Genomic DNA, 72089 nt, shown 5'->3' with positions numbered 1-72089 from the left:
TATAATCCGCTCTGGAGCGGATGATATCGTTACGTCATGTTGTAGTATTGTTTTGTAGTCGACAGGCAGGAACAACGAACACGAACTTCCTTTTCCCTCAAACCGGAAGAATAACAATAAAAGCTCTCGTAGCCTGCAGCTTTTATTGAGAAAAATCGGTTTGAGGGAAAAGTAAGTTCGAGTTTGGTGTTCCTGCCTGTCGACTACAAAACAATACTACAACATGACGTAACGATATCATCCGCTCCCGCCCGGATCATATACCAATATTAAATGGTGCCCAGGCTACCATGTCAGAGAGCGCATTTTACCGTGGTCATAATTTCAAAATGACATTGGCCACGCCTCCATCTCTTAAATTAAGTAATAAGTCTTATTACATGGCGGAAAATATGAAGTTCTTAATGGGACCCACAGTATGTTTTATACATTTTTAAATATTTAACTTTCATTACTTGCGCAAGCAGAGTGCACAAGTACTGCGATCGGCTTGGTATGTACTGTATATGCATGTCGAAGTACTCCACAGGTCAATAAGGGACCACTGTTCTTCGACTTAACTAAAGTCCAAGGTTGGTATAAGGTCAATAGGGGGTATGTATGTATGTAGGGGTATGTCGGTGTCCTCCAACAGCCAATAAAGGACCACCATTCTTGGTGACGTAACTAAGGTACGTTTCAAGGTTGGGATAAGGTCAATAACGGGTCTAAAGGATTTAGAATAGCAGAGAGCTCTAGGACTCAGAGCAGCAGTCGTACCCAGACAGCAGAGAGCTCTAGGACTCAGAGCAGCAGTCGTACCCAGACAGCAGAGAGCTCTAGGACTCAGAGCAGCAGTCGTACCCAGACAGCAGAGAGCTCTAGGACTCAGAGCAGCAGTCGTACCCAGACAGCAGAGAGCTCTAGGACTCAGAGCAGCAGTCGTACCCAGACAGAGAGCTCTATATGGACTCGGAGTCGTACCCAGACAGCACCAGAGCTTTATGACTCAGAGCTGAAATCGTCCCAGCAGTGGTGAGCGGCATGGCGCGCTCTGCTTGCGAGTAGGCCTACTTGTGTTGTGTGCAAGGCACAAGTTGGCCAAGAGAGAGAGAGTAAATTTCTTTATAATGCATGGATCTCAATGCCCTGAAACTGTATATAGACACTTCACAGACGACTGACGTCACAGGCCGGTACATGAAGTCTGAGATCCACAATTATTCAGCCTATACACATTGGGTTGCAATGTCAACGTCAATCATGGTACAAAAAAATATCCCACCTGTGTGAAGTGAGGGGCGCTCTTATCATTATGCATCATCATACATCATCTCATTCCGTCCGATCACAATTTGCGTCCTCACTTTTCTGTCCTCCCTTTTCCGTCTTCACTTTTCTGTCCTCATTTTTGAGGGGCGCTAGACCCTCCTATATACAGCTTTGTCACGTCCCACATTTGCCATTGACAATGAAAGGAGAATTTACGTCGTGTTCCTGAAATATGACGTACATTTGTGGCAACACAAACATTAAATGCCATTGACACTGAAAGGACAATTTACGTCGGTTAACGGTTAACGGTTAACCAGTCACATAAATTCAGTTGTCATCTTACATGACGTTGAAAAGATTAGTTTTTTTAAACAGTATACAGTATCATGGTTTTTGAGGGCTAATGAAAGTTACAGGTATGGTGTGTGCGATATGAAGTGTGAGAATACCATAATGAGAGTAATCCACTAATCCTTATTCTTATCCATATTCTATGAATAGAAATGAGAATTGAGACAGTCGTTAATGTCAAGGCAATTATGTAATTATGTATATGTAATTATGCACTGTCAAATAAGTCTACATCTATTCTAAGGTAGACATATTATCCTGCTCATTACTTTACAGACATATATATATATATATATGAAAATGTATGTGTGTGTGTGTGTGTGTGTGTGTGTGTGTGTGTGTGTGTGTATATATATATATATATATACACACACACACCCCCACACACACACACACACACACACTCACACACACACACACACACACACACACACACACACACACACACACACTTTCATGTTTGCATTTTGAGAACCCACATAATGTCTGTGTGCCCCCCACACAATCATTCTACAGTTGTGGTCCCCAGCCTAATCTAGTTGAATATCCCTGCCTTAGTGAAAGGACTTTTATGCGCGCAGAAGCTTGACAAGCTTCCGCTCATTCAAGGCAAATGCTCATTCAAGGGAAAATTGTGCCTGCAATTCTGACATGCGCCCTAGAGCCGGAAGAGGTGTCTAAGTTTAAATATGTCTATGGGTAGCCTGGCCTAGCCATGCAGCCTGCGTTCTGGTCTAGAGGGGCGGGCGCACAAGGAGCAACCGTTGGAGAATATTGGTTCACCGATCTGAGCTCCCCCCTCCGCCCCCCCTCCCTGGAAAGCCACTCCCCTCTGCACTGTATAGTTCATTCCCACTCCTACTCTCAGGGATTCTCAACACGTTTGGCTGGGGTCCCCCAGGGGTCTCTCGTTCGCCCAGCAGTGACAACACACAGCAGTGTGAGCGGGGGGAATTAATTGGCCAAAATGCTAGAATTGGGGAGAAGGGGAAAAAACGAATTGGCTAAGAAATTCACACGTGTGTGAAATGAGGAGCGCTCTCATCAGACCTACATCATCATATATCAGCCAATCAAATCAACACATTCCATGCTACAAACACATTCCGTGCTCATGCGGACGTATTCACCTTTTTCTTACAGCCCATAGTGCATTGCGTATGTGTGCATAAGTTCCTCTTTCTTTTGCTGTGTTGCGAGTTTTGAGAAACAAGTGGCCAGGTCTATGAAAACCAGCACAAATGAAAATAGCTGATCTACAAGCTCACAGCAACACATTGTGAGGTTGTACATCCGTTATTTAAAAACTAATTGAAAATAAAAATCGAAATAATTATTTTGAATATTTTTTAAAACATAAGAAAATGGCACAAAGTATGTTCAGATGAATGTCTATGGACAATTACATAGCCTATTAATCTGGAGTTCCTTGATGTGAAGAAATGTGGAAGCAAGCCCAAATAAGAAACTACTATACACTTTAGAATCAAGCCCAAAAAACCATCAACCAGCAACTACCAATAATTTATTTGCAAGTGACTTTACAGAAAAAACAAGTCAAAGGTTGCTTATAATAAGCAGAGATGGCAACACGGCCTGAAGGAAGCAAAGCACACACACAAGGAGCCCCAGTACCTTGACGGGGAAAAACGTGGATACACAAAGCTGTGCATTTTTTGAGGGGCAGAGGGGATCCCATAGAAGGGGACGGGGCCACTGACATTAGAGCTTCATCTGCTGCACTGCTGGTATAGCGCTTGCTTTAAAGATGTGCCACAATTTTTTACATTTTCGAGTTTTGCATGTGTTTATGAGGTGACAGTACTTCATTAGACACCCTGGAGTTGTTTTTATGTCCAATGGTGTATTAACTTTGTATTTAGGGTTTCTTCCTGGAGGCTGAACCCTTGACAGTCAAACGGGCCAATGATATAAACACTGATAGTGTGACGTACTACTATTGCACGCGCACTCGCACCTCCCCCTCATTATATATATATATTTTAAATACAACAACCTCTGTGGGCGGAGCTGCCACATACACACGTGTGAATTTTTTTTCACACAAACTGTATGACAGCAGACAAACAGTCATTTGATTTTGACACATTACCAGCTGATAGCAGGCGTGATCAATGGAGAATCTGAGAAATCCAACAGGCTCATCTTGATCACATGACTACAGAGATCGTGTGTACGGATTTGCGTGAGATTTGGATGAAATCATGAAATCTGTGCGACTAACATAAACAATGTGTTTTGCAGAAATCGGCCTCATGGTGGCGCTATAACCGGCAGATGTGGAGGGATGCAGGGAAAATGTTTTTCCATGGCCTCTAGGGAGTGCGCATACAAAAGTTGTATACAGATCGATGCAGTTATAAGTAAAAACAGGAATTGTCCTGTTATAGCGCCACAGTGAGGCTGATTTGGGGGGAAATGAGTGGCATGTCATCCTCTGCCTAGTGGAAATGTGCGTGTATAATTTCATGGAAATTGCACACTGTGATTTGTGGCATTTTGTTCGAAAGGGACGAATCATGTGAACTTTGAAAGCCAATCTTAGCCAATCAGGATGGAAGATGGGAAATGGTGCAGATCACCAGAAACCATTACACTCACACAACACAAACTCCTGCCATAATATCAACCTGTTGCAATCATCATCAATCACCATCGACAAACAAGCGAGTAAACAACAAGACGCCCAAGTCCCAAAGTGTGAGCACGTTGAACCGTATATCTCTGGTGTAACAAAGAAAGGCATATTGGCCCTACAATCATGTTTTAGAGTGGAAAAAAATTGCAGCACTCCATCTTTGAGTGGGGGATGTCAACAGGCAACCCAAAAAAAATGATTGTGAAAGGTAAATAAATACAGAGTCTGCCTGGATTAAGTGGATTTATCTCAGATTCTTCTCCCAGACTGAGTTTTTGGTCAAAACAAGCTTTTTTCAAACAGCCCACAGATAGAAAAGGCACTCTGAACTTGGTAGAATCTGCACGGCTCACTTGAAAAACTGAATCCATTCTCTTTGGATCAAATAGTAATATCAGCAAGGCCGTAGGCTTCTCAGTTAAAGTGGGTGACCATACTCGCACGAAAAGATGAATTACCTATGTGATTCCATCCTGGAGGCCACCAATGTAATCAAAAAAGTCAACCAAAGAAAAGATTCCTGTAGGATAGCCTCACTGGTCAACAAAAACACATTGAAGACCCTAACAGGAGCCCTCATGCAAGGTTTCTTTGACTGCATGCACCTGGTACTTGTTACCACAGCACCTCAAATGCCCTTAAAACAAGACTCCAGACTTCCCAAAAGAAACTGGTCAAGCTACAGTACTACTTGGCCTTACTCCCAGAACCCACCTCACCCCTGCCCATTTTGATAGGCTGGAATTAATGGCTTAGGGTTGACAAGAGTACAACAACTTGCAATGGGCCTGGTCTACAAGATTGCATGTACCCGTCAAAATATCTAAATGCACCACGTCTCTGTACCGTCTGTCTGTCTGTCTGTAACGCACATAACTCGAGAACCGTTCGCCCACGACTCGACATGTGCGTTCCACACCCCCACAGGGAGTACAGTGCCCGGTGTCGAGTCGGTTGGACCCATGGTTGTCCAGACAAAAAAGGTCTCTGCCCAGGCTCTGGACATGAGGCCGCTGAACAGTGTCCATATATGGAGCTGGCCTGTTCCGAGTCCTGACACCACAACACTCCATATTTGGGCATGCCTGACATCATAACACTCCATATTTAGACATGCCTGACACAGAACTCCATATATAGGAATAAAGGGACACAGAGAGACAGATATCTCCATATATGGGAATAAAAGGGACACAGAAGATGGGTGGAACCCCCCCCCAATTTTAGCCCCTCGTATGTACAGCTTTGTACCACGTAAATGATTTGATTGCAACCTACCTCATCAAACCCTAACCTAACCCTAACCCCAAGCACGGGAGCAGTGCATGTCCGACCTCGTGTTCGACCGCATGTCCGACCGTTGTTTCCACAGGTCGGTCCGTTGGTGTGTCGGCTGAGCGTGCGCACCCCATGTTTCCCATACTGTACATGTTTTTCCCTTTACTTTCTTAAAGTTGTAGGCTAGTTTAGTTGCATGCATGTCTAAAACCCACATTTTTAAATAATGTTAAATAATTCAAAGTGTGTACTGCATGTGCACCCTAGTTACAGGTGCGGAGGGGAGATCTAAACGAATCAAACCCGTTTCACACACACTTGCATTCTATTTATTTATTTTGATCTATATTAATCACTGCTCACATCCCAGTTTGCTTTCAATCAATCACCCAGCAGCCAGCAAATTCAAAGGATTTATTGTATTGCCGACTTTCAATCAACATGAATGATTTATCGCCACCTCACAAACGTTGGGTGGAGGATGTTATGTCACATCTCAAGCTCGAAGAACTTAAATATACGATCAGGGGCTCCACTCAGAAATATACCAGAGTTTGGCAACCGTTTCTAACCTACTTTGCGGTAGTATTTTCTACATAGTCATTGGCCATGATTTATTAGGTATATACTCCACACCAAAAGTCATTGCGTGCGTGCATGCGTGCGAGAGAGAGAGAGACCCGGCCACTACATAGTATATAAAATGGTGTCAGATTAAACTTTTTAATATCTTTATAGACTTGTTTGACATCACTAGTATTGTGTAGGCTAGCTTACTTACATTTGTGTCATTGTGTGTGTGACGCCGTGAGCTTCGTCAGGTGCCATCATAGCACCTGACGAAGCTCACGGCGAAACGCGTCGTGCTAATAAATAAGTTTGATGCAGTAAGTTGTCTGTCTCTGTTCCCTGGAGTGTGCAGTCCCTTCCTTGGAAGGTTTTTCTCTTTTTTGATGTCTATGCCTGCTAACTAGACTTGCACCTCCTACGGGTCTTTTTGGATGTACAGGAGTCCCTTTTTTGTATCATATATATATATATATAGGCCTGTTTATTTGTTTACAAGTTATCTTTTCTATGTTGGATTCATGTTAATGTGTATTTTCAGACATTTAACTACAAGCTGACAACACACATATTTTTGACGAAATGTTCACTCAAAATAGGGATAGGCTATGTTAAAGTGGTTCATGTATAAAAGAAAGAGAAAAGGTTCCTATCACACAAAGATATGGGACACATTGTAAACACATGGATCTGCTTTTTTTTTTACTTTTTTTTAAGATTTTGGAATATTTTTTAAACACAAAATATTTTTAGGTGGGTGTCTGCCAATCTACAAGCCAAATTATTAGCTCAAAACTCCCAAATGTTATTTTTATTAACAACCCAAGCTGACCCAGAACCTGACCGAACCAGTCATTTGATTGTGGGCCAGGGTTGACCGGCACACCCAAACTCTTGATACCAAAAGTGCTTCCGTTTATAGAACCCAGCCATTACTAATAGTGTTGGCAACATTTCCTATGCTCTCCGCAGGACAGACCAACTAATTTGGGTGATTCTATGGCCTGGCCCTAATCTAATGTACAGTCTAGACCACCCTTAGGCCAAACACATGCACATTATCTCAAGTCAATTATATTGCAGACAGCCATGAAACTTTCTAATAGGCAGCTTCCAGTATGAGCCCAATTGATTTTATTCACCCCATGGGATTTTAAATTAAGCATGCTCTTTGGCCAATTCCCAGGTGGGTGGAACGAAGAGCACGGACTCTACAATTGTGTATACCTGACTTTGAAAAGTTTGCTGAAAAAAAAAAAAAAATCAATGGCATGTGATGCAAATTGACTTGCTGTCAAGTCATCTTATGTGCAACATTAGCACGTAACATCACCACTGTCAACCATAGTATTGTATTATTGTAGTAGACAGTGAAGCGCACAGAGAGAGCTTCACTTTGTAGTAGTAACACTGAAGCCTGGCGCTTTGAGTAAAGAAGAAGGGCTTTTTAGGCACCCACATTTCAGATGGTAAGAACAAGATTACTTTTGCAACTGACCACCGGGATTCGCTTAGCCTGGCTCCAGTCTTGAATCGTTATAGCTACGGCCATTAAAAAAACCCACACCAGTGGTAAGTGAGGTGCACTCTTATCATCATACATCATAAATCATCACATTCCGGCCAATCACTTGTGCCGTCGGCGTCCTCAATTTTCTGTTCACACATTTTATCCCCAATGCGTACATTGCTCAGCCAATCAAATCATCGCTATGGGGGTAGCCTTGTAGCGTACCAGGCTGGATAAAGAGGTTGTAGGCCGACTGATGATGTGAAAACTAACAAGATACAAAACATCTAATCAATATAAGGCAGACGCCTCCATGAATATAAAGCATTCATATAAACAAATACATTTACAAAATAACCAATAAAAGTACAAAACCACAGGGTCCCTCAGTACTTCAGTCCCTCAGTACTACTACTAACGGCATCGGCGCTTAATGCGATTTCTCCCACGTTTCCGTTGTCTCCTATAGCCACTTTATGCACCTTTGAAACATCTCACCGACTCTCAAGTGGAGTGCAGCACGGCGTGAACGGAGGGCATGTACATCTGTCTCCCATGGAGAGTACTGAGGGACCCTGGGGTACCGACCTCCAAAATCAGAAACGGTAACAGAGGGGCTAGTTTAAAGCACATAGCTGGAGAGGGAACAAGGTGAATGTTCTTTTTATGGTTATTGGTTTGTGTCATATTGTTGTAGGATTTTATTGTTGTAGTTGGTGGTTTGCTTATGTGGTATTGTGGTTTGATATGTACTTTTATTGGTATTGAGGGACCCTGGGGTACCAACGTCCAAAATTCAGAAACAGTAACCGATGGTCCCAAAAGGGGCTAGGTGCTATCTGAGAGTTCCATTTTCATTTCATATATTGTCTCCTTTGGCTCTATTTCATTCCAGGGTCCGTTACAAGCCTACACACAAACACACAAAGCTGGGCATATAAAAATATGTTCTGGCGATTCAGGTCTGGTGACTCCGCTGCGGCGGTGTCAGTTTGAATCGAAAATCTGATGCACTCGATGACGTCAAACAACAAACAGTGGCTGTCCTCACTGTGGTAACTTGCAACCATATCGATCTGGCTATTAAATCCCTGTATGATAAATAGTTTTACAGAAACGACAAATTTTACAGAGGCCTTTCAGTCTGAATAAATTAAGTGAGACTAAATGAAAATTCAGGCTGAGTGTCAGGCTAGGATCCGCTCGTAATTCCGATGGCGCAGCATTAGTCCAACAACGTGACTTCGCATTCAGCTGCGGACAGGGTTAGGGACAGGGTTAATAATGACGCGAGTCAGACCAACACGCCGTCGGAATAATGTGCCCTCGGAATAATGACGTTGACCCCCGCCCTGACAACCAGCCACATCGATTCTTTCATTTCAGTCTATATTTCTTTCCAAGAGTGCCAAACAGGCTGCCAAGTTTCTTTACTTTTAATCAGGTAACGTTTCGGGCCGCAGCCCTTCCTCAGACTTTCAAGGAATGAGTAGATAATACATGTATATATATATATATATATATATATAGTGTGTGATGTACCACACCTGTGGCCCATCAACCATCAGTCCCAATCACTGTCACCGATCAGTGATATGTACAAAGTCTCAAAGTATATTCATTGTATAAGATATAATAAACATCCATATACAAAATACAATACATTCCTATCTGTCGTAAATATTTACAGACATTGTATTCATACACAGAAAACTCAGGCTGATCAGGCCATCATACTGCTACCTAAGAGGCGCCTCTTGTCTACTCTAAATGTAAGTAAAAACAAAATACCTTATTTAAAACAGGAGAGTCAGTTACAACTATGGACCAGAAAGAACCAGGAAAAGACCCATTGAGGTGAAGATAAAGTGTCAATCACATGACCGTGGGTGTCCATGGAAATGAGAACAAGTCCATGTTCATCCATGGGCATGTAAAGCACAGAGACTCAAATGCATATATAAAAATATATACACCCCCAAACACAGGATGCCAATTACAGAAATGTTAATATCATATCATAATCTGCATTTAGACCTTTTGGAGCAAGAGTCTGCAATGTGTGTATCCAAAGAAGTTCATGTTTTAACAGGATGTTATTTTATTTATTAAAAATTTTATCCCACGATTTTGTAACCCAGTTTTCTTTTCACCCAGTGCCAATTATCTAATGCAATCCTGGGCGCTACACTTCCTCTGCCAACCTGGGGGGGCAGCGGACTGACCTCATGCCTCCTTCTATGCATGAGGAGTCCAAGCTGCTTCTTTTCACCTGACAGAGGGGAATTTCCCCGGCCGGACGTAGCGTGTGGAAGGGACACAGGTTATTCCTACCAGTTCCTTTCCCCTCCATCAGGCGCCCCGGCTGCCCAGGGGGAGGTAGTTTTAGAGACCAGGATTACTGCATGTTTTTGTGAGGGTATCTACCCTAGGGGACACGGGGAGAACATGCAAACTCCACACAGAAAGGCCCTTTCGCCAACCCCCGCCTCGGGTATGGGCACTGATGACGCGGAGGAGGGAACATGCCGCCAGTGCCCACAGCGTCCCCAGCGGGAATCGAACCCAGGACCTTCTAGCTGTGAGGCGACAGCACTACCGACTGTGCCACCGTGCCCCCTGCCACAGGATGTTATTGATGTCGCCCCCTCTACGTGGGGGTTGGATCAATTAAATCCCAGTATATCTTATGACCCGCTTTACAGAAATGTACAGCTACAGGGCAAGTGATAACGTTGTTGTGGATGATGCTCCGGTGTTCGTATATGCGTGTTTTTAAAGGTCTTGATGTTTTACCGATATAGGCAAGACGAGATAAGCTGTAGAGCATGTAATGATACCTTTGATGTCATACTTCTTCCCCGTGTGTGGGTGGTTGAATGACTTAGCTTTGCGTGTGAAATTGCATTGTTGGCATCTGCCACAAGGATAATTGCAAGGTGCTATCACACTTAAGAAATGTGTGGGTGCTGGGGGAGGTAAATCTGCCCTTACCAGCATATTCTGTAAATTTGGGGGCCTCTTGTGTACCACATGAGGGAGATGTGTTGTGTCTATATGATTTTGATGTGCTGAATCCATTTCTGCCGTATGCCAAGTGAGGGTCGATTCATACTCCTATTTTAGAGCCGAATAAAAGTCGGTTCGGCGCTGTAGAGCCTACAATTTGACGTCATTTGAGGTTCGGGGGGGCGGGTACCGTCCTAAAGTCGGCTCTTCGGTGCTACTGAAATTTTCTGACGAGCCGAAATCATTTCGGCACTACAGCGCCGAAACAGGAGTATGAATCGGCCCTGATACGGGTCACTGTGTGGTCAGAAATTGAGTAATTAGCATAATTAATCACTAAAAACTGGAAATGGGCTATAATTCTGATGAATAATTGTGCTTAATTGGTTGTTTCTATATGATGTTGATGTGCTGAATCCATTTATGCCGTATGCCGAGTGATACGGGTCACCGTGTGGTCAGAAATGGAGTAATTAGCATAATTAATAACTAAAAACTGGAAATGGGCTATAATTCTGATAAATAATTGTGGCAAAACTGGGAAGGCAAAAGCTGTCAAGGCAGACAGAAACATCTTGCAGCAATGTCTTGTTTGATCGCTACCACAAGCACTCTATCAAAAGTGGAACACGGAAAAAGCGTGCAGTGCAGCGACCCTTGTTGTCTCTGCAAGAGACACTTGCTACTGCTAATCACCTTCTTCCACATGATGCCGTGCCAACAAGCCTGGATGAAAGCAGGTACAGCAAAGGCAAGAAAGTACATCCCGGTTCATGCAATAATCAAGAGCTGCAGATGGAAGAACAGGTCCTCAAGCTGCTTCCTGGTTTCCATGCTTTGACTGGGAGTGACTCAACATCTTACATTGCAGGCCATACAAAGAAGAAATGCTGGAATGTGTTTGTAAAGTATAGCCATCGCTTAAAGGGCTTGGTGAAGGTCCTGCACTAAGTGATCACACCATTAAGGACGCAGAAGTTTTTTTCTGCAGGTTGTATGGTGCAATGAATGCTCGATCTAGCATGTTCATCAAGGGCATGACAATAGAGAGACTACCACCAACCAGGGATTCTCTCTACTTCCACATTCAGCATTCACACTTCCAGGCATTGGACTGGCGACAGGCCCACTTGCAGCACCCAGTTCTACAACCCCTTGTACATATGGGATGGAAGATTGAGGACAGTGTGCTTGTTCCTCAACTCATGTCACTGCCCCCAGTTCCAAAAGCTTGTGTGGAGCTAATAAGCTGTGCCTGCACCACTGGATGCAAGACAGCCCGATGCGGCTGCAAGCCTAACCCGTGCACCGCATCTTGTAAGTGCAGAAACTCCAGTGACGCATGTATGAACAGTTAAAAAAACATTCCCAACTAAAACTGAGCCTGTTGGCAGAGGGAGAGTAGCTTGGCAGAGGGAGAGTAAGTGCCAAGGATTACAGTTTAGGCAATTGGCACTGGGTGAAAAATGGGTTACAAAATCGTGGGATAGAAAGAAAAGAAAATGGATTCAGCACATCAAAATCATATAGAAACAACACATTAAGTACTTTTCCTCAAAAATGCCTACAGGCTTCAGGCTTTTGGCATTTCCGGACCAGTCTATTAGGACTTCTATTGGTAAGGCATTCAGTATGCCCTCAACCAGCACCCACACATTTTGCGATAGCACCTGGCAACTATCCTTGTGGCAGATGCCAACAATGCAATTTCACATGCAAAGCTAAGTCATTCAACCACCCACACGGGGAAGAACTATGACATCAAAGGTATCATTACATGCTCTACAGCCAATGTGTTTTATATGCTGAAGTGTCCGTGTGATCTTGCCTATATCGGTAAAACATCAAGACCTTTAAAAACATGCATATCCGAACACCGGAGCACCATCCGCAACAACGTTATCACTAGCCCTGTAGCTGAACATTTCTGTAAAGCGGGTCATAATGTCTCCACACTCAGATTGGATTTAATTTAATTGATCCAACCCCCACGTAAAGGGGGCGACATCAATAACATCCTGTTAAAACGTGAGCTTTTGTGGATACACACATTGCAGACTCTTGCTCCAAAAGGTCTAAATGAAGATTATGATATCAGACCATTTCTGTAATTGGCATCCTGTGTTTGGGGGTGTATATATTTTTATATATGCATTTGAGTCTCTGTGCTTTACATGCCCATGGATGAACATGGACTTGTTCTCATTTCCATGGACAACCACGGTCATGTGATCGACACTTTATCTTCTCCTCGATGGGTCTTTTCCTGGTTGTTTATTATATCGTATATAATGGATATACTTTGAGACTTTCTACATATCACTTGTGTCAATGTCACCTGATCGGTGACAGTGATTGGGACTGATGGTTGATGGGCCACAGGTGTGGTACATCATACACTATACACATTGTGTGTATTGTCTACTCATTCCTTGAAGGTCTGAGGAAGGGCTGCGGCCCGAAACGTTACCTGATTAAAAGTAAAGAAACTTGGGAGCCTGAATTGGTGTGCCGATTTTTTCATTTCTTATTATGACTTTTGATCCTCATGTGCGTGTCCTTTTTGACTGTTTGTTCAGCCTCCTCTACTGCCATAAAGTTCTTACCTGGTCAGACTCACCACTCATGAATGCATAGTAGAATAGAATCCCCCTTTTTTTCCTTCTTCTTCTTCTTCTTCTTCTGTTCTCCGAGTCACATAGGCTACTGTATGTCCTCTAAACAGGGGTGGCAAAAAGGTCCGAAATTAATTAACATATTGAGCCGAGGTGGCTTAATAACATCATCAAGTTTGCTGCTACAGTGGTGGTAGGACTCATTACTGAAAACTATGAGTCTTGAGTACACTCCGTACAGGAAGGAGGTGGCATTTCTATTATTATTTTTCTTTTAATATATTTTATATAGGCCTACAGTATTATGCCTTTATTCATAGTACACAAATACAGACAGGAAACAGTGAGAGAGAGAGATGGGGAGTGACATGCTGAGATCGGGATTCAAACCCACAATGTGCATAAAAGCCCAGCGGGCACCTAGGTGGTGTAATTTTTTACATTTTAACATCATGTTGCAGCTCACACAATAACTCCCTAAATGTCGAAAAAACTAAATATCTGTATGGTGGTCAATTTCAGGAGAGCCAGCAGTGCACAATCACCCCAATTATATTACCATCAGTGGCACCACTGTGGTTCCTAGCCGCAATTTGCAACTCTAGATTTTTTTACAATGGGCTGAATCCAGAGTTGCAATAACCTCCATCAACTTCCTATGCATGTTTTTTGGTTTGTGATCTCCTGGTCTTAAATGACGTTAAACTCACCAACTTTGCAGCTGCAGTCCAAGCTTGAATTATCCTCTTTCAATCTGGTGTCGCTTGTTTATCATAAAAGTCCCCCGTAGAGATGTTATGAGCTACTTTCTGTCCAAAATATTCCAAGAGTGACAATATCGAGCCGCCATTTTGATTTTTGCAACGTGCCGTAAAACAAGATGTGAGGGGGAGCGCTTGTTTAATAGAATCTTACCTGCGCAGGTAAGACACCCAAAGAAGAGGCCGACGCCCTAGGGAGGGAGGGACGCTATTAAACAAGCACTCCCCCTCACATCTTGTTTTACGGCACGTTGCAAAAATCAAAATGGCGGCTCGATATTGTCACTCTTGGAATATTTTGGACAGAAAGTAGCTCATAACATCTCTACGGGGGACTTTTATGATAAACAAGCGACACCAGATTGAAAGAGGATAATTCAAGCTTGGACTGCAGCTGCAAAGTTGGTGAGTTTAACGTCATTTAAGACCAGGAGATCACAAACCAAAAAACATGCATAGGAAGTTGATGGAGGTTATTGCAACTCTGGATTCAGCCCATTGTAAAAAAATCTAGAGTTGCAAATTGCGGCTAATGGGTTTACATGCATGAGACTCCAGCAGGACAGCAGCCACATCGGCATGCCAATTCTTTGGAGTTTGGCTGGAGTTGGTGGCCATCATCAAGAATGCTGTAGTCTCCAAAAGAGAAGGAAACTGCGGAATCTACATGTGGCTACTATAAACGACTCTATGCCAATCTTTGCAGAATGTGACTGCATAAGAGGGAGAATAAACTACCTGGCATGGCTCATGGTATCTTGAACAAATAAAGGTTCTAGAGTTCACACATCCTGAGCTCTGATGGAGTTCCATGCATAATATTTTGCCATGGAAAACCCCTCAAGTAAAAAGTAAAAACCCATCACACTAACTTGGATGCACTTTGTTTGAAATTATTTGATTTTGTTTTGATTTCATGGGGGACATTTATAATCGTTATATTTATAGGTTCAAGTCTTGTTCATGTCAAAAATCGGAATTGAGTTATTGAATAAAAACATTTATATTGATATCTCAATGACAAGATGATCCGTAATGGTGAAAATAATATAAGAAATTAATTGAAAATGTCACAATTAGTTGTATTAGACTCATTGCACCTGTTCTTACTCCTAACAATGGCCAGGTTATGGTCAAGGTCTTCGGAATGGCAAAATTACCTTGACCATGACCTTTCAAGGTCAATAACACCCAAAATGGTTCAAATACTATCAGAAACTAATTCCACACATCTGAATGAGTCAGGATAGAGGAATTACATGTGCAAATACACCCAGAAACAAAAAAGTTGTATTTTCATCATAGCCGATGGCGGCCATATTTGATGTGCGCCATTCATGGCACTATGGCGGACGAGCACCTCGTTGATATTTCGCACGGTTGAATGCTCTCTCTGTTAGATTGCACAGAGCCTCATGGGTACCCTGGTCAGGTATGATTGTACAAACTCCAGTCCAGTAGTGTATGTATGTAGTGTAGCCTGTGTAGATCAAAACTATTTAGAATACTTATATAAATGTCTTCAGGCAACACAGAACTAAAAGCTTCCTGTTGGGTCAATGCCAATGATCCACCTGACTGTTCCATTGTGCACGTTAACATGCATCCGTCTTTCTGTGTGCCCAGTTTATGCCCAAATAAGGCAGGCACAGGCACAGGCACGCGCACGCGCACACACACACACACACACACACACACACACACACACACACACACACACACACACACACACACACACACACACACACACACACACACACACACACACACACACACACACACAGTGTGTGGGTAGCTACCACTAGTAAATACATTAAATACAATACAAACAACATTTCAATGAACTATATAGGATATACAGCATACAAAGCATGAACTGAACTCACTTCATTGACGCATAATGGTCTGATTCTGAGACTCCAGACCAGGACAGAGGGGTTCCAAGGTAGAGTTCATGCTGCTGCTGCCAAACAAAAACTGAAGGGACAGGCACTCAAACAGTATTATAGCAGGCCACTGATTGAGGTGTGAGTGAGCACAGGTGTGATTAGGGATTGGTATGACAGCAGGAAATGGGTGGATCCAATCCATGAGTAGGCCAGGGGGAGGGTTGCTGTTGGTAACTAAGATGGCTCTTTTATACACATAGAGGGCTCCATCTCGCGCCAGGAGCCCTATCTCCTTCATTGTGGGATTTAGTATTGTGTAAGAGGCGTTTCCCCGTAAAAAATGCTATCTTGTGCCACCACCTAAATCCTTAAAACACCTCCACTACCCATGACATTATGCATAGGTGGGTGTGGTTTGGGCGTTACGCAACTTAATCCAATCAGTGTGCCAGGTTCCATTCCCTTTAAGATATCTACCGTATTATCCATAATCCATTATGCCCTGGATCTTGCCTTATGGAAGAGCAACAGTGCTGCCTGGAATACATTTATTTTAGATAAAGAGGGTTGTTTTGTGTCCAGTATCTGACTATTCTGCCATCCACTCCACGACCAACACAGCTAAATTATGCTGGAAATCCGATTAATTAAATAGACTTGCACTGAACTATGGCGAAATCACATTGGAAATGACACATCTAGCATTTAATTGCTTTTCATTTGGTTGACACAAGTATCAGCACGTGTTACTGATTATGGGGAATTATTTTAAATCCATACATATTTGCTGCGTAATGGGGTGATGAGGTGATGAAACTGAACAAGGGAATCGCGCAGTGCGCCTTAATTGGTACAAATCTAATACATTATTTTGACTAGACAATTAAACACAATGAGCACAAGGAATTGACACTCTGCTGATTAGAGGGAAATTACAATCACAGATTTGTGAAGAGACAGAGCGAGACCTCTGAGCTGTGAATGTTTTGCAACATGCATACATCAAGCCGAGGCAGCTCCAACTCAGGTCGCACCATCTGAGGAGCGCATTCTTTTATCAAACGGATTGGCATTACGGGTGGTTTGAAAAGGCACTTTCCGTTGTCCTAAACCTGTGTGCATAAGATACGCCTGCATGCAGACACACCTCCACCCGCAAATACAGTTGTCGGCAAAATTAATAGTGGGTTGTGTGGCCGCAAGATAACGTTTACGCACAGTGGAAGCTCCTAAATGCGTAATTCACGGAAAATGTTTATTACTTGCGGATAAAGAATGGCATACGATACGATGGAGCCCAGAATATATTAACTCCTTAAAGAGAGGTGGGGACAGAGACCGGCTATTGCAACGTGAAGCCTTTTGGATCCATTTCTTAAAAACTGTAGCCTATTTCCTAAAGGTCTAAATGAAGAATTGGTGTTAAGCTGTTTTCTATGATTATCGTTTTTGTAATGTGGATTCTGTGAAATGAGACAATAATGATTTCTTATAATAATATGTATGTTGTTCACATTATGTATGCCGTTTTAATAATGAGACACAGCTGTATAGTCCTTTTTAATGGAACAGAAATTCTATATAATGCATGTCATTTCCGTTGCTATGCAAATTCTGTCAATGACGAAGGCCTGTGTGCCGAAACGCGTTTGTCTGGTATGACTGCTGCTGCGGATCCTCAACATTATTAAACAAGACTCCTGCTAAGACTGAGTGCAGATTTTATTCTCTTTCTATATATGTTCTCTTTGTTAGAGACATCGTAAGTTATACTTTTGTAGACCGTACACCCGGTAAGAAAGTTCAAAATGGTCGTGCTCGCAGCCTTAAAATGTTCCGTGTTGGAGCATGGCGATCTCCATTGGGAGAGATAGTTCTACAGGGTGGGGGCTGCCGCACTGAAGACTCTGTCCCTCAAGGTTCGATTGCTTGATTTGGGAAGAGGTGCAGGTTCTGTGACGGAGTAGGGCAGTAGGCCTACAACCCAGTTGTGTTGATGTCACGTATTATTGCTGTTAGTTGAGCCACAAAGTCATTGCTAAACTACTGCAATGGTGTCTGTTTATCTGTCCATAATTACTCAAAACAGTATCATCAAATCACAACATATGGCCATATCTGTTAAATGCCTAATTATTATTGTAATTGTTTGTATTGGGAAATCCCATATAGGCAAATCTTAGATTTCTTCTTATAAGAACTGTGTTTCAAAAATAATCAGCCAGCGATTTTGTCAGGTGACTGTCATTTATGATATTGGGTAACATTTGATAAAGTCTGTGGTTGAAAGAAAACATGTTTGGGGGGATTTATTAACAAACAGCAGAAGATACGGCGTTTGTCAGGATAAAGTAATAGGCTATACCATTTCACCGTCAGTTGATATTTCAGTTGAAATCTCAGTTGATATTTCAGTTGAAATATTTCAGTTGGGTTTGGTGTTATTTTAATGAATTTAAGTTTGCACTTCCATGCATTTTTAATATGTGGAAGCCTTTATGTCCCAGTCAAATTTCCATTGGAACAAATATTCTAGAATATACTGTAATCTAAATACATATCCAAAAAGGATTCTGTTGTATTTCTATAGCTGTATTTCTCAAGTTTCTCAAGAAGGTGCACACTGCTATTAATATCAACAGAGAGCTCATGGCTCCCAGAGCGCTTTCAGACAATAGATAGGTCGTCAGAAGCAGTGTAGTGTAACCAGACTTTGTATCAGTGAGCCCATGCAGGTTGAGCTGCTAAAAGATCTTTCATCCTGTTTATCCTGCTCACATCAAAGACTCGGGACGTGGAAGGGATTAAGTCGATAAGCTCTATTGTTAACTTTAAGTCCTCTATAAAGACCTGGACATTCGAACCATACATTTGTTGATTTGTCGATGTTGCTTTTGTTATAGTTGTCTTTTAGAAATGGTGAATGTATTACTATTAATGATTTATTAAAAAAATCTGTAATAATTCTCTCTGCTATAATACCTGCACCCCCCTCCCAAAACACAAGGCAATCACACACACACACACACACACACACACACACACACACACACACACACACACACACACACACACACACACACACACACACACACACACACACAAACAGATCAACTAGCCCACTTTAGTCAAGCCATATCATTCTCAGTGAAAATCTTTTTGTAAATGGTCTCATCCAAGCTTGCCACAGCTAGTAATGCGGATAAACGATTTGACGACATATAAATGATATAAACTTTGAATACATTCCTATACAGTACACCTTTGTGCAGTTGGGATCAGAGTCAGAATCACTTAATTTGTCAATTTTCTTACGTACTTAATAATAAATAAAATTAAATACTGATACCCTCAGCCGTGCACTTGCAGAGAGTGCAACATAACATCCACAAACTAAATAAAAACATCTAAAACATATAACACAACAAACATTTAAAACCCCAATGTGTATAAATGCAGTTCATTTAAATGAACATGTTTCTCATGTGCCGATTCCGAACTAGGAAGAGAGCTACCGTATAGGGCGGCTATATGATAGACGGTGCCCGTATAGAAGATCATAAGGAGAGGAGTGACCTGCCTTTTTGAATCTCTGCTGGGCCTTCTTTTTAAGATGTCTTTTGGGCTTTTTGCCTTCATTGATAGATTAACAGTAGTTTGACAGGAAAGGGGGAGAGAGATGGGTGGAATAGTCCTGTACCTGCCTGTAGACCTTCTCGGGTCTCGCAATTTTTATGTTGGGGGGAATTTCTCACTTGAACTGAGTCAATGGGTCCCTACTCCCTAGACATGAAAATAACGAGGTGCTCGTCCACCATTGGCATTGACCCAACAGGAAGCTTTTAGTTCTGTGTTGCCAGAAGAGATTTATACAAGTATCCCAAATGGTTTTGATCTACACAGGCTACAGTACATACATACACATACACTGCTGGAGTTCCCATCTGGCACAGTTCCTTGACTGAAGGTCACTTTAATACCCTGGCTGAAAAGCAAGCACTCAGAAAATGTGTCCTTGTACAATCATACCTGACCAGGGTACCCATGAGGCTCTGCGTGTTATCGGATTGTGCACTCTAACAGAGAGATGCATTCAACCGTGTCTTGGCTTTGCCAGAAAGCTGCTTAACTACAACATGAGAGACTTGCTATCCCCCCCAGAGAGGTTGGCAATCAAAGAACTCAAACACATTTGGCCATACCAAGATGTCGAACTGAGAGATATACTGTAGATCACCAATCTCCTATGTGCTAATCTAAAATGTGCAATTATGTCAAATCCACTGTCACTTAATTAGGAGTCGCCTAATTAAGTGCTACACTGTACATGTCAAGTTATACAACAGCCAATAATAAATCCATGACAATACCTTCAGAAACCTATACAATATATACAACAATACTCCAAAATGGTACACTAACAACCAGTTATACCATTAATAACCGGTACAAGACATTTTGCACAGAAATACACAAAGTACAGTACATTATGGACGGGAACCAAAAAACAATAATATATGGGCATATGCGAAGGCTATACACATCCGAACATGTGCAGGTGTTGGACTGTACATTTAAGAGGATCCTTTTGAACCTTCTCAATGGAACTTTCAAGGACAATTTTAGTCTGACTTGCAGGTCATTCCACGACCAGGGGCCAAAGAAAGCGAGACACTTTTTACCCCCCTCAGATTTAAAGGCTGGTACTACACACCGTAGCCACTAGCCAGACATTTGATTTGAGGTTTAGACATTTTTTTGGCTTAAATATGCCAATGAGCGAAGTCAATGAGAACCAAGTATACAAGGAACAAATGATGTGTTCTGAAAGTTGAGTTAGTTATGAATGTATAAAGTGCAGAATGGTAGGCTACAGGGGATCCAGTTTGGCCACGGTGGAGTAGCAAGAAAACCTATAGATGGTCCAACTGGGACAGAAAGAGGCCAGTGATCAGCTGAACAAGCCTTAAATCTGTAGAAGCTTAAAGTGAATTTAAGCTTTTTGCACAAAGAATCAATATGAAATGTAAAATGTAGGTGTATATCCAACCAGAAACCAACCGTATTTGTAGTGCTCCCAGTCGATGGGAGTTCCATGGAAAGAGGATAGATGTTCACTGGAGCTGCAATAGTACATGGAGTGAAAAACATAGCCTTGGTTTTAATACAATACAATACAATACAATACAATACAATACAATACAATACAATACAATACAATACAATACAATACAATACAATACAATACAATACAATACAATATATAAGTAAGTAAGTAAGTAAGTTGAATTGTTTCATAGATGCTCCCTGTTCTGTCCTGGTACTCACACATGCACCATTTGCCTCGAGCTGCCTGAAAATGAATAGCCTTGGAAACCCAGGCGTTTTTATTTCCAGGGAGAGAAAAAAAAAAACAATTAGACAATTAAGGCCTGGCCCAGCACTTCTGAATGAACGGCAGCACAAGAGTGCATGTTTGACTAAGAGGACGCTATTAACAAACGATTCGTAAAAAAAAGAAATTAGTTTGGAGCTACTAAAATACCTGCATAGAATGAAGACAACTAGTTTCTACCATTCCAGCTACATTTTACTGTGGGAGGGGTGGGGAAAATGGATGTTATGTTATAAATCTCAGTATTAGAATATATTGCCACTGGCAGGCAATAAATATTGAGACTAGTCATTAATGAGTAGTAGGCAGTATGTATCAGGCTGATACACTACTCTGCCTGCTAATCAGACCAGTTTAATATATATATTTAATACTATAGAAGCTTGTTGATCAGATATGTTCAGCGAAGATATTGAATGTAGAGAAAAATCTATAGAGCCCCGAGTGCGAGGGGACTCAAACAGTACGGGTACAGTCAGTCATACACTTGAGCTAAAAGGATAAAGTCCACTTCTACAAGACGAGGAGTCTGGAGAACATCCTGAATATTGTGGCACCCGTGACATGACAATCAGCATAATAGACCGGACCTGAATGTGGAGACTTTGGAAACACTAAAGAGGCTGGTGGACCAAACGTAGGCTAATGAAGGCCAGCATGGTGTTAAAAAATGTCCTTCATGCGGAAAATGGCCATTTGCACCAGGGGGTATTGGAACGGAGAGGGAAATGTTTTTTTTTTTTTTTTTTTATCAATTCTTGATTTATTGTGCCAGTGTAACCAAAACACGTGTAACAATTGCAAACATTTTCAAAATACACTGATGATGTTGTTGATAACAGACTTTCACTGTTCAATGGGATGGCAGAGATGTTGAAGTTGATCCAAAAGAAATAGAGATAGGAGTTGACACAGTGGTATGGACTATGGAGAATAGTTGTATGCTACTGTATATAGCATTGTACAGCTCCTTGTTGGGAAATATACGGGAAATTCAGGTGCTAGAGGAAGAACAGCGCAGTGAAGATAAAGAACAGAGTTGTAGAACTGTGAGATACAGTCATAGGGAGAAACATCACAAATGACAAAATCCCACATAAGGCAAATATATATATATATCTTTTTAAATGCTTGGGGGGGGAAGCACTCCAGTCGTTACATCATTCCGGCAGCGCCCCCCCCCCCCTCCAAAAGAAAAGGGAAACAAGAGAAGTTTGATTTTGAGGGCACTAGCCCCTCCTATGCCCAGCTTTCCGGGTTTGTGATTGGCCAGAATGAGATTATGTATGATGATAAGGGCGCCCTCACTTCACACAGGTGGGCTTTTTTGTCAGCTATGCTTTCAACACAATTTAGAGGACAGTGTTTGAGGAGTTCAATTGAGGCTTCCACAATGTGTGGCAGAGATGTGGTGGACCCCAGCAACAAGTGATGGTGGAACGGGAAAACTATGACTGGGACTGGCTTACTTGTCTTACTGTTTGTTGCACAGTGCAAACATTTGTTATAGAGAGCTATAAACTTAATTTCTGCTGGGGATAGATTAATTAATTACGGTAAATACTTTATTACTTAATTAAGTTTATTATTATTATTATTATTATTATTATTATTATTTTGTCTCACACAATTTTGCATTTGCTATGATTACCTGGCACCTATTGGTTAAATCAACCAAATAATTGACTACTGTTTGAGGCAACCATTTGTTGGAAATAAATTAGCACATTAAAAGATAAAGAAATTGCTCTACCACTATGCATTTACCGTCAGACATATGGCTCAAGTAATGGGTGTTGCCCGTGGACATTAAAAGATAAACACATTGCTTTACTACGAAGTATGCATTGACGGTTGACCGTCAGACATATGGCACAATGGGTGTTTCCCCGGACACATTAAATTAAAATGTAGGCTATCTCAACCTGTGTTATCTCATGTTGAGTGTGTTTGGAAGAAAATAGCTTGGATGTTTACATTTGAACCGTGGCTTCAGTGTTCTGCAGGAATCTGACTCTGCATATAGGCAAATCTCCCTTTTTTACTATATCTTTTGTATTGGTATAAAAGGGGAGTCACAATTTTTTGAGTTTTGTATCAGGATGGAACAATTAAATAATTTGAAGTACTGAGACAGGAATTTGACCTATACCACACAATCAACTTCTGCAGTAGGCCTACCTAACTGAGACATATATATATATATTGCTGAAAACATTTGGATCTCTAACAATAGTTCCTTACTTCCTTCTAAAGTTAGTTGACACATTAGAAACAATTCTAAATATATTTGGTCGTGGCTTCTGCATATTCTGCCATGTTGGAAGTGGATGGCCACCACTTACCTGAACACCGCTGAAGTGCCCTTGAGCAAGACACTTACTGAACCCCCAACTGCATGGAGCTGCTCAGTAGCAAACAGTATTGGTTGTACTGGGCAGTTGCGTGCGTGTAACTGTGAAGCAGGGTATTCCTGAAAAAGAGTATTATTTGTTCTCAGTGAACCTCCCCTGGGTAAATAAAAAGGAGACTAATAAAAAGGTGACAGACAATCTCCAAGATATAGATGGAGAGAGCGAGCGTGCATGACACACACACACACGCACACACACACACACACACACACACACACACACACACACGTCTCAAATTAAGCTGCAACCTCTCCTTCATTAAGTTGACACCTTCTCTTATCACACCTACGCAGGCTGCTGTGCTGCTGGATCTATATGGTCCTATAAACTCTATACTGCCAGTCTGCCAGGTGTGTGTTGTCTATCGTAAATATATATAGGCTACTTAGATAACAAACGTCTCTGACACTTACTGAAGACACGTGCTTGACCTATTCACCTCTCCTGTGTGCAGCAGTTTGCAGAGTGATCAGTGGTGAGTGAGGTGAGGCAAATCTGTCAATCTGCTATCCCGACACCCACACTCCACTCTGTAAAAAACATCATGATTCTGAACAACACCTAGAATCCATCGCACACATAACAAATGGATGTAGTGCATACAAAAATCTAGTGCAGCAATGTATAAACATTGGTTTAGCTGTGCATGCGATGTCTTTGCTAACATCATCCCAAATACACCCAGCAACACCACAGCAACATGTAGGAGTTGACACAGTGGTATAGACTATGGAGAATAGTTGTATGCTACTGTATATATCATTGTACAGCTCCTTGTTGGGAAATATACAGGAAATTCAGGTGCTAGAGGAAGAACAGCGCAGTGAAGATAAAGAACAGAGTTGTAGAACTGTGAGATACAGTCATAGGGAGAAACATCACAAATGACAAAATCCCACATAAGGCAAATATATATATATATACCTTTTTAAATGCTTGGGGGGGGAAGCACTCCAGTCGTTACATCATTCCGGCAGACTTAATATTAATAAATATTAAGTCTTAGTGCTTTTTCTGTTTCATCCTATAGCAGTTTTTGTATTGACCTATTTACAAATGTCAATCAAGCTTGTTTGTTAAATGTAGGCTATATAATTGTACAATCTTATCTATGCGGTAGGCCATAAAATAAAATAAAATCTGCCAGGGCACACTTTTCATAGCCAAAACATCCCAGGGCATTCATAACTACAGCTTACCGGGTAGGCTATATTGATGTCTGTATGCCTGACAGTTATGTAGGCCTACATAGCCTACTTTATCAGTGGGATTCAGTGTCTAATTTAAGTATAGTGTATAATTTGAAAATGTCAAAAGGCAGAAAAACATATATAATGTATATAAATGTTATCTTTCTTCGACACATGGGAGCCAGCGGCAGGCTTTTTCCAATTGCAGTCCTTTTCATAATTCAGTGTTTTAGCCAAAGCAATGCAGGTGTAGCATTACGCGGAAGTGGGGATTGAACCCGGAGCTCCCACTCGCCAGACCAACGTGCAACCTGTCGTGCCAATAGGGCTGAGCCTGATTGGCAGGGCTGTTGCAGGCTGGGTCTTGGCTGGGGGCTACAATCACCCCCCCCCCCAGTCTTTGAAGCGCGTCCTCGACTCCTCGTGCTTCTCACTTCACACTGCAGCAAACGATGTCACTCATGTCCCTTAGGTCGCCTTCACACCAGAAAACTTTACTGCGTTAAAACGAATCCTGCTGCACATTGTCGGAAAGTGCTCTTCGTTTGGCAGATGTGAAGCCTCATTCGAATCCTAATGTGCATCAAAGAACCCGAATCTACTCCGCCAAAAAACGGGGGTTTCGCTTTGCTTCCAAATGCATTTGATTTAGATTCGGTGCAGGTGGGAATGAAATCCGCAGCAAATAAAGGAAATGAAGCTAAACACAGTTGGAGACGGAGAAAGGATATTCATTTTAAGCAGCGCAAAGATGTCGCGTTTAACTGTGGATAGACGTGGGCAAAAAAGTAGACTGAAGCCCTCATTGAAATTTGAGGACGAGTAGGCCTACATTAATCAATTGCTTAAGGAAACATAAAAAACACTAGTGTACAGAATATTCAGTCCGTTTGTGCGTAAACATGGAGTGTTGGGAGGGAGTGGGAACTTTCTTCATGTCGATAAAACGGAGGTCGAATTAATTTTGTGCTGCTGTCTGCGCTGTGCCTCGACATGCCCAGAAGAACAGTGCATGCACACACACACACACACACACACACACACATACAAACACACACACACGCACACATTACTAAACCGTAACTGATCAATATGAAAAGGGATTACAAATGACAGTTAAGGGCGTATGTGCTATAGCTATACTATACCAGTAGCAGGGGTTTTAAAGGGTGTCCTGACACAGGAGAGAGGCAGGGAGTGAGGGAAGGGAAATGTCTAACCGCCACCAAAGAGCCCACACACGGCAAGACACACTTCAATCACAGTCTGCAAGATATACTGTTAAACACTTACAATATATCTGGAAATAAGCATGCAGACTATACTAGATCCCAAACACAGCCTACCGCCCATGACCCACACCTGTCTCCACAGTTGAGGGGCTGGAGAGGAAGCTGAACACCTACTTGAGGAGATGGCTGGGCGTCCCAAGAAGCTTCTGCTCCATTGGCCTGTACAGCACAGGCAGCAAGCTACAGCTGCCAATAACATCCGTGGTGGAGGAGTACAAGGCGACAAAAACACGCAAGGCCATGATGCTACGAGACAGCAAAGATGAGAGAGTACTTGAGGCAGGCATTGTTGTCAGGACAGGCCGAAAGTGGTCCGAAAGGCTGAGGAGGAAAACCGGCATTTCAAGGCTGTAGCCATGAACAAACAAGGCAGCTGGACAAGATGGGAGAGTGTGAGAGAGAGGGCTCTAACCTGGCAGGACATCTGGTATTGAGGTATGCAGTCAAGCCTAGTCTTGGCTCAGGGAGGAGGACGCCCCTGCCATGCAGAGTCCCGTCGGTGCCTTGAGGGAAGGCAATATGGGCAGCCCTTTACCTCAAATTAAGAGGGCCACACTAGGCCATGACGTGCTCTGGTCCATATGCAGCATGACACTGAACTGGAGCTGAAGGTGCCGCATAGATTTAAGGAACATTCAGATTCTGCTCAAAACTTACATTTATCAAAACACATGAAACCGTGCAAACTGCATACCATCAATGAGTCTCTTGCACCGTCCTAAACCCATCACACCATCAGGAAACAACAACAAGCCAGCCAGCTACTCTGATGGCCGGATGTGGCTCCCTTTTATTCAGTCAGCAGCCAGGCGTCACACTCACAGCTGTCCTGAATATGGGTGATTAGAGAATATGCACATGCTTTCTCATGCCAATAAAGCCCTTTGAATTGAATTGAATTGATTAGGGAGTCACATCATAGGTCTAGGAAATAGAGCACACACCAAGGACAAGTGTAGCAACTGGCTGATGAAGCCCCACGTAGGCTTCATGCCAGCTGAGCTGAGGGAAGCGGTCAGAACCCGCAGAGACACACGAGACAATCAGACACCTGACAATTAAGGCAAGGGCCAGGCCATGGCAGAGAGAGTGCACTCTCTGTCTTGCACATATGCTGCTTAAGTACTGCAGTCAATCAGCTCACTGTGTGTGTGTGTGTGTGTGTGTGTGTGTGTGTGTGTGTGTGTGTGTGTGTGTGTGTGTGTGTGCGTGCGTGCGTGCGTTTGTGTGTGTGTGTGTGTGTGTGTGTGCGGGCGTGCGTGTGTGTGCGTGTCGGCCAAGCTACACCAGGCTTTTCTCGTGCGTTTACTCTAAACGCGCGGACCGTGCGTGTGTAAGCCAAATGCCCTTGCTACATCGATCTGTCAGACGCGCGGCAGATTTGTGCGGGACCTTCCGGGACCGGGAGGATATATAGATACGCGCGCATGTGGGCATACGCACGTAAAAAAATTAGAACCGATCCTATTTTTAGAGCACGCGTAGGATGGCCCGCGGTATCCGTGCGTCTGGTGTAGCTAGTATCATTGACATATATTGGTCCTATCCAAACGCACTGTACGCGCGCAGTAAACGCGCGCAGTAAACGCATATACGCACGCGCGCAAAATTGCCTGGTGTAGCTTGGCCGTGAGTCATCTCTGGGCGTGTTGACAGTGTCACTACACTACACACATCGCGCTGCCCGGAGTTTGATGGGGGGGGGGGGGGGGGAGTGCATAAAAGCATGTGGAAGCGCGGAGGGAGGCAGGAGGAGGCTAAATAGCGACTTCTCCAGTGTCTCCACTCCAGACGTAAAAAGATGTTGCATGATTAGGATGTAGCCTAACTTATGTGTTATGATGAGGTAAAAAAATATCTAGGCTATTCAACAATTGATTCAATCATGCTTTGATTCAATTGATTGCCTATATTATTAGAATCATCATTGTTCGGACTCTTCCACCGTGCGCGCGCTACAAGGTGATATGCAACTGGTGTCATCAGGCGGGCATCAGTCGGACAGGGGAGTGAGGGGACCCGGAGTGCCGGTGTTACCGTTTGGAAGAATGGCAGAGGACTGGAACCACACGACCAACGCCAACCGGTCCACTGGAATGGACCCCGACTGGTTCAGCAGCCTGGAGGACATCGACGCGACGGCGGACGGTAGCCCGGCGCTGCGCATCCTCATCTCCGTGGTTTACTCTGTGGTGTGCGCCGTCGGGCTGGTCGGCAATCTGCTCGTGTTCTTCCTCATGAAGGTCCGTAAAATAACATGTGCATGTCTGCCAAGCTTGTTCTATTCTATTCTTTAAATGTGTCTGGGGACTCCCATGGCCATGGGTCCTTGAGGGGCGAGGGTGTTCCAGTGGAGGGTCCCCAGAAAAAGTTTTTAGGGCGTTTTTAGGTTCGAGGGGGGGGGGGGGGGGGGGGGACAAACGTGCGCCCAATCAAAGGTTATGGAGAGTGGGTGTGTGTTAATTTTATTAACTGTCCTACGTCAATATCAGCGGTCAAAGGCCAGCAGTGAAGCAATACTTTTATTGCAGTAAATGGAATGAAGTTGTCACGGACGCCGGACGAGCATCTGTTGATCTGTTAATATAGGCTACTACTGCATAAACAATATAAAGGCATAATTATCAAAAGGACAAGACACTGTACGCCGGACAGACTCACAATTCATACACATCTTCTTAACTTTTTATTCTTATTTTTGTCTCCATTCATTTAGTATTTATTAGGATACTTTTAATCCATGCTAAATATCTCTGTATATTCCAATATTCCGGTAATCATTGCCATAGCGTGTTTATTTCAGTAGCAGGGGTCTCCCAGTCTCCCCACCTCCACCAGGGCTGGTTCTATAGGGGGGACAGGGGTTTATTTGTTTATTTGAAAAGGATCCCCATTCATGCAGCTAGACTTCCCCATGGGATCCACACAAAGCATATTACAAAACACATTAAAACTTAAAAACTACAACTTGAATTGCATTATTTCAGTTACATCAACACAATTAAATAACATACATCAAATCTCAATTATACAATGAAAACATAAACACTGGTATATAATAACTGTTATGTATTTAGAGTTTTAGACTAAAGTTGTTCTTTCAACTGGTCATCTAAATTCAAGGCTAAATAACCTTTTTTTTAAAGGCTGATTTATTTTGTGTTAGACGGATGTCAAGTGCAAGACAGTTTTTTCATTGAGTTTGTCTTTGAACTAGGTATACAGCAATATGACCATTAACAGCATGTCTTGTAGTGTGGGTGTGTATATATTGACAATAATCTATTTGTTCAAACAAAAACAAAGGCATGCATCTTTGAATTAATAACGCAAAAGAAAAATGTGGCCAAACTTTGCTCGATAGTGAGCCATAAGAGGATGGAGTGCATATTTATACAATAGGCCTATACTAGTTCATATAGAACAGCCCAGAACAAGTCTGGCTGCCCTATTGTGTACAATCTGTAATTTAGCTAGATTTGTTTTAGATGTAGATGACCATGCAGTTGAACATCAATCCAAGTGACACAAAACGAATGATTTACCATCTTGACACAGGATGTCTGAATGAACATAAGATAGACACTTTCTTGTGAGTTGTGACTCTATACCTCTGCCCATTTGGCTGACTATTGTATTTACATGCTCAGTCCACGATAGTTGACTGTCAACTATAGGGCAACCAGGGCTGGTTCTAGGGGGAACAAGGGTGTGCAGACTGCAGAACCCACCCAAATTCGCGCCCTGCCCACCCAATCAAAAGAGAATATTTATTTTTAGCCAATATAAAAAATACCACAAAATATCAGTACCATTTATCATTTCTGATTGGGTGGGCATGCATTTTAAGATAAAGAGTAAACCCATCTGAACACTGTTTGCCATTAGTGTTGTTAACCGACAGGCAGTGGTGTGCACAGATAGACACTAGGTGGTGCTAGAGCACCTGCCCTTTTGCCCTCTGGACAGCAATGTGCTCTTTTGAAAGTCTGTTTTTTTGTTAATTTAATTTTTGTTTTGTACAGTTTACCATATGTGGCCCATGGTGACATTGATCAATTCTTGATTAAAATCTTATATATTTATATATTATATTATTTATGCCCCAAAATCTATAAATCTCACACTATTAAGGCTCACACTATGTGCCGCACACTTGAGCACCTGCCCCTAATGTCTGTGCATGCTACTGCAGACAGGGTGCTGAATGATGGAAATTGGGTTACTGTTGGTCAAAGAAGGAGAAGAGATAATCTGATAATCTGATTAGAGACATACGAATATACACTTCTATATAGCCAAAACAGGAAATCATCATAGAGGAGGTAAAAAGGGAAAAGAAACAAATATGCAGGGAGGAGATAAGGGTGGGGGATTCAGATTTTACGGGGGGCAGTTTCGAATTGCAGCCGTCCGTAGGTGCCCTTTGAGAGCAGTTTTGAAGGAGTCAAGGGATTTGCATGTCTTAATGACTGTTGGTAGGGCGTTCCACATTTTGGTGGCATAGGAGCGAAATTAATTTAGTCCCTTGTTTGTGCCGAATCTGGGTTGCACATGGTTTGTTGAACTCCCTCTGGTGTTGTGGATGTGGACTTCGAGAACATTAAGTATTCAGACAGGTACATGGGTAGATGCTGTACTCCGTCGTCAACCCTAAGCCATTCCAGCCTGTCAAAGTGGGCAGGGGTGAGATGGGTTCGGGGAGTGAGGCCAAGTAATAGCCTGACCAGTTTGTTTTGTGAAGTCTGGAGCCTTGTTTTAAGGGCCTTAAGGGTGCTGTGGTACCAAGAGGTGCATGCATAGTCGAAGAAACCTTGTACGAGGGCTCCTGTTAGGGTCTTCAAGGTGTTTTTGTTGACCAGTGAGGAGATCCTGTATAGGAATTTTATTCTTTGGTTGACTTTTTTGATTATGTTGGTGGCCATTTTATCACCAGAAAGATTTGCCTCCAGGATGGAACCTAGGTAGGTAATTGCATCTTTTCTTGTGATAATACTGTCACCCACTCTAACCAAGAAGCCATCTTCCTTGCTGAGATTACGATTTGATCCAAATAGAATGGATTCAGTTTTTCCCAGGTGTAAAGAAAAAAGAGTATTTGCCAGCATCCATCTCGTGTTTGATGTGGTCGCTCAAATAGAGGAGGCATGTGTCAGTGGAATGGGATGTTCTGAAGCCAGATTGGAATTCATACATTAATTTTTAATACTTTTCAACCTGTTCATAGACTATTTTGTCCATCACTTTCGAGATGGAGCTAAGAATAGAGTAGGGCGGTAGTTGCCGGGGGCTAATTTGCTCCCTTTCTTGCGCAGGGGGATTACTTTGGCCAGTTTGAAATCTTGGGGGACCTGTCACTGTTTGATGGAGAGGTTTATTAATGTGGGTGATGATTGGAGCTATAGAGATGGCCGAGTCTCTGAGAAATTTGGATTGAATATGGTCATGGCCAGTGGCTGGTTGAAGGGCACACAGTCGTTTAAGTACCTCCTCAGTTTTTACCATTGTCAGTTTAAAATAATTTTAACAATACTAAATCGTGTATAAACCCTGGCAAAACATATTTTCATGGGGGTCGAGCAGCCACATACATATCACCTTGGGCGTCCTTGACATGAAAAGGTCTGAGAAGCACTGCTTTAAATTGGTGCATTATTTTCTCTGAAGGTCAGATCCGGCAGAAGCAGGAGGACTTGCACCATCAACTTCTTCATCCTGAACCTGGCGGTCACAGACTTCCAGTTTGTGTTGACCCTTCCGTTCTGGGCCGTGGACACGGCCCTGGACTTCAGCTGGCCGTTTGGCAACGCCATGTGCAAGATCATCCTGTCCGTGACAGTCATGAACATGTACGCCAGCGTGTTCTTCCTGACCGCCATGAGCGTCACCAGATACTGGTCTGTGGCCTCTGCCCTCAAAGACCGCACCAGACACCGACTCTGTTCTGTGAGGTGGGTGGGCGATGAACCTGTTATCAACACACATAACACTTCATTTATACTATAATATAAAAACGGCAAACATTGTCAAATTGTCAAATAAATAATGTAAGATTTTATTTATTATTTGATGTTATTTCAAACTAACAGGTGGCATTGAAATTTACCTGTGCAGGTGGGTGAGTGCAGGGCTGTGGCTGTGTGCAACCGTGGCCACAGCACCCACGGCCATCTTCTCCACGGTCAGAAACATCGCCGGAGAGAAGCTGTGCTTGCTCAGCTTCCCAGCTTCCCAGCTTCAGCACTGGCTGGCGGTGTACCACCTGCAGAAGATCCTGGTGGCCTTTGTGTTTCCGATGCTGATCGTCACCGGCTGTTACCTGCTGCTGTTGCGCCTCGTGCGCACAAGGAGCATGAACAACAACCAGAAGCGGAGGTCCCGGGTCACCAAGTCTGTCACCGTGGTGGTCCTGTCCTTCTTCCTGTGCTGGATGCCCAACCACGCCATCACTTTCTGGGGCGTGTTGGTCAAGTTCAACGTGGTGAATTGGGACAAGTCTTATTACATGGTTCACACCTACGTGTTCCCCGTCACGGTCTGTCTGGCCCATGCCAACAGTTGCCTAAACCCAGTGCTGTACTGCCTCATGCGTCGGGAGTTCAGGAAAATGCTCAAAGACCTGTTCTGGCGGATTTCCTCGCCAGCCGTTGGCACGTGTCAAATCCGTCCGTTTTCCGGGAAAGCGGGCGAGGACCCGGATGACATGCAGACGGTCATCCCGCTAAATAACATGGACACCGAGCAGAACCGGCTGTCCGTTCTCAACGACCGGTGTGACTGGGGTGTGACCGGGGTGCCTGGGGTGCCCGCCGCAGAGGGACATGACGAGTGACGAGTCTCACTAGTCATTAAAACCGTTTTGTATCAAAACCAGTTGGTCTTTAAACTTTCATATTCGATACAAAGACTGTGAACAAACTATCTATCTATCTATGTATCTATCTATCTACCTATCTATCTATCTATCTTTCCTTCTTTCAAGTTGCTGCTTTGACTAGTGTGTGATCGTAATCGGCTTGTGGGTTAAAAGGCTACCAGTATTACTCAAGCTTATCTGATAAATAGTGAAATGATGTGTCAAATTGTTAATTATCTCCAGTCACCCAGCTGTGTCCTTGTGCTCAACGCACCCCGTACAGCTGAGCACCCCTGTCCTCTCATTAGATTACACACCCATTGCCATCATACCATCTGTGGCATATTTCTGACTTTGCTGTTGTAGCCTACTTGGCTGTGCAGACCTTTGTGGACATGTGATACAAAACAAATATGTTGATATACAGTTAACTGGCAGATGGTTAATTGAAGTGCTGATAGTGGTGGTGGCATCGCATGACATGACCCTGTGCATCGAAATGACCTCCAGCAGACCTTCAGATCAAAGCAGGCCTTCAGCAGACTGAAATACGTTTACAAGTATTTATTTATTTCAAGCACAACTCAAAACTATAACTAAAAAAACATTGCATGGATGCACCTGGGACGTATCCTCAGTGATGTATCCCAAGGTCATCAGGGTTTCGGGTCTGGCAACAGCATACCCCTCACTCGGGTGACCCAGCCGGGGTGATCAAGTCCGGACTTACGTCCCAGTAGCTACCCTCGATTTATTTGATATATTCATGACAATTCATAGAAGAGCAGTAGAGAATTATCAGGATTGCACAAAAAGTCAGAGGACTTAGTTAATTCCATTGTGATCCAAATAAATAAATAGTTACAGCATATGATAAGAAGAACATGTGTACTAACATTACAATACTAATGACATTTACAACCGGCCATCATAGATCAATAAACAAAAGACAATAAATAGATATAAATAGATAAATACAGCACTATAGCCTACTAACTTGCCCATCGGCCACTTTTTCAACATATTTTTAAAAATGTTCAAAGACTGGGCAAATTTAATTTCCCTTGGGATTTTGTTCCAATCCTCCACCCCTGTATTTAAATGAGCTTCTACCTACCCTATGTCTCAGGTTTGGTAGTTTAAGATCAGCTACACTAGCCCTTGTGTTCAAACTATGGAACTGGTTAACATACGGGAAGTAACCTTTAAAATATTTTGGGCATTGTTCTTTTAAAATCTTATAGACCATAATGAGTCTCAGTTGTTGTATTCTGCCTTCCACTGGGAGCCATTTTAATTCTCTAAAATGGTTAGCACCAATGTGGATTCTTGGGGAGAGATAAAGGACTACCCTCATTTGTTTATTTTGTGATGTCTGTAGTTTATCTTTGGTATTTTTAGATAAGCTGCTGTACCAGGTTAGGCAGGTGTAATCAAAGAGACATTGTACTAATGCTGAGTCCTCATAGTGGTTCTATCTAGAAATTTGGCAATCCTAGCTAGGAACTTAGTCCTTGCGTGGATCTTGCCAATAACCTTGCCTTGCCTAATGGATCAGTCCCATTAGGGAAAGACCAAGGCCACACAATTCGTTGCTTCAGAACTACTCTGCCATTAGGACTGGGAGAACCAGATTCTGGCGCGCGGAAGGACTAGACTCTGTGGGTTGACTCCTGTCCGGGCCCCTAATTACAGAGCTTACAGAGCACATGTGTTATCTCTTCAGAACTGGTGCGATAAAAGCTCCTTAGGGATCAATGTGACAAAAACAAAAGAACTTGTCATTCATGAAAACGAACCTGTGCAGTCCATTACAATTGGTGGACAAATTGTGGAGGTAGTAGACACTTTTAAATACTTAGGCACATATATTGACAGCAAACTCAATTTCAGTGAAAATACTGACCAGATTTTTAAAACTTGTAACCAACGCCTCCACCTACTATGCAAGCTCAACTCCTTCAGAGTGAGCAAGCATATTATGGAAACAGTCTATAAAAACCTGATAGAGGGAATCTTGACTTTTAAACATGGCAATGTGGTTTGGCAATTTAAATGTAAAAGGAAGAAGCAAGCTGCAGCGAATAGTAAACCTAGCCTCAAAAATAATTGGGAAGAGACAGCAACAATTAGGCTTTATCTACAAGGAGGTAGTCTACTTCGTAAAAAAGCTATCAAGATAGCAAACGACCCCTCTCATCCACTCTGCAGGGAGTTTGAACTACTTCCCTCTGGTAGACGGTACAAAGTACCAAGAGCTAACCGTAACATTTTTAAAAATTCTTTCATACCAAATGCCATTAAGGCACTAAATGATACCATGTCTCGCTAGATTTGTTTGTTTTTCCAATGTATCTGCCACTGTTGTCCTGCACTTTTTTGCCATGTGAAAATAGTGTTAAGTGTTGTTGCTGTTGTTGTAACCGTTTGTTTTTTACTGTTTGAGACCGAAGATGAATTTCCACACGTGGACAATAAATGAAACTAACTAACTAATACTTCTCACCAAGTCCACTCCTGCTCTCACCAGGCCCAGGACCTGTGCGTTGCACCAGACTCCCAGCACCAGGCACTTCATTCAGGAGTGGTGGATTATAATGGCCCTCCTAAAGGCCTCACCGAGGGTTTTTTGGGCTTCCTCCTCACGGAGGACACAGGCTGGGGCGCTAACCCATTCTGCTCACCCGGATGTCGTCTACATTCCGGCTGTCATCCGTCTCTCCGGTGGTCACCAGACTACCTCGTTGTCACATAGTCTATTCCTATGAGTCACTATAAATAGAAAAACTATAACTAAAAAAACATTGCATGGCTGCACCTGGGACGTATCCTCAGTGATGTATCCCAAGGTCATCTGGGTTTCGGGTCTGGCAACAGCAGCCCTCTGTGAGGGCCACATATGATGGCCACACAAAGTTGGTAAAGCATGGTGCAAACTTTTTTGGTTTATTTTAGTTTATATTTATTTTCAGCACTACTACATCTACATGCATAAAGGACTACACACAACACAACCGGTTGAATGACACACTGTGCACATCCATATGTTGTATTTTGTCAAATGCCAAGTTGTTTTATCAGGAGTTATTTAATGTTTTTGTTTTGAGTACTGGAGTTTAAATTGCTGGTCACAGAAAGAAGGCCCAGCTGCTTCAGATTGGCTTATAAGGAGCTGAGTAATTGGACTGCACCATGTCCCCCTTTGCATTGGGGATTTATGTGATTTATAATGATTTTGAAGAAATGCATTTTGATATTTCAGTTTAATTATGTTTCTTTTGTTTATGATTTAGTGATGTGTTGTAGTGGATTATGTTGTAGTGATTTGTAGTACTGGTATGTTTAAATGTTATTATTTGTCTTCCCCTGTGTTTCAATAGTGGTTTGATCACCATGTTCCCCTCATGTCTCATTTTGGTTAGTTCAGTCTTGATGTAAGTTCAGTTTGTCCTCATTGTTTTTAGGCCTAGAATTAATGTTAATTAATGTTATTTGTCATGTTTTCACTGAGAAAATAAAAAGACAAAAATATATTTTTAAGAAAACTACAAAGAATCCTGGTGTCTCTCATTGCTGACCAACTCTGGTCCCTGACACCCTCACTCAGGTGACCCAACCGGGCACCGGGGTGATCAAGTCCCGACTTACGTCCCAGTAGCTACCCTCAATCAGTCCCAAAAACTGTTAACTGTGAGTGGACGACACCAGTTTCGAATTGCAGCCGACAAGCCGTCCGTAGGTGTCCTTTGAGAGCGGTTTTAAAGCGGGAGTAAAGGGATTCACATGTCTTAATGACAGTTGGTAGGGCGTTCCACATTTTTGTGGCATAGGAGCGAAATTAATTTAGTCCCTTGTTTGTGCCGAATCTGGGTTGCACATGGTTTGTTGAACTCCCTCTGGTGTTGTGGGTGTGAACTTCATTGACTTAAGTAAGTGTAGCATTTTCCTGTGGTAAAATAGTTGAAAACACACTGTACTGCTACTGTCTGTCGGTAGCTTATGACAACGACAGCACGACTCCATTATACCAGAAACGGGAATGTGGTATTTGAAAAGCTCTTGTGTCATGTGGACAATGTTCTAATGCCCTTCACACATATCAAGGTTCAGCTGTGCAGTTAAATGATGACAGCCAGAGGACACAGTGAAATGTAAACAGGCATAAATGCCTTGCTAAGTGGACTTTGCACCGTCATGTACAGTAAAGCCTGAATGGGCTGAATGGAATGAAGCACATACTGTGGGCAGGCACACAACTGAGTAGAGAGAACAATGGGGCAAACCAACTGGAGTGTGACTGACGATCCACTCATCTGCTTATCATACCGAATAAAAAGTTATAATGGATATGGCTTCTGTAGTTTAATGTAGAACCAAAGTGGCACATCTCTGCATAGTGGAGCACAGTACCAGAGACCATGAGTTAATGATTAAAATGGAACATTTGCAGGGGACTCTATTTTAAAGAAAGCCTCGTTGCTACAGAAATAAATGGCCTTCTGCGGGCCAAATATTTAAAACGTGTGTGTGTGTGCACTGTGCATGCGTGTCTGTGCATCTGTGATTTTTGTTCACTTACAAATGAACAAATGTTCATGCCTGTCTGGGCACATTTATATGGTCAATGATGAAACTGGCCCCTGCAGGGACATATACATTCAAAGTAAACACACAGGTTATTAACTATAAATGCACCAAGTCTCTGTGTGTGTGTACATCTGTAATCCACTTAACTTGAGAACAGTTCGCCCCACCGACTTGACACACGCGTTCCACCCCACCACAGGGGGTGCAGTGCCCGGTGGCGAGTCGGTCGGACCCACGGTTGTCCAGAACCGCCCCAAAAAGGCCTCTGACCAAGCTCTGGACAGGGCCCCTGCCCAGTGTCCATATATGGAGCTGGCCTGTTCTGACATCATTCTGACATCTGCATATACTCCATATTTGGGCATGCCTGACAAAGAACTCCATATATGGGCATAAAAGGGACACAGACCGCTGTAGAGGCTCCAACGAACACCTCTAGTATCAATTAAGTAGCCACACATTACTTTTAGACTTTTTTTAATTTATTTATATATTTAGCCCCATCTATAAAGCTTTTTATTTTTCACAAACATTAACTGCCACAATTTCGGTGCAGTTTGTCTACTATTCACAATTTACACATCTGACATTAGTGTGTCATTCTTCTCTATTATATTAGTTTACCCTCTTCCATGTGTTTTTATTCTTCATTTGATGGTATTTTGCTAAAATAATATATTTTGCTAAAATAATATAATGCATTTCTTGGCAAATGATCGATGCTCAGTATGTAAAGGTTTTGTCTATACATTTCACAGAATTGTGATACATTTAAGAAAGGTACAATATATATGTAAACATTTAAAAAACGAAATTCCCATGGTAAGATATCTTATTACTTTTAAATAAAACTGCAAAGTATTCCGTAACAGATTACTTGACATGACCTAAAAACCCAAGGGGACGTTTGTAATACTCGTGAATAACCACAAGAGGGAGGGAGAGCATCATTCAGGTTATTGACCAATTATCTTCCCCAATTTGTCTGAGCAGTTGGTTGATCTTTGATTTGATCAGGTGATTATTGTGATTATTATTGTTATGAGCATTATTGCTTCATTCCTCATTTGGATTGAGCTCTGATTGTTCTCATCCTATTGTCAATTAGTTTGTTACATTTTGTAAAACCAAGAAAGAAAGAAAAAAGTTTCTGCTGTGTTTTTTCTTACTTTGTTTTTGTTTTGTCAGTAACTAATGTTACTCTTAAAAATAAGCTTTGGCTTCAACCTACACCTTTTCAGTGCTAAACCTGATCATGTAACACAACTGTCTTTTAAACATGGAAATGTAAGTATACGGAAATAAACCAGGTTTATCTACAGTCAACAACAGCCTGATACAAGGGAGTGGAACACAGACCATAATAACACCATCATCATCATCATCATAAATGAATCCTAACAACGTTGGCAGACAGCACAATGTCTACAGTAGATGCTGGAAGTGGAGTGTCAGTATCAACAGTACTGGCAATCTTCACTTGCCAATCTTTACTATAACTTCTCAACATTTAACTTGAATACAATTAAGACGTATATTGTTTATTGAAAATGTGTTTGTTAGACCAGTATAATGGGATTGCTTTTTTTAAACAACTTTTGAATGTCTTGTTGTATAAATTCACTACAATTATAATGAATGTAACAAACAAACAACAACTACAGTATGAGTCCCACACGAATAGAACTGTCCAGGACCCAGGTAGCGAAAATGAGAAAAATTACTTCAAGGTTTATCTCCGGGTCTTGCTCCGCCAAAAGGGTTGTTGGTACAAGTGGGTGGTATATACAGTATATATTTTAATAAACCTTATAACTTGTGACATTAAGCACATTACTCAGTCACTGTTAGTCAGCAGTTTGATACAGTACTGTATAGTGTGAGAGTGTGTGCGCGAGTGTGTTCCTGACAGTACTGTGGAGATTCATAACCTGATCAGAACTTCCTAGTTGGGCGGGTCACTGCCTTGGCAAACTGCACGCAGTTGATACGTCCGTCAGGCCCAACACTAGCCATCCTCAACAGGTCATCCACTGAAAACAGGACCACACAGCTGTCAATCAAACAGTGGTGAAAATAATTTCACATTTATTTTTTACTTAAGTATAAGTGTCAATATCGCCATGTAGACTTACAAGTAAATGTCTGTTAATCAAAAAATGACTTAAAAATGACGTAAAAATACAAAAGTATTGGTAAAAAAAGTACTTAAAGTACCAAAAGTAGAAAGTACTCATTGTGCAGAATGTCTTATTTCACAATTTTGCTATTTTCAAGTGGCCGAAATGTATATAGGGCTGAAGTGGTTCAATCTTCAAAGCAACTATTAACTAAAGTTTTCAAATAATTGTAGTGGAATAAAAGTATATAGAAGTAAAAGTACAGACAATTTAAAAATACACTTTAAAATAATGTAATTAACTAGCCTACAGTACTTGAGTAAATTAACTTAGTTACTTTGCACTACTGCAATCAAACTAATACATATCAAACTGGCCTGTATGTTATTAATATTGACCACCATCAGCTCATGGCCTCACCTTCCGCGTCTGTGAGTTTCTCACCCAAAGAGGTGAGCTTGGCACGGAGCTCGGAGGCAAGGAGGTAACCCTTTTGTTCCTTGTCAGCCATGTTCAGAGCTTCCAGGATCTCCTGCTCTGGTGACTCCTCCTGCTGCTGTTTGTACATGATGCCGAGGAATGTAGAGAAGTCTAGCTCCCCACTCCTATCTGAACACACAGACACACACACACAGATACACACACGCGCACGCACGCCCAAACACGCACACATCTGTGTTATAGATCAGGGGTGCCCCTAAAGGCCCCTAAAGAAATATATGAAGAATAGAAGAATATATTATTTTCCAACAAGTGCGCTTGTCTTATATGTAACGCCAGTGCTGATATTCCAAAGCCCCCTCCGGTACATTTATTTTATTTTGTAATGTATTTTCAGCCAAAGTAAAAAATGTGTTAGCACCCCTGTTATAGATGGTGTACTAAAACATTTATTTTAACAAGGCATTTGCCTAAAAGATGTTCAAGGTTCAAGGTTCAAGGTGTTTTATTGTCACATAGATGTACAGGTACAGCATTGTGAAAAACTTTCGTTGGGTGATGCTCCACAATACACATAAGTAAAAATTTAAATAACATGCTAAGTATAATTAATTATAATTAATGCCCTTTTCTGTTTTTAAACTTGAACTTTTCCTTAGTTGTGTATAATAGTTGCACTTTGAGATCAAAAATAATATGTTACAAATGTAACACATTGTGTGTGTGTATATAGCTTTAATCTCTATGCCTTTTTGTCCTTTGATTTGTACCGCAATTGCTGTACCTTACCTGTATTATTGGATTTTATTATGGTTATCATTTGTAGGCTTAGTTGTTTCTTTGCTTTTCTGATATAGTTTGCAGTTAATTATTTATTTTCCTGCACCATTGTTTCAGCCCACCCTAGACTATTTAATATTCATTGGTTCTACAATTGGCCTTTGTGCCTTAATATAATATTATTTCTACTTGACTATGCTCTACAAATGTATGTTTAAGTCAGTAGACGTGGGGTGTGACTTGACTACTCTGATTACCTTCATTGCAAAGACAGCTTGTCGACCTCTGTATATTCATTCCTGATGAAGACCCAGAGGGGTCGAAACATTGATTCCTGATCCCTTAATAAAATTGATGGGAGCTTAAAGAACGGTGTGCGGACTTCCTACCTTCTTCTTACAAATCTAACACATAACGTGTATTATTGTTGCTATTATAATTTTGACCTCCAATCACTACAGTTGTGTTATATTACACTACACTTTTAGAGAGTAGGAGACAGAGATAGAATGAACTGACTGACAGACAGACAGACAGACAGACAGACAGACAGACAGACAGACAGACAGACAGACAGACAGACAGACAGACAGACAGACAGACAGACAGACAGACAGACAGGTACCTATCTTAAGGATCATCAAGTGTCTGTCCACTTCGGACCAGGTGGGACTTGAACCCAAGCAGCGCATCACTGTGATCAGCTCCTTGGCATCGATCTTCCCACATCGCTTTTTATCGTAGAGCGAAAAACATTCTTTAAACTCTGTAAGAGATACATTTCAAATGTTTAATATACAGTATATTGTACCATAACTGGCCAAACAATATAAGAAATAAATAAAAATATACTGTATCTAGTACCCTGGAATTTCATATTCAATATGCTTTATTTATATTTATAATCTTCTTTATTTATATATTTTCTTCCATAAATGGTGCATTTATATAGCGATTTTATCCAAATCGTTTTTACCAAGATTGTGCATTACATTCACCCATTCATACACTGATGGCGGATGGAAACCATGCAAGGCACCAACCTGCACATCGGAAGCAATTAGGGGTTCAGAGTTCAGACTAGAGTCTTGCTCAAGGACAATTCCATACAGTATATTTGTTGTCCGTGTGTATATGTGGAATGTGGATGGGTGGGTGGGTGGGTGTGTGTGTGTGTGTGTGTGTGTGTGTGTGTGTGTGTGTGCGCGTGCGTGTGCGTGCCTGCGTGCATGCCTGTGTGTGTATGTGGCGTGTTAGGTGCACCCGAGCAAGTGAGCGCCCCCCATTCAATCGGAACAAGTACAGGCTTTGTATTGCTGCAGGCATGTGAGACACTCTACTGTCTGCTCAGCTCGAGTCTGTTGTGAAACAGACCAACAATGACAGTTCCCAACCCTGGTTCTCAGGAACTGGTGGTGCTGGGTTGTTCTAATCAGACATGCAGCTTGCTTTTAGTTCGAACAGAAGAAATCCTGATAAGAAAGAAAACCAGCAGTAGCCTATTGTAATTCCTGATTAGTAGAATGGAAAACCAGTATAGGATAGAAAACCACCAGTACTAGTAGTCCTGGTAGGATAAAACTAGTAAGTACCAATATTTTTAGAATAAGAATTTCAATCCACAGGTACCACCCCAAAGTAAGTACTAATATTTTTAGAATAAGAATTTCAATCCACAGGTACTAGGGTTCTCAGACGATCAGGGTTGGGAAGCTTTACTTTACTTTACTATGCACCAATGAACTCAATTAATGAACTCAGTTCATCCTTTTGTGAAATTACCATTGATCTGATCTTGTGTCAGGAACTTCGCCTGTAATAAAAATGGGAATATAAAAACGTCAAATATGTTTTCAGAAAAGCCAACTTCAGAGACCAAACATATTCCACTTAATGTTAAACAAAGTTTAATGACAGGGTCTCTGAAAGTGGCCTTAAGTGGATTTTTTATTTAAACAATAAAATATACATAACTTACTATCATACTATATGAAACTACTGTATCTAAAATCCAGTACAATTATCAGAGAAGATTAGAGGTATTATATAAAAGTTAGAAGAGGAAGATGTGAAATAATAAAAAATAAGTCCTACATACCATTGTTTCTTTGCAGGCTAGAGTCTTTTCAGGTGTACTGTATGTGTCTGTTGCTCTGTTCCTACTGAAGCTGCTGAAGCTGATCAGGTGTTTCGGGTGTTACGGTGTCCTGGTGTGTGTGTAAGATGAGGATGATAGTGTGGGACTGGAAGCGGTGTGCCGTGTGGTGCGGTGTCATCCATCTCCCTTTACTGACATCCAAACCGCATGTGTAATGTTTGATGTCTGAACTGTTGAACTTGCCCATTGATTCCTTCAGCAGGCGGCCATAGGTTCCAATAAAGCAAGCCTCTCTTCTTGTTTACTTACTGGTGTTTTACTGAACTGATTCTAAACAATAGGCAGATTATACAATTGGAGTGTGTGTGTGACTTGAGTAAAATTGTAAAGCCTCTAATTAAATTAAGGCTCCCTCCTACTCATTTTCTTATCTCTTGTCTCTATTCTACTCGTAGGCCTATCTGTTTGTCAGAAATTGTGTGTGTAATGTAAACAAAATGTGTGTAATGTGTGTAATGTAAACAGACAAAGGAGATAAGTTATACTGTGTGTACAGCTCTGATATACTGTATCTATAGACATAAGAACAAGTCAGCCACAGATGAGACAGACATTCAGAGACTAGTAGTTACATGTAGATTAGTTTAACATATTTTGATGTGGCATTTCAGACATTACAGGGAGTAAAAATGTAAAGTTATTTGCCTATAAAATGTAAAAGAAAGAAAATAAATAAATGCAAACTAAAGCAAATAATAAAAGTCTACATATTACACTGGAAGAATGAGCCACGTTTCTTTTAAGATAAGATCAAATAACATGGAGGGAAATGGTGTGTTCAAATATGGAGTAGGTTTAGGGTGATTGTAGTGGGTTTGTTGTTTGTTGTTTTGGGGTGGAGTTAGTGGGTTACTGATAGCTTTTTGGGTGACGGTAGAGTGTGTAGAAGGCTGACGGCTGGGGCACATAGATGACCCTGGGGTATTTCTTCCTGAGGTCAGTGTTGCTCCACAAGCAAACCACCCACACACACACAAGGCCTAGAGAAACACAGAAACTACACACAAACAAATACACATCAAAACTAAACAGAATTGAGTGTGTGTGCATGTGTGTGTGCGTGCATGCATATGCATACACACCTGTAGAGCAAGAAGAGACCGTTGCTGTCGTTGACAAGACCCTTTCTCTTCTGGTGAAGGGTCATGGCGACCATGGTAAAGAGAGTGAAGACGAGGAGGATGAAGGCCTGTCCCTCAGTGACCAGGTACCTGCCTCGACACAGACACAGATGGTAAGAAGAAGAATAGTAGACTACATAAATGATAGATAACTCACTCACTGAAGGAAAAACAAAACATTGTAGAATTGAATGAAACAACATACTGGCCAAATATGCTAAATTAATATTCTATGATATTTCTATCTTAAAACATTGTTTGGTGACTGTGTCTCTGATCCTTGTTTGTGAAGCCACTCATCTAGGATCGTCATTGTACTAATACTATTGGTTGATCGTTGATCACTGATGATGAAGGATCTGCACAATATTCTGTGGTTACGTTCTGGATAACTTAAATGTAGGTGAGGCAAGGGATGAAACATACGCAAGGAAGCAAATCCTTACTGTGACAGCAAGTGTTTGTCCTGATATGAATTTGAGATCAGCCTGAGGTCTCTCCGTCAGTGGAGATCATCTGAGAGGTAATTACTCAGTAGCTGAGAAACACTGACTTATAAATTATTCTACCACGCTGAAGATGAGCTCACACACACACACACACACACACACACACACACACACACACACACACACACACACACACACACACATTCTTTTGCCTGAAGCAACAGATTGTTTTTCAGATGGTGACTCCAAGTGGACGGGGGTGGCAGTGGATCAGGAGGAAGAAAGACTGGCTTGGGAACGTGTATATCTATTCTACGTCCGAGCATAGACATGGTAACGCCCCGCCTGCCTCTGATTGGTCTACCGTATATCTATTCTACGTCTGAGCAAGTGAGCATAGACATGGTACCGCCCCGCCTGCCTCTGATTGGTCTACCGACACTGCCCGTCTTACCTGTCCTCCGAGATGCAAGGGTACTCCGTGGTGGGAAATAAGTACAAGAGAATAGCAACACGCGACAGTAACTTGTAACTTTCATTTTTGTAGAAGAGCCAAACTAATATTGTTTGTGCCAGCTTTGATTGAATAAAGTGTTAGTGTTGATTATCGTGTATTAATCTAATTATAGATCTAATTATAGTCAACTAATGTTATACTAAAAAGATAAAGATCAAGGGAAAAGATAACTTTTTACAGTACAATAATGTTTCAAGTTTACACATAAATAAACAGGCCAACGGCATTAGTTTGCCTCTACAAAAATAAAAGTTACTGTCGCACGTGCCAAGCTGTCATTCTCTTGTATTATATCGTGCTTGTATTATTTATTTATTTCCCACCACAGAATAACCTTGGGGCAGACTAAGGGGAGGATTATCCAACGGGCCTGTTGGGCCCAGGCCCAGGGGCCCAAGTTAGGGGGGGGGGGGCCCTGAGCTTGAGCGTCCGCGTGGCCGCAAAGAGGCTCAAGCTCTGGGCAGACTATCCAGCATGTATCTTCCACCTTGGAGGAAACTCTGGTAAGGCCGGCAGTGTCGGTAGGCCAATCAGAGGCAGGCGGGGTGTTACCATGCCCCGCCTGCCGTAGAAAAGATATACACCTTGGGAACTGGTTCGATCTCCGGCTTCTTCTGGCATATTGTTTAAGAGTCCCAAGACACTGAACCTCTAACTGCTCCCGATGAGCAGGTTGGTGCCTGCCTTGCATGCTCGCCTGCATCAACAAATTTCACCAAAACCAAACTCTCTCCACAGATTAAAAAATTACCCTCACCCTATTTGCCAGCATAGCAGTAGAAAACACTGGTTGTACTGCGCAGCACCCATGTGTAACTATGTGTAACTGTATGAGTATGAAACAGTATAGCGGTATGTATGTTTCTATAAAGGAGCTTTGTTATCTATCCCTGATTAAATAAAGGTACACAAAAAGACTGACCAATAGTAGAGTGCATTGGGCAGTAAAAGGAGCCAACCAGCATGGGGCATCACTGGCTCCTCCTCCCTGGGGCAGAAACAGCCCGAGAAATAGAGGAAAAGGATGAGGAAGAGAGGAATGTACCTAGAGAGAACAAAATTATTATTACCCGACCAACCTCTGTTCATCGAGTTAATGCCTTTAACAAAACATTTGCTGTTAATATGAATTCCTTTTAACATAATTTGATTTTACAGCCGAAAACATGTAGATTCACATGCAGGGAAATATATAGTTTGACTTCTTCTCACCACATGAAATGACCCAAAGTCTCATCATAGAAGTACAGAAGCTCAAAGGAATCAACCTGTTAAAACACAATATTATCAGCAAAGAATAGTATAGAGGGACTCTTCATGTGCCACTAATAAGAAAAATTACCGTAAATTACAGTAAACCAAGAATAAGGCAAACTTGACATAAACCATGCATACCTAAACAAACCTAAACTAGGCTACACAAAAAAAATATTTAAAGTGAAGGTGACTCTGGTTGTACCAGGGAAGCAGGTTTGAGGTTCATCATAATTGGGTTATCCCTGATGGATAGGTGGAGCTGGTAGCCAATCAGGAGGAGGTGATGTGTGATAGAGTCAGCCACCAGATGGATGCTGGTCCCCATGACAACAGCAATGACGCACAGGTAGATGATAGTACGGGGGAGGGTCTTGGGGCTTCGCTCTGTCAGCTGGGATACACATGTACGGTAATTAGACCACAAGTGAATATCGCTTCACACTCTAATCACATTTAACGCTTGAGAGATATACCCAGCACAACCACAGTGTGGCCACGGGAGATTCTCAGCACATTCACTAGAACCACACCACCCTTCTACTGCTGTTCACTGGGAGGGAGCTGCCCAGCGTGACCATGCATGGTGTGATGAGTTACCTTTAGCAGCAGGATGGGGGTGGAGATGTTGTAAGCCATGTGGAGAAAGTCTGCAGGACTAGGTCTGTTCAAAGGAAACCATTCCACTGGCAGCAGCAGCTATAATAACAAGGATCATTATGGTTAGTAGGACTCTATCCTGTCTAACCTTTAGTGATTCCATATCACTAAGGTTAGACAAACAGTTGTAATTACTAATTATATGATGTACTAGTTAGATTGAGGGCATAATAAGTCATCCTCTCTACCCTTTAATCTGTCCTCCATTCATCCAATGTACTACTAGTCTATATCATATCAATCCCATCTAACTAATAAGTTAGTCCAACCTTGTGCATCTCTCCTATGTCCTCCTATAGCGCTACCATAGACACTACAACCTGTTCTTTCTATAAACACATCAATTCACAATTCTATGTCACGTCAGGTTTTGAATTTGTTTTTTGAATAGAGGATTGAGACTGAGATACCATGACAATAGACCTGCCCACATCCAGGAGCCAGTTCTGTAGGGTGAAGCTGATCCACAGGTCCAGATGGAAATGAGGTTTACACAGAGAATGGTCCGCTTCCCTGGACCTGGACCTAGGTCTGGGAACAGAACGACAGACAGACGACAGACCGGTTATGTGTTGACGTTACTTTCAGGTTGCATGTCAAGCACTGAGCTGATGACCTTATCCACACAAATGCAGCTGTGCAAACTGATGCGCACAACCATAGTGTGACTTTCAAATCTTAGGTCACTCAAAACATATTTAGCTACAGACACAGAACATCTTAGGTTCTTGTACAATATATTGACAAAATATATACACACACATTATCAGCCTCATGGCAATTAAAAATCACACCCGTGTGAACTAAGTGAGGGGAGCTCTTATCATCGGACATCATCATGACGTAAAATAGACACTATATGCCTATTTGCTCAGACACTATGACGTAAAATTCGCCATTAATTGTCAATGGGAATTTAATGTTTGTGTAAGACGAAGATCTACACAAATAGCAAACGGCTCTGACACATTAATGACCTACTCCAGTGTCCTTACAACACTAGTACAGCAGCTCACTAGGTCTTTTGACCAAAGGTTTCTGGCTGTTCCTCAAACAAGCTTAGGGTGTAGCCTGGACAGCATTCCATTTCGGGTTTATGATCCGGTCGGGAGCGGATGGTAACTTTTGTCATGTTCCATGTTGTAGTCAATGATTTGTAGTCATCTGCCAGGAAACCACAAGGCGGACTCAGTACTATTAATGGGTACTGTCTTATTCCGCCTTGTGGTTTCCTGACTGATGACTACAAATCAGTGACTACAACATGACGTAAATTACCATCCTCTCCAGACCGGTTCACACGGCGATTTTGGACAGACCAGGCTTTCCTCCGAGGTGGAAAGCCTGGTGACGCGAGGTTACTTAAGGGTGCATTCCACATAAGCACAAAATACCTTCTTCTGCATGTCCCCGGTTATTCTCCCAGCTGGCCGTAGATGAAGATGTATTGTTTAAATATTTATGGTATTTATGATTTTAAAACACTTGGCATGGAATGGTGTTATAACAATAAAAAATGTCTTACTTAATTACTAACACATTCCTTGAGGACTGTCCCCCGTCTAGTAGTGGGAGTACTTTGGGTAGCTAAAAGGCCATAAAACCCACTCACTTTTTGCTGCCCCTTCACTCCTTATTGTGACAACAAGCAAATGAATGAATCTCACTCACGTCCTTCACAATCAACATTTCTATCTCTGGGGTGTGGTCAGTTTCTTTCCTTCTCCTTTCAAGTCCCACAATACCAGCTGCTGTTTCAGGATCATCCTTCCATCAGCACTTCCTAACATTCTCAGAGACAAAGAGCGAGAGTAACCAACTTCAAAGGTAGCCTACTTTATCGTCTCTCAATCCTATTTATGAGTCTGCTAAGTTTGCTATAGTTGTCTAAAAACATCATGATGGCCTATGATTTTTAAAACACAGAAAAACGAATTAACCCGTTAAACCCATGTTTTTATTAATGTATTAATTCTTTATTAATTCAAATCTCTGCCTCCAAAGTAGCAGCTACTCTTCCACAACAAACAAACGATAGTTGACGGGGCTCCATGTCGCAACATGACGTGTTGTGAGTTTGTAGACCTGAGCTTGTAGAGATTCAAAAAGCTGCAGCTATAGAATGATTTAATAAATATGTCACTATGATCCATCACCACTAGTAGGATTTCCATGAATACGTTCTACTAAACAAAACTGCTTTTTATGTAGTGTATATGGCACTTTTGGTGAGACAGCAGTTTAAGGGAATTCTTACTGGTATGTGTACAATTTAGAATGGGCCTAAAGAAACAAACTTGATTTGTCAAACAAACCTGGAAATGAAGGTTCCTGCATGTAGGGCTGAGGTATGTCGCTTCCTGATTGATGACTCCATGTTTCCCTTTGACTTCCACAATCTACAGTATAGCTATGACACTGTGACAATGTCCATACGCCTACTAACAATATTCCACAATCTATAGGTATAATAACAATGTTCTTACCCCTTCTCCCTTCAGGGATAACCCATATGTTAAGATAAATTCTGGATCATTTCCAAACTACGAGGACGTGAGGATCAAGCAGATGGACCGTAAAATGGTGACGTTGTCATCTGCGAATCATCTCCATCTCTATCAAACTCTCTTTCCCAAAGAGCTCTTGACAGATTGTGTATAAAGACGAGATAATATCCAATCAAGTCTCTTCTCACTCCTCTTCCTATAGAACGTGATGTCCTGCTTCTGAAGACGAAACAAAATGCACAGTCTGAAATGTCCAGTTAGTTCCCGTTTGTTCATGCACTTTTCCAGTACTGTGTTGAAAGTGGGTAAGGGTTGTTACTGAAAGACATGGCAACGTCAAATGTTCAGGAGATAAAGTCACGCTGTTGGAAAATGCAGTCAAGAGTGTTTCTAATAGTGGGATGCTGTCATCTGCAAGGTTCAATTTGAGATAAGCCCATAATCTGTATAAACCTATCTACTGTGTTACTGTATTGTACAGCTATAATCTGGTTTCAGATTAACAGAAAGATTCCAGCTGTTCCAAATGATACTTCATCAAATCAAATCAAATCAAATCAAATCAAATCAAACTTTATTTCTAGAGCACATTTACAAAGACCAGAAGGTCAACCAAAGTGCTGTACAGGATCATGAGGTAAACATACAATCAACACGTAACATAGTAAAACAAAATCAAAGTAACACAAACAGTACACAGGTTAATTAGGTCAAACATTGAAAGCCAGGGAAAAGAAATGGGTTTTGAGTAAAGACTTGCCTCTAAGGAGTAAGCAGACTTAATATGAAGGGGCAGACAGTTCCAGAGTTTGTAATTGGAATTGGGCACAGTCAGGAGCCGCTGGTCAGCTGATAAATACAGGGGGGCCAAACCGTTTAGGGTTTTAAAAACAAATAATAGAATCTTAAAATCAATTCTAAATTTAACGGGAAGCCAGTGGAGGGAGGCAAGAACGGGAGTGATATGATCACGCCTCCTCGTACCAGTGAGTAGGCGCACGGCGGCATTTTGGAAAAGCTGCAGACATCCAAAAATGCCGTCTTCATCTAGGTGGGAAATAAGGAGGCCATAATGATGGACTTGAAAATATATACATTGTCACTGACTGTATATATAACTGAAACAAAAGAAAGGAAAGCAGCCATGCAGCCAGATGGGCAATTACTATTTGTAGGCTATAACACCTTTCAAAAGTTTACAAAGTGCTTCACAACACAAACCACAACAAACAGTGTGGGGAAAGAAAAACTAAATTCACACCTGTGTGAACTGAGCGGTGCAACTATCCATTTATTATAGTTACTGTTCTGTACTGTGCTCGGTATACTGTAGTGTAGTAAAGTCTTCGAGAAATGACAGAGTTACCGTGTGGGGGTCCCCGGAACATGCAGACCGCCTCGTGTCTGAAACAGGCACCAAATGACAAGAGTTCACATGAGGGGGTCCCTGAGGGGTCCGTGTGGAAGTCCCGGGGGGGGGGTCCATGTGGGGTCCGTGTGCGGGTCCCCGGAACATCCAGACCCCCAGGAACGCACCCAGAGCTCCTGTAGTGTACTCTGTGCCACTTTACTCTGTGCTGTACTCTACTGGCCACTTTATGTGTTCCTGTCCATGCTCGGACACAGAGACAGACACACAGACACACACACACACACACACACACACACACACACACATACATACATAGGGACACACATAGCTGCGTAATGGAGCAGAGTCACCGCTCAAAAAACTAGAAATGCACTCTGTCGAGGTGCAAACTTGCGCCTTGCACACATAATGCAGCTGCCTACAAAGGCCATGTATGGCCCAAAGGTTGTGGGAAGGGACAGGAGGTCACATTATATCCTAGGCAGGTGTGCAAGGCCATTCGGAGATGTATGCTGGACTGATATGCTAATCAAGGGCTGATAACACCACTAACACCACACAGCTACCTCGGAAAGATCCACTGCATACATTTCCTCACAGAAAGAAACATCCTAAACATATGCAAAGGACTTGGTGTTAAAAATCAATTTCTCTCTATGGTTGCGAGATCTTGGGGGCCCTTAACAAACCATGACCTTGAAAAATGTGATAAACAACAAACCGAGACCCTACACACAGAATTCTGCTAATCCATTCTCCGGACCCAGCGAAAACCCCCAAATAATGCATGCAGGGCAGAAGGGCGATACGCACTCATAATCCAAATAAAAAAGGGCACTTAGATTCTATACAACCACCTAAAAGAAAGTGACCCAAATGCACTCCATAATACAATTAAGGCACTCACTGTGCAGTGTGCAGCCAGGTAGATCACATGACATGGCCCTAAATAATATTTAATTATATATATATATATATATATATATATATATATATATATATATATATATATATATATATATATATTAAAAAAAACTTTTTGGCATAAATTGACTTGATTGATTGACATAAAAAAGGGTTATAATGCAATAGGCTACTTTGTTTTCAAGAGTGTTGCTGCATGCTCACAATCACAAATGTCGGTAGAATTACAAATTAAATCCAAATCCAAAACCCTTACCTATTCCATTTATCTCCCTCTATTTACCCAAGTGCATTTGTCTTATACGTAATGCCAGCGCCACTATTCCAAAGCCGCACCAGGTACATTTTAAAACTACAGGATTTTCAGCAATGGAATTGCATTTTTTCGGTGGGTAGATCTTGTTGAGCTGGTCATTTTCAAAGTAAGTCAAAAAAGTGTGGGCACCCCTGCTCTAGAGATGCCCCCTAAGCCAGCTGGCCCTGGAACTCTGTGCACAAACACAAACAGAGCCACCAGATAGAAAACCCATCAGACTAAGCCAAATGATAAAACCGCAAAAGGACAACTACCTGACTGACACATTGGAAAGAACACAAAAGCAGAGTAAACTAGCTATCTGGCCCTAAACAGAGAATACACTGTGGCAGAATACCTGAGCACCGTGACGAAACCCAAAACAACGGAAAAACAATAAGCAAACACAGCAGCAAGATTTGTGAGCTGCTGTGATAGGATCAAATGGAACACAACCACCTTAAAGACTAATCATTGTGTGTATTCCTGCACTATCTGCATCGAGTGATCTTGGTACATATAAATTGATTTATTGGAGATTCTACTTTCAATTGTAGGCTACATACATTTTTTTTTTTTGTGTATTGTTCCACTTTTTGCTTTGGCAATGTAACCATATGTTTTCCTCATGCCAATAAAGTTATTTGAATTTAAGTCGAATTGAATTGACTGTGAACCACTTTTGATTAGTCGTATGTAAGCAACTTTTGATTACATAGTGAGTCAGTGATAAATTATAAAAGTGTATTTTTTTACTTAGTGTATTTTTAAATCCACGTAGCCAAGTCCTCCTCCTTAAAGCGATCTGATTTTTGAGGGCGGACCATGTGTGAGTAGGAAAGCGTTCCGCCCGGAGATACTTCGTAGTAGAACTATTACTTCCGGCAAATCAGTGGAGAGCGAAGGTGAAACGAACAGTGTTGGATTTGTTTTGAAAAATACAACTTCTTTTTTGTCATTAGAACCGCGTAAGACAGACGTATTTTCATCGTTGTGTTTTACGGTGACCCGAAGAGATCGGAGGATCTTTTGTTTCTATTTTCACACATTTTCATTTTAATCTGGAATGTTGTTTATTTACTAGATCTGAGCCTTTAGCTTTTTTGAAGCTAACCGCTAGCTCGCTCAGCTGTTCGGCGGCGTGTGGCGTGTGTGCGGTGCGGTATAAAGTTGACAAGGAAAGGAGGAGCACCTTCAGCTGTCAACTCACCAACGCCGTGCGACGACCCGAGGCCACCGTCCCGAGGCATCGTCTCCCGTGTGTGTGTATATCGATGAGGGTCAAACATCAGTGTTTTCATGTGAGCGCCGGTGCCGTGTCGGTATGTTAATGGGCGGGGGGTCGCTTTGCTGTGGACACCGTAGCAGGAGACACTTGTTGAGAAAGCGGAAGTCCTGGCGGCTACCTGCAGGGCCGGTGGTGGTGGTGGTGCCATGGAGTCCCTGGCTGGGTACGTGTACAAGGCGGCCAGCGAGGGCAGAGTCCTGACCCTGGCCGCCCTCCTCCTCAACCACTCCCAGGCCGAGACCAAGTATCTGCTCAGCTATGTCACCCACCTGGCGGGGCAGAGGTCCACGCCTCTCATCATAGCGGCCAGGAACGGACACGACAAGGTGGTCAGGCTGCTGCTGGACCACTACAAGGTGGACACGGAGCAGACGGGCACGGTCAGATTCGACGGGTTAGTCTCACACATTGTTCACATTGTATCTGTGTTATGGAAAATATAGCTGCTAGATATACAGCTATAGTGCCAAGTACAGGATCCATTCATGGATTTTTCTTTATCTGGTTCTGTGAAAATAACCCCACCATAAAAAAAAACTACATTTCCACACTAGATAGTCTAATATGCCTCCAGGTTGTGACTGTCAACTCAATAGTCTAATAATTAGGTTACTGACAAGGTGCAACATGCATAGGCATAAAGGGAAAACAGCCTATATATAGGCAGTAGACTGCCTGAGGTCTATAGATTTCATGTATCAGCACTTTTTCATACTGGTTGTTTAAAATGTCTGAAGTAAATCCGCTTGCACATTCGTACAGCACAACCTATACAACCTATACCTATGACTTTTACACACGTTCAAATCACATTGGCCCCTTTTCCACCAGGGTTGAAACGGTTCAGAGTGTTTCCACTGAAAACGAATCTGACTCAGAACCCTAAAAGTTGTTTCAGAGCCGGAACCAAAAAATGTTCCGGTTCCGTGATAGCACCAAGGTTCTGAACGGAACCAGTTCTAGAACCAAAGTTATTTTGGTGAAAAGGGGGCTATTGTTTGTTTAATGGGTAAATGAGTGCATCCCGATTCCCAAGTAAACTTCCTGGTCCCCCCCCCCCCTCCAGATATGTGATTGATGGGGCCACAGCCCTGTGGTGTGCGGCGGGGGCAGGACACTTTGAGGTGGTGCGCCTTCTCGTCACTCACAAGGCCAATGTCAATCACACCACCATCACCAACTCCACCCCTCTGCGCGCCGCCTGCTTCGACGGGCGCCTGGACATCGTGCACTACCTGGTGGAGCACCAAGCGGACATCGGCATCACCAACAAGTACAACAACACTTGTCTCATGATCGCGGCCTACAAGGGCCACACGGAGGTGGTGAGCTTCCTGCTGGAACGAGGGGCTGACCCCAACGCCAAGGCCCACTGTGGGGCCACGGCACTCCACTTTGCCGCCGAGGCAGGACACCTAGACATTGTCAAGGAGCTGGTTCGCTATGAGGCTGCAATGGTGGTCAATGGACATGGCATGACTCCACTCAAGGTAATTTTTTTATTATGCAATTTTAATCATACTATATTGTACATCTATCAGAGTCGGCCCCACATATAATAGTTTTTGGTATATTTTCTACAGACTTGACCGCATAACAGTTTTTGTAATTTTTGTTTTGTTTTTGGAACAAAGTACAATTAAGCGCTGGCAGAGAATTTATGAAAATGTAGGAATGTTACTTGACTTCATCTCCTCTGCCATCCCTTCCTTCCTCTTCCTAATGTCCAGGTGGCAGCCGAGAGCTGTAAGGCAGATGTGGTGGAGTTGCTCCTGGCTCACGCCGACTGTGACCCTTTGAGTCGTATCGAGGCGTTGGAGCTTCTGGGGGCCTCCTTTGCCAACGACAGGGAGAACTATGACATCCTAAAGACCTACCACTACCTGTACCTGGCCATGCTGGAGCGCCACCGCAGCTCAGACAACATCATCCCCAAAGAACCCCTGCCTCCCATCGAGGCATATGGTGGACGGTGTGAGTGCCGCACGCCCCGTGAGTTAGAGGTCATAAGGGCGGATCGCGACGCCCTCCACATGGAGGGACTGATGGTCCGAGAGAGAATCCTGGGTTCAGATAACGTGGACGTGTCACACCCCATCATCTACCGCGGGGCTGTGTATGCAGACAACATGGAGTTTGAACAGTGCATCAAACTGTGGCTACATGCACTTCGCCTCAGGCAGAGAGGGAACCGCAACACACACAAAGACCTACTGAGATTTGCTCAGGTACATGTTACATTTAAAAAGTGTCTTCTGGAGGTTGTTTTAACAATGACATTGAAACATGTCTGTGTGTATGGGTATGTTTTGACTCCAATGCAACATTTAGTCAGATTTCATATTGAATTCTTAAAGCTTCTTCTTAAAGCATCCTGATTCCATGATGGAGAATGTGGGGTAGTGAAAATGAAAGCAGTCCAGCAGCTACGTGTAATATCTGCCTCAAGTCGATACCGGAGAACTTCATCGTTATACTAACATGCTGTCTTCATCAGTCAAACCCACGGATTATTTAGTAATAGTTCATTTCCAAAGTGATCAAATTATTTTGTGCAATTAAATGGTCAGCTAGATAATGATAAAAAAGGTGAGTATGTGAATACCAATGACAGTACCAATTAGGGATGTCAGGGGTTAACCGGTTAACCGGTTAGCCGACAGTTAAGAAACATCCGGATATTCATCAGCTTTAACGGTTAATTTGCATAATAATAAATACGTGTTCTGATCTTAAATCCCTTTATTTTAGATCGTTTTTAGTAATAGTACAACATAAACATTACAGAGACTGTACTTGTCACTGTACAATACTTTAAAACAGTTGTCATGTTGCACACATGCCTAAAATTGTTCTTATTTGCACCGCCCAGCTTAATTGTCACACTCCAGGCTGCATGAACAGCGCTCTGGCTCGGTTTTCTGCCCCCTCAATATCCCAAAGTTCTCTGTTGTACTTCTGGCTAGTTGGCTACAAGGGTAGCTTTGCGGACTTGCGGTAGTCGAAATGTAAGCGAGTGACAGCGAGACGAGATGAACACATGTCGACCGTATAAATGCAGAGACCTACTTGGCATTATTAATTCCATTATTGGCCATTTGGCCTGGACGGAGAACGTTTACAGCCGCTGCCGCTTCCTCCTCCTATCCGTCTCCCCACACTGGGCACTGGCACGGCTTACGGCTATCAAGTTAGCCATGTGCTATCGATGTTTGAGGGATTTCTCGTCAGCGAAAAGTCAACAAACGGAACACGGTGACATGCTTGCTGATCTTCCTTAATAATAATTTAAAAAAAAAGGCTTAGCCCATGCGTCCAGTGGCTTTATAGGTAGCTCAGATCTGGACTGGATTTATTTATGTTTTGGACTAGAACTGGCGGACCTCTGTACTGTAGACGCGCATATGCATGCATCATGCAGATGCGATGCATTGTTTATTGATGATTAAGCCTACAACAATTTATTTATATTGTTAAATGTTGCTTTTTTGTTTGTCTTTTAAAAAAGGAGCATAAATAAATGTATACCATTCGTCTACCAACTTTAATTATGTAGCCTATACATGCATATTACATTTGGGGTAGCCTATTAAAAAAAAGAAAAAAATCAACCACTATCCGTTAATGACCCGGTTAATCCTGTCGGCTAACCGGTTGGGAAACTATCCGTTACTGACATCCCTAGTACCAATATTTCAGGATATTGTTTACTAATTCATTCGGTACTTTGGTGTTTAAACTTTAGCATTCCTACTTCATCTAGTATAAACTCTAAACAACTATCTTCTCTCTCTCTCTCTCAATTCAATGCAATTTAAATAAAGGTGAAGTAAAACTAAAATGCACTAAACCGCGGTGAGTCGGAAAACCGGCGAGTTCTCCGGATACCCCTCAAGCACCTACAGTGGATGGGGCTAAATACTTAAGTGTGCACTGTGCAGCATTATCTAGAAAATATAAAGGTTGATGTGTCTCCAGGTCTTCTCCCAGATGGTCCACCTGAAGGAACCGGTCCCGGCCTCAGCCGTGGAGCAAGTCCTGGGCTGCAGCGTCCTGGAGATCCAACGCAGCATGGAGCGGGTGGAGTCTGCTCCAGAGGCCGAGCTCCCACAGGCCCTGGACAACTATGAGTCCAACATATTCACCTTCCTCTACCTGGCCTGCATCTCCACCAAGACATCTTGCGGTGAGGAGGAGCGTGCGCGCCTCAACAAGCAGATCTACGACTTGGTCCGCCTCGACCCACGCTCCCGACAAGGCTCTTCCCTGCTCCACCTGGCGACCAGCTCATCCACGCCCGTGGACGACTTCCACACGAACGACGTGTGCAGCTTCCCCAATGCGCCGGTCACCAAGCTCCTGCTGGACTGCGGCGCACAGGTCAACGCCGTTGACAGCGAGGGCAACAGCCCGCTCCACGTCATCGTCCAGTACAACCGGCCTATCAGCGACTTCCTGACACTGCATGCCATCATCATCAGCCTGGTGGAGGCCGGCGCACACACAGACATGGCAAACAAGCAGAGCAAGACACCGCTGGACAAGAGCACCACGGGTGTCTCGGAGATCCTGCTGAAGACGCAGATGAAGATGAGCCTCAAGTGCCTGGCGGCACGCGCCGTCCGCAGACACCACATCACCTACCGAGACCAGATCCCCAAAACCCTGGAGGAGTTTGTCGAGTTCCACTGAAACATGTAACACACACACACACACACACACAAAACGCACCTCTAAAAACTCCACTCCTAGCCAGGATTGGAGAATACTCCTAGAAAACAATGATAAACTCACATCGTTCTTTAAATAAAAAAAGAGAGATCATGTTATTTTTAATTTTTCTAACAAATTTAAACGGTGCTGATGGTGGCAGGTGATCAATTGAACAGTTTTTGAAGATATTAAGCATTTATATCTTTTTAAGTATGAATTGCTAAGTACCAGCAGCCTCAGTCAGCCGTCCTGTCTGTCTTCGTCTCTCCAACCCTAAAAGAGAAATACTTTTCTTTTCGTTTTCCCTCAGCAGTGACCGTCTGAGTAGTATAACTTGAGAGTAATGTCCTCAAAGTTTGTATCATGGCATGCCAAAAGTATTGTTTTTCAGTTTTTAGATGATATTAAATTCAATACTTAAGCCCTGACTGTTGACTTTTAAAATCTACAAAAGATTTTTAAGGGGAGGGGGGTGTTTGCTTCCTTGTCAGTTTCACTCTGTGAAAAGCAACCTGCTTACTCTTCACACAGCTGAATGAGAATAACAGAGGTGTGACATTACTAACTCTGGAAGTATCCTTTTTTTTTTTTTAACCCTACTGGAACCATGACGTTATAGTTTTTGTTTCTATAGCAACACCCGGCCGTAACCAAGGCGTATTATATCTGAAAACTCATTTTGAAGAAGCTGCATGTCTGAACGGTTGGAAAGCACGTAAATGTGAAACAAACTTCTCCATAATCCGCTTTGAGTCGACCTGCTGGGGAATGAGATTTAAATGACTGTGAATAGAAACCGGGTGGAACTTGATTGAAACTAATTCACCCCTGGGTCAACCTAGGAGGACCTTAGAGTCGCCGCGTGAGGACTCGCCCCAGGGCAAGGGTATAAAGTGTAAAACACTAAAGGAGACTCGCCCAGCAGTGTCACACAAAATACTAGTCACTGCTGTTGTTTTGTACTTCTCTGAGCATGCCACAGAGCCTTTAGTAGTGATAGAAGATGGGTTTGCTGTGTCTGCTGGTTCCTGATTGTCCCAGCTTACAGCTTTATGACAGGACGTTGGTCACCTGGTCATTTTTTACCTCATCTCTTTGTCTGAGACGATCATATGTGGCACAGTTCAGGAATTGTGAAAGCTGTTTTTGCGTGTGTGTGTGTGTGTGTGTGTGTGTGTGTGTGTGTGTGTGAGAGAGAGAGAGAGAGAGAGGGAGAGGGAGAGAGAGAAAACAGGATGTGTGAGTTTTACAGATCTGAATTGGCTTGAGAGGGAATTGTTGAAAGGTTTGTGTGAGAGACAGACAGAAAGGAGAGGTATAATGTTAAAGGTGGTGTGATATGTACTTGTTAAAATAAGTGTTAAATAGCTCTATACTCTATAGAAATAATTGCTATAGCGTGTTTGTTCAATAATAGGGGTCTCCCAGTCTCTCCAGCACTTTAGTAAACAGTTTCTATACGGATACCAATTTTATCTAATTGGCGAGAACTCTTACCAGACTAGCATAAACAATTGGAAGTGATGAAACAAAAACATGAATTATTTTGGCTGTAAAGTGAACCCTGTACTGTAGGCATTTTGTGTTTACTAAAGGGACAGGGAGACTCCGTTACAGCAGGTGGCAGCAGATGGGTTAACACTCTGTAGCAGTGATTTGTATAGAGCCTTAACAAAACACTTCACACTATCTTTAAGAACACAGCCAGCCTCATTGTCTTCCATGTACCCTATGTGTGTTTCTAACCTGTGACATTTCACAGGTTATTTATTTATCACGCTAAGCGCAGCAGCAGTTGTACTGATAAAGGAGACTGTCAACACAGACCAAATACACAGAGAGCAACTTGCTGGATAACATGATCATACTTTTAATAGGAAATTTTATTTCAGAATATTTTGAGAGAAAACTAAAGTTTATTTAAAAGGGTATGCTTTATAAAGGTATATTGTGAATACTCGTCTGCAAAGCTAGGTGTGAGTTTAAATTCGTTTATAAAAATAAACATTTGCTGTTTTAACATGTGCCTGTGACTTAATGCCAGATCTCACTTTGTTACAACAAAGTTGTCTGTCATTTTTACTCCCAAATCCTTTAGCCTTCTATTGGTTTAATCAGTAATCAAGACAAAACTAACTAATACTTATCTCTAGTACCTAATGCTCTCAAAAACATGAATATTTTGACAAATTGAAATCTGGCTATAATTATGTTCCCATGATGATGTCCGTTTTGATCATGAAGGACGATGCCCATCAGCACATTGTTTTAAGCTCACATCGTACAGAGACACGGCACCAACTGTCTGTCCTAAAGAGAGAAACCGGCACCTTAAAGACTGTCGCTTGTCGAAAATGACCTGATAACACAAGGTCAGACCAGCGGCGGGGTACAAGTTAGGCTTTACTGAATGGACTATCTGGACTAAACTGGCACGTCGTGTAATTAGTACACAATATATAATATATGCCTAATTGAAACCATACCTACATCAACAGTAGCTGCTCTCGAGAACAGACAGTTGGTGTTGTCTCTGTAGGACAGCATGTGGTCCTTCAGTACTTTTAAAAGCAGATGGTTCGAGGTCTATTTCTGCCTTTTTGGGGGGAGGGGTTTGATGTGCCATCCTGTGTGTCAGACTGATGACAGACAGCTGTGTTTATTTTATTTTTCATTTTTCATAACGGCTTCTGTATGGGAAGAAATGAACCCAAAGATTTTCACATTTCTTGTCTGTCTATAGAAAATAGTTTGTTCATGTCTGATGAATGACTTGTGTTCTATTAAAGAGCTTGTTTCCTAATGAAAGTACAGCTAGTTCTGCAAGTTTATTTACTTATTCTCTTGCTTAAGAGTATTTAAACATTTTTAAGTTTTCAAACTAGCAAAAGAATGCATGTTCAATCTTCCAGAACACCTGCAGACATTTCATAAAAGCTAAGGTTAAATCAGCAATTTTGGTGGGCTCCTTCCACAGCGTTTCACAACCATGGGCCAGTGACTGAAATTCAGTTAAATGGTGCGTTTATATAGCACCTTTATCCAAGGCACTTACATTCACCCATTACCACACACACATTCATACACTGATGTCAATGGTGACGGAAACCATGCAAGGCACCAACCAGCACATCAGGAGCAATTAAGGGTTCAGTCACAGTGTCTTGCTCAAGGACACCTTGCGGTTACCATCCAGCCACTCTACCCCTGAGCCAACGCCGCCCGCCCCACAGTTCAAGTCTAAGTTATTTTTGAAAAAAGTCTACCTGATAGTGTTATGCTGCATCCACACTGGCAGATACAAAGCTACAAAAAAAAGTTGAGCTGGTTTCAACTTCAGCAACAAATATGCTGTGTAACTTTGTATCTTTTGTATCTGCCCAGTGTGAACGCAGCATAGATCAAATCCCATCAAAGCATTTTCTCATGTCTCCCTCTCAGTAGTATAAGACTACTGATGAGAGGGAGACAGAATCCCTCTCTCCTATGCTGTCCCCCTCTCAGCTTCCCTGCCACTACCGTGTTTCTCATACAGTCTACCTCACTTAGTTCCTACTGTCAGTCTAACCCGAGGCTACTCCTACAGTCTCCCTCACCAATGTCTTAATACTGAACAAAAGTCTAAGTGGACTGGCTATTATCTGTCTACAGGTTAATAAGGGAAACGGACTACTCTCTTTAACAACTAAACTATATAATAATAATATAGTTTAACCAGGAATAAAATATATTAATTTGAGTCTCAAATTACTTTTGTCTGTAGTCTGGATTAGATTATGGAATTTGTACGCCATGCCTCAGTTAAATCTCTTAATCCCTAATCTGAATTGAACATAAAGCAGAAGGTCAGCATAGTCGTCCTGTCAGAGACTAGAGTAGAGTCACTGTGCAATAGAAGGAATTAAAACAGTTTGAGTCAGTGGCATACCTGTATACAGGAATGAATGGTAGTGCACACTATGCCCCTCTGCAAGCGCTTTTTTTTAAATGTATTAATTAATAGCCTACTTATTTTTCCCCTAAATTTCCCCAAAATATGAAGTCAGGTGTTTTTTAGATTTAAAGGGGTCACAATGTCATGGGGGTCCCGTTGACCACCTGACATCGTTCAAAAAACCCAAATCAGGTTCAGTTAGAAGATTGCTACATAATCTGAGTTCCCAGAAGTTCTCGTCAGCTCTGGCACACAAACTCGCCACCACAATATTCCAAATTAAGCAAGATAGCACCCCATAGCATGGCAGCAGATAACATGGGGCACAACCAATGAACATCCATTTGGCAAAAAATACAATTAGGACCCTTTGATGTCTTCAATCACGTTGTAAATCCATAATCAAGGGCGGACACTGTTTGCAAATCACAACACAAGCACATGATAGTACCGCAGGCACAGAGGGACAAACTAGGCAGTGGCTATGGAAAGCCAAACATAAAAGGCAAATCAAATCATACACAATACATTGTGTATGATTTGATTGCGTCCACATTATAGCAGAAATGCCTTCAAATTATTATTTTAACCATGTTCCTATTCCAGAGGGTAACAAGACAACTCACCCCTTTTCCGTTTTCCTCACAGAATTTTCCCCAGTGAGGGGTGGGACTCCAGGGAGAGGCTGGACGGCAGACGGCTGGACTTTGAATTTCTCCAACTATAAACTTTCATGACAGCAGTATAAATATAATTTATGAAAAGCTACTACAGTGAAGTCTGTTCACAGTAATTGTTGTAGGCTATGTGGGGATTATCTGACGAGGTACTATTTGAGTGGGAAAAACTAATTAATACTAAATTGTTTATAGGGTCAATATAAGTAAAATAATATAGCCTTTCCACAGGAGTATCTTTTTATATTTTTCCAAAAAGAATACAAACAGCCAATAGCATATTACAAAGTTATCCCCCTCACTGGGGAAAATTCCGGGAGGAAAAACGGGCACGCACCGGGGTGAGTTGTCCAGTATTCTGTCCAAATCTACTGAATGTCAGCTCTGCTGTTTGAAGGATTAATTCACCACCAGACCCCCCAAAATAAATTTTGCGATAAAAAATAAAATAAAAATCTGGGGATAGCAGCATAGAAAATAGTGTACATTATATTACTATATTAAACAGTATTAAAAGTAGAATTATATTGCTTTAACTTAACACAGATAATCCACTATACTTAATATTTGTTCATCATTGACACAATTTAGAAATCTGAGGGAGAGTCAGACAGTAGGACTTAAGTAGAGACAGTATAGGACAGTGGTTCCCAAAGTGGGGTCCGGGGACCCCCAGGGGTCCTTGAGGGAGTTACAGGGGGTCGCCAGCTAAATGATAGTTTGGAACCAAATGGACCCTAACGGGTGCATTTGGTTCCATTTGTACATTGTCAGAGTTAAATTAACTTTGATTTTACAATATGTATTAGGCTCCCAGAGATAGAAATGGCAATAGGGGAACGTAGCCTAATTCCGGTCAAACCGGGGTTCCTATAGCCATACAAATCTTCTCTAATGGGAGTCCTTGGCATGTATTTTCAAATGGGGGTCCGTGGGCTAATGAGTATCATTTTGGGGGTCCTTGACAAGAAAAAGTTTGGGAACCACTGGTGTAGGAGACAAACAGGAAAGCTGAGAGACTCACCGTCTTGCCAAGAGCCATTTATTATCATTTACAGTGAAGTCCAGTTGTTTATCTGATGGCTTGAGTCATAGCAGGCGTGGGTGTCCAGCCTCATTCACAGTGTTGGTTGCTATAGGATGTGCAGGTGTGCACCAAACATTTGTTTGTTAAAGCCAGTGATGTCTCCCCTCTTCAATATGAACACCCCTCCACATCTTTTCATTTTCTGTTTGTATTCAGTGTGTATGTATCATGCGACACATCAAGTGGTCATTAATATGTCCATACACAGACAAATGTGTCCGTCCGTGGCAAAGACTTGTCCTTTTTAAAATAATGTTCTTATTTTGATCATAAGACCAAATTGCTGAATGTCAGTCTCTAGGTTTTCTTCAGAATATGTATGACACATGTCTGCTTTACTATGACTTTTTAGACTTTTCAAGGACCCCCATAACTCTGAGTGTACCAATGGAACAGGTCCATTTGGTTCCATTTGTACACTCCGAGTTACAGACCACCTTCGGAACCCTGAAGGTCCAATGACCACTGACTGTGCTACAGTAGGGCTAGGGCTAGAAATATTGCTCTATTAGGATTGAAAACAGAACTGTCACTGGTCCTCATAGTAGCGTTGTTTCATGGCTCTGTATTTCCTCAGGTAGTACAGAGCCTCGATCTCTTTGACGACAAACTCTCCGCGGGCGATCATCTGCCTGATCTGTTCTGGGCTCCTCTCATCTTTGTTTTTGAGAAACGCTGCTCTCAGGCGCTCCCTGAAGTAATCTCCTCCTTTAGGGTACTCCCTGCCCAGGAATAACAGCTACGACACACACACACACACACACACACACACACACACACACACACAAGTAAGGCTGGGCCTGAGGCTAGTAGTCGGCCGGGGTTATGGGGTGGGAAATTTGGTATAGTCTTTTTTTATTGTCCTAAAATATTGTCTATATACATTACATACATTCATGAATCCACTTGCTGAGTTTTGCACAAAATGCACTCCTTGGGCGAAGAACTTGATGAGGTCAGCACATTTTGGGCACATTTGGGCAAGTGGCTATGGCTGCTTTTAGCCCAAGGAGTGTTTTTTGTGCAAAACTAATGCTTGGAATAGATTTAGAATCATGAAAACCTCCTAGTTTGACATAAGGAAAGTTTGACATTTTTGCCTGCCATAGGATGTAAATGGTAGGGTCACAAGAAACCCCTGTAAAAACAATTGCCCAATAGTGACAGCCGGTCAGCAAGTTGATTCATCAATGTATATAGACAATATTTTAGCCCAATAAAAAAAGACTATAGGCCTATACCAAATTAACCACTTTAAACAAGAGAAGCCTGTCGGCTGCAGGACTAATTCAGCTCCAGGAAGAAATGGCTTCATGTTAAAAACAGAATTGAGAAAACCATTATAGCTCCTGTACTATAGTCCTACATACTGTACTGTATAAGGGAGGCTATACACATAGCCTAGCCCTATATAAAAGTTTACACACATTTATTTTTATACAAACAAAATACAGTGTGAATGGTGGCCAATGGCCATTCACACGTCCATTTAAAAAAGCAAATGTCATCAAATCAAATACAATTGTATTTGTGTGTTTGTGTGTTCTGGCTGTATGCCCATATGGTCTTCTATAGTAGCCTATGAGTTTAATCCGACACAAACTTACAGTTTTATAGAGTTTGACAACTTCACCTCTGAGCGGGTTGGACATGCTTACAGAGGAGGTCCGTCCGTCTACTCTACTGGAACGAAACAATGTCATAAATAATATTAGCATATCAGCGGTCAGCCTAGGCACGATATACAGCAACATTAACTACAGTAAACCCTTTCATCAGTACAAAAAATTGAATTAATCGCAAATAACAGAAGGGGTTGTGGTCTAATTAAATTAAGACTTTGATTCAGTAACAAATCTATAGCTGAAAGTTAACAGTTGGTAAAGTTAAATGACCTCTGAATGGAGTCAAAAACAAGCTCAATTCGACAATATTCTCTCACAGATATCGTTTATAATTACTTGGTTGAGAGTTGAGACGCATCACGAAAGCGAGCTTCAGCTTCAAGGTTACTGTTTACTTTTTAGGTGTCACAACTTCCGGTTGACTGTGAAAAGATCAACTACTAGACAAAAATACCAAGGATTCGTCAGTGATGTCATGTCACTAAGCTTCGTCATGTTTCTCCTTATGTTGTTATGGTTATTTCTTGTTTATTATGATTATTATGATAGATCATCTTATTTTCCCTATTTTTCTTGTGAATTTTCATTATCCTGTCCATGTTGTGCAGCACTTTGTGGCTCATGTCTAGAAAGGGGCTATATAAATAAAGTTATTATTAAATAAGGCTAGATATGTCTTTGCCCCCTCCACCCACACACATTACACATGTTACCGGGGCGGACTGGGATTCTTTCCAAATCACTGAATGCTCCTTTAATGTATTTTTTTTTACCAAACTTCACTGTACCACACAAAATGTGGTACAATTTTTTTTCTTATATTTTATAATGGAAGTCAATGACAGTGGGATCATACTGAAACTTTGCCCAAATATGGAGTTATACACCACAGATACATACATCATAGTTGGCTGACATAACATACTGGCCACATGAAATCCAAAATCCACATGGGAGTCATACATACTCCTGGCCAAAGGTGTGTTGAGCAGAATACTGTGTTCACGGTCAACAACTCTCATTTTCACGCTCTGCAACGCAATGGCTTTGGATGATGTTTCCCAGCTGGCCGATGTTTTGTCCAAGACCCATGTCAGGGATGAAGAATTGAGCTACAAAGGTCTGGGTCTCAAATTGGACAACGCAGAGACAGTGAAGGAGTTGGTACACAAGATTGAGCAGTACCAGGGTCTCCGGGCATTGTGCTTGGAGGGGAACACAATTGGCGTAGAAGCAGCGCAGGCCATTGCCAAGGCCCTCAAGCACAAAGACCAACTTCAGAGATGCCACTGGAGTGATATATTTACTGGACGACTACGCGCCGAGATCCCCACAGCCTTGAGATCGTTGGGAGGTGCACTGATGAGTGCAGGGGCCAGACTGACAGAGTTGGACCTGTCCGACAACGCCTTTGGTCCGGATGGGGTAAAGGGCATCGAAAACCTGCTGAAGAGCCCCACCTGCCACTCACTGAGGAAGCTAAGACTCAACAACTGTGGCATGGGCATCGAAGGAGGCCAGATCCTGGCCGCAGCACTGACCGAGTGCCATAAGCAGTCCTCAGCTCAGGGAGAACCACTCAAACTGAGGGTTTTCATGGCCGGGAGGAACCTTCTGAAGAATGAGGGTGTCACAGCCCTGGCGACGGCCTTCCAGTTGATAGGCAGCCTGACGGAGATCCACCTGCCCCAAAATAGCATTAACCACCTAGGCATCACAGCCTTGGCCTCAGCCATACAGCTCAACCCGGAGCTCAGCATCCTAAACCTCAATGACAACACCTTCAGCAAGAGAGGAGCACTGGCCATGGCTCAGGCTCTGAGGCATTTGAAGAATGTCCAGGTGATTAACTTTGGTGACTGTCTGGTCCGCTCTGAGGGAGCCATTGCCATCTCAGCTGTCCTAAGAGAGGGACTGCCTAATCTCAAGGAACTTAACCTGGCCTTTGGGCAGATCACTGATGCTGCAGCTCTAGTCGTGGCACAGGCTGTCACAGACAAACCTCATATGGAGAAGGTGGATCTGAATGGCAACTGTCTGGGAGAGGAAGGCTCTGAGGCACTGAAAGAATTCATGGAAAGTATGGACAAAGGAGACATGCTGGCCTCTCTCAGTGATGACGAAGGAGAGCCTGACGATGATGAAGAAGAGGACGAGCATGAAGAGGACGACGATAACAGAGTGGAGGAAAATGTAGAGAAAGAAGGGGATGAAAATGAGAAGGAGGATGGTGTGTCAAATGAGGAAAGCTTTTTGACAAAACCTCAGAGTTCAGTAGAGGTGGAGTCTTTCCTGAATAGCCCCTCTAGCGACAAACTTCTTCAGCTGGGAGAGGAGAGGACACTCCTAATACAACAGGTCGATGTGTCAGACCCAGATAAGGCTGCGGATATCCTTCTAAAGATCTCCTCTGTCTACAGTGAGCAGCCAGAGACCAATAGAGTGGTTCTAGAAACCATCAATGCTGTGTTTAAGAGGCTATTTACTGGTTCAACCCTCCAGTCCTACTGCTTCCTCTCCAGCTTACTGGTCCTGATGGGACTCCTCAAGGGTGAGGGAAAAGGAAGGAAGTTGCATGTTGTTCCAAGTCATCTACGGTGTCTGGAACATGTTGTCCAACAGGAATACTTCCCCCAAGACCATGCCTCACTGCTGCAGATCTTCCTCTGCAAGAATGACAAGGTTCTTAAGTCAGGTGGTGGCGCCACACATAGTCTGTGGACCCCTGGAGAAAAAGTGCTTTCCAGAATGGTGAGTCTGGCCATCTCACCAACCGTCTCAACCACTGCCAGTACTAAACCCCCCAACACACAGTGCACTGTACCGATGGACACTACCAACAAGGCAATGGAAACTTTGCACTTGGACAAGAGACAGGGGACATAAGTGGATGTACTCTCATCTACTATACAAGTGAAAAGGTGTACCCATACTCATTCTTCATGCTCTATCTCCGACCGAACCACACTTTCACCACACATCTCTATATGCAAAATAAATTCGGCACGCTCCCCGAACTGACATAGCCTATTTTTTTGCCGTTCAAGTGTCTTATTTACTTTTAAAATATTACTTTTATGAAACATTCCTACACGGAACACGGAATCACTGCTGCCCCAACACGGTCAGAAACAAGCCCAACCAGCCCACAAAGAAGCCCTTTAAACCACGCTACTTACATACACTACAACTCGCTTACAATTCGCAAACCTGGCAACACCCTGCCTCATACGTCACCAGCTCTGTTCCTCCTGGCCTCCGTAGTCCGTCGCGCTCACAATCTGTCGCAGCCATCTTGCTTTTCATTTACAGTGGACATTTTATGCAAATAAATTAATTATAGGTCCAGCAAGCACATCATGATGGTCTGTTTGTGCTCAATAGGTCACAATAACATTCCGAATTTAGGTGTTGTGTTTTGTATGACCTTTTCCCCAGTAGTACTTTCATATCTATCTCAGCTTTTGCCTGATAGCACACATGCTAACGTTAGCAGCATTACACCGATCACTTTGCCTATTTTCGCCACACAGCCAATTTACTTCCGCGAGCGGCCGGGCCATTCCGCCCATGCGAATGCATGGAGAAAAAAAAGAGACGCAAATCCAGCTGGATCGGAGCAGTGCCACACACACACACACACACACACAGAGAGGAGTTGACAAGTGAGAGAATGACACGGCTGTTGCGTTTCACCATGGCCAGTGCTGTTGTAGACAGCGACGACGATGATACACGGAAATAAGTGTGGAAAAGAAAACAAGGCAACACGTCAAATATGGGCCAGCATCTTAGCAGACATCACAAAGACATCGATCTGTCCAACGACGATGGTACAAAGACAACAACACAGCCAACTATATTCTTATAGAGAAAAGCTCTCAGCTAATTCGCCCCGTGCAAAACAATTAACGCACGGAGTTGCGGTCTGCATAGCTGCAGACATGCGACCACTATCAGTGGTGGAAAACGCTGGCTTTCAATATTTAATGAGAGTTGCAGAACAGCAGAACCACGTTACAAAATGCCATGCAGGTCACACATGTTTTCACTCCTAAAATGTATACAACTAATAATACATGTGAAACGTTGCCCGTTAAAATCGTTTTGTGTAAAAGATCGTCAAATATATGGCCGTTAGTACTGTTAATTCAACATCCGGTGAGGGGAGGATACGGATTGTGTATGGAAATCAGCGCATACAGTGGGTGGGCTTTAGACCGGATGTAAGCCACATCCACTAAATGTACACTAAATAGAAATAGTATACAATACTGCATAAAATGGTGTAGCCTACTGCAGCTATTTATAACCAGGTAGTGTATAAGTGAAATTGAACACTTAAATTAGTATTTAATACTTGAACTAACAACAGATGGGTCTATATACTATTTGTCTTTTTTTTTTCTTCTTTCTTTTACTTACTTAGAGCTTAACAACAATGTTACAAGTCATCTCATCTTAAAGAAACATTTAAAAAATGTTAGGGCATAAAACCCAAAGTTGTTAAACCTTTTATTATTCTCATTCTGATTTGTTATTTATACAAAATAAATGTGACTTATTGGGAAACAAGTGTTTTTCTTTACAAACCAAGATATTGCCCTAAATTATAATGAATATAGCCCTCAATGCTGAAAAACAAGGTTTTGAAAAAATAGATTGAAAAAATTTAATCGAACATCGAAGCAAATCGTGAGCTTCAAATCGAAAATTGCATTGAATCGTGGACTAGGCCAATCGTGATAGCGAATCGAACATCGAATCGAATCGTGAGCTGCAAATCGAAACTTGAATGGAATCGTGGACTAGGCGAATCGTGACAGCCCTAATGTATACATACGCCTGCACGCACACACACGCACATGCACGCCTGTAAGGCCCCCCACACACACACACACCAACATGCGATTCATTAAATAACTATTTCCTTCTTCCCATAGTGCGTGGCGAAGTAACTCTGGGATTGAGTGGCCGCGTAGCGGCCACGAAATTCTAGTGACACACATTTACGGTGTGGCTCTGTAAGAGGCCAGCCATGTAGGTCAGTCCTTTTTGAGGGGTGCTAACTGCTCCAACATGTGACTTTGTATTTTTGGGTGTCTATTAGTCGGTAGCAGCATGGTTACTCTGGTTACCGTCATTGTCTCCACCAGGCCGAAGGCGTTGGGAGAGAGTATGTTTTGCACTCCGTCCGTGTGTCCGTCCGTCTGTGAACACACACACACACACACACACTCTCCCTGGATGCCAACGATGAACCTCTGCCCCAAGATTTCCAGAACGGCCTGTTATAGCGCCACCAGGTGGCCGACTTTTGCAAAACACCATTACTCCTCCAGATTCTGCAAATCGTTACACACTATCTCTATAGTCATGTGTTCAAGATGGATCTGTTCCGATATTTAATATTCCATCCTAATTGGCTAACATCTGCTTTTGAAGTTTGCAGGATTGTCCCTTTAGAAACAAAAAGCCTCAAATCATGAACGCAGTGTGCAATTTACGTGAAATCTTTCAGACTTTCCTACTAGGCTGAAGAATATATCCCACCCTTTTCACATTGGCCTGTTTTAGCGCCACCAAAACACATTTTTGAAACTAAATGCCTCAAATCATCCAATTGCCATCAATGGTGTAAGAACAAATGGCACGCTTTTCACATTGGCCTGCCTATTATAGCTCCACCAGGAGGCCATAACCTGACCTGGCCTGCCCCGACGGGCACTTTTTCTTAATCATGATAAAGGCACCGCTCACTTCACATGGGTGTGATTTTTTTTGGGTCAATGGCACTTGTATTGAGCCGCCCTTAGCTTGCCTGGGCTACATACACACCACATCGAGCTGATCCGCATGCATCCACCCTTTCCTACAAGGTGTGGGTGGCTTACCCGCTGATATGACTCCATTGGCTGTATTTTGCGTAAACTAAAGACCTGGAGGCGTGAGCAATGCTCTTTGGCCACTCAGAATAGCCAAATGGCATTGATCACGCCTCCAGGTCTTTAGTTTACTCAAGTTAGGGAATAAGACCTGGTACTTAAGACACGCAAAATACAGCCCCATATCTGTGCAAGATTTTAGCCCAATCCACGTCTGATTGAAATGAATCTGAGGTGACCCATTTTGGCAAATTGACCTCAAAATGGAATTTGCATCTCCGCATACATCATAGATTACTGTCATAGACATGTGTTGGTAACACACTTAGACCACTGTGGGCCTAAATATCTATATATGACGATCTTGATGACCATACATCATCATGATAAAGGTGGCCCTGACTTCACACAAAGTGTTGTTTTTGTCAGGTGAAACCTGACATATGAATTAGTCAAATTTAATGACGACTTTGGCTCCTAGTCGGGACCTAGTCCTGATCGGCTGCCACACACACTGCCTATCAGTGTATGGAAGTGAGGGGCGCTCTTGTCATCGTACAAATTTATGTCATATCATATTTGGCGGACATTTGACCTAATTTCTCCTTTCATTGTCAATGGTAAATATGAGACGTGGGGACAAGATTTACGTCAT

At 42.5% G+C, this 72089-nt stretch overlaps 6 protein-coding genes across 7 annotated transcripts; 3 read left to right on the top strand and 3 right to left on the bottom strand.

The window, feature by feature from the left end:
- Positions 1–28280: 28280 nt before the first annotated feature.
- rxfp3.3b (relaxin family peptide receptor 3.3b) lies at positions 28281–33016 on the top strand (the record flags this gene model as incomplete). Its single annotated transcript, XM_080762093.1, has 3 exons — positions 28281–28427; positions 31852–32135; positions 32299–33016. The coding sequence occupies 3 exons, from the start codon at positions 28281–28283 to the stop codon at positions 33014–33016; spliced, it is 1149 nt and encodes a 382-aa protein (XP_080618219.1).
- Positions 33017–39562: 6546 nt separating this feature from the next.
- On the bottom strand, positions 39563–43313 carry LOC308314461 (calmodulin-like protein 4; the record flags this gene model as incomplete). Its single annotated transcript, XM_080762092.1, has 5 exons — positions 39563–39660; positions 40168–40356; positions 41594–41734; positions 42751–42781; positions 43170–43313. The coding sequence occupies 5 exons, from the start codon at positions 43311–43313 to the stop codon at positions 39563–39565; spliced, it is 603 nt and encodes a 200-aa protein (XP_080618218.1).
- A 662-nt stretch (positions 43314–43975) lies between these two features.
- Positions 43976–48893, bottom strand: cln6b (CLN6 transmembrane ER protein b; the record flags this gene model as incomplete). Its single annotated transcript, XM_080762091.1, has 8 exons — positions 43976–44123; positions 44209–44337; positions 46136–46258; positions 46426–46481; positions 46673–46861; positions 47068–47166; positions 47538–47658; positions 48868–48893. The coding sequence occupies 8 exons, from the start codon at positions 48891–48893 to the stop codon at positions 43976–43978; spliced, it is 891 nt and encodes a 296-aa protein (XP_080618217.1).
- Positions 48894–53055: 4162 nt separating this feature from the next.
- fem1b (fem-1 homolog b) lies at positions 53056–61034 on the top strand. The gene is made up of 4 exons (XM_080762365.1): positions 53056–53907; positions 54580–55003; positions 55244–55741; positions 57492–61034. The coding sequence occupies exons 1-4, from the start codon at positions 53660–53662 to the stop codon at positions 58203–58205; spliced, it is 1884 nt and encodes a 627-aa protein (XP_080618491.1). The 5' UTR covers positions 53056–53659; the 3' UTR covers positions 58206–61034.
- A 2829-nt stretch (positions 61035–63863) lies between these two features.
- On the bottom strand, positions 63864–65966 carry lyrm5b (LYR motif containing 5b). Of its 2 annotated transcripts, none has more exons than XM_080762366.1 (3): positions 65886–65966; positions 65532–65607; positions 63864–64663 (listed from the first exon to the last, which is right to left on the bottom strand). In XM_080762366.1, the coding sequence occupies exons 2-3, from the start codon at positions 65574–65576 to the stop codon at positions 64454–64456; spliced, it is 255 nt and encodes an 84-aa protein (XP_080618492.1). In that variant the 5' UTR covers positions 65577–65607; positions 65886–65966; the 3' UTR covers positions 63864–64453. The 2 variants fall into 2 exon arrangements, with proteins under 2 accessions (XP_080618492.1, XP_080618493.1); XM_080762367.1 differs by having other exon boundaries at positions 65532–65604; positions 65886–65965.
- Positions 65967–66590: 624 nt separating this feature from the next.
- LOC308314459 (ran GTPase-activating protein 1-like) lies at positions 66591–68435 on the top strand (the record flags this gene model as incomplete). Its single annotated transcript, XM_080762090.1, has 1 exon — positions 66591–68435. One exon carries the CDS (start codon positions 66591–66593, stop codon positions 68433–68435), a length of 1845 nt encoding a protein of 614 aa, XP_080618216.1.
- Between the last annotated feature and the right edge of the window lie 3654 nt (positions 68436–72089).

The sequence above is a fragment of the Protomyctophum bolini genome, assembly GCF_963924005.1.
Source record: "Protomyctophum bolini genome assembly, chromosome: 4".
NCBI lineage: Eukaryota > Metazoa > Chordata > Actinopteri > Myctophiformes > Myctophidae > Protomyctophum > Protomyctophum bolini.
Note: the sequence above shows the minus strand (reverse complement) of the source record. Positions and strands in the feature narration are given on the sequence as shown.

What these genes read in the sequence shown, in the direction of transcription:
- fem1b (XM_080762365.1), top strand. Translation starts at nt 53,660, where the DNA reads ATGGAGTCCCTGGCTGGGTACGTGTACAAGGCGGCCAGCGAGGGCAGA. An exon ending in GGCACGGTCAGATTCGACGG is followed by an intron (nt 53,908 to 54,579) that starts GTTAGTCTCACA and finishes CCCCCCCTCCAG; the next exon opens with ATATGTGATTGATGGGGCCA. An exon ending in ACCTACTGAGATTTGCTCAG is followed by an intron (nt 55,742 to 57,491) that starts GTACATGTTACA and finishes ATGTGTCTCCAG; the next exon opens with GTCTTCTCCCAGATGGTCCA.
- lyrm5b (XM_080762366.1), bottom strand. Translation starts at nt 65,576, where the DNA reads ATGTCCAACCCGCTCAGAGGTGAAGTTGTCAAACTCTATAAAACT. An exon ending in TTGTCAAACTCTATAAAACT is followed by an intron (nt 64,664 to 65,531) that starts GTAAGTTTGTGT and finishes TGTGTGTCGTAG; the next exon opens with CTGTTATTCCTGGGCAGGGA.